General features: G+C 52.1%; 2 protein-coding genes and 1 long non-coding RNA gene across 6 annotated transcripts; 1 reads left to right on the top strand and 2 right to left on the bottom strand.

Moving 5' to 3' along the window:
* Positions 1-9,075: 9,075 nt before the first annotated feature.
* Positions 9,076-14,015, bottom strand: LOC147583626 (uncharacterized). The gene is made up of 3 exons (XR_015248416.1): positions 13,695-14,015; positions 11,345-11,834; positions 9,076-9,581 (listed from the first exon to the last, which is right to left on the bottom strand). It is a non-coding gene; the product is annotated as an uncharacterized LOC147583626 (long non-coding RNA).
* Positions 14,016-14,022: 7 nt separating this feature from the next.
* Positions 14,023-15,854, top strand: CCRL2 (C-C motif chemokine receptor like 2). Of its 4 annotated transcripts, none has more exons than XM_025916036.2 (3): positions 14,023-14,261; positions 14,695-15,406; positions 15,560-15,854. In XM_025916036.2, exons 2-3 carry the CDS (start codon positions 14,754-14,756, stop codon positions 15,801-15,803), a joined length of 897 nt encoding a protein of 298 aa, XP_025771821.2. In that variant the 5' UTR covers positions 14,023-14,261; positions 14,695-14,753; the 3' UTR covers positions 15,804-15,854. The 4 variants fall into 4 exon arrangements, with proteins under 4 accessions (XP_025771821.2, XP_025771820.2, XP_025771818.2 ...); XM_025916035.2 differs by having other exon boundaries at positions 14,024-14,261; positions 14,695-15,466; XM_025916033.2 differs by lacking the exon at positions 14,023-14,261 and adding an exon at positions 14,281-14,388 and having other exon boundaries at positions 14,695-15,854.
* A 2,425-nt stretch (positions 15,855-18,279) lies between these two features.
* Positions 18,280-49,822, bottom strand: LTF (lactotransferrin). Its single transcript, XM_086698415.1, has 17 exons — positions 49,725-49,822; positions 43,708-43,871; positions 42,044-42,152; positions 41,551-41,733; positions 41,061-41,208; positions 40,099-40,154; positions 36,844-37,022; positions 36,210-36,384; positions 35,250-35,404; positions 33,639-33,729; positions 32,553-32,600; positions 31,290-31,445; positions 29,434-29,575; positions 23,956-24,023; positions 21,200-21,384; positions 19,852-20,041; positions 18,280-18,471 (listed from the first exon to the last, which is right to left on the bottom strand). The coding sequence occupies exons 1-17, from the start codon at positions 49,765-49,767 to the stop codon at positions 18,437-18,439; spliced, it is 2,127 nt and encodes a 708-aa protein (XP_086554541.1). The 5' UTR covers positions 49,768-49,822; the 3' UTR covers positions 18,280-18,436.
* Between the last annotated feature and the right edge of the window lie 7,006 nt (positions 49,823-56,828).

Here is a 56,828-nt window from a genome sequence, read left to right as displayed (position 1 = left end):
TGAAAACTGAAATTCCCTTACTGCCTGCAGCCCGTTGGCGAGTCCTTGCAACAGGCAGCGTGACCTCCCTCCAGGAGCTCAGCTGCCTCAGTGGTGACACTTTGCTGGGGGCAAAAAGGAATCTTGGCTTCACATTATCCTGATTCCCCGCCCCCCATCCTATAAGTCTACTTTAACATATAAAAAGTCCATTGGAAACTTCCTTTATCTCAACTCCCCCAAGATATATATATGCTGGTAATCATACTCCAAGCATATGGCCCCGATACACATCTGAATGGTCTCATGACTGAGGTTTTACTGAACGGTAATAAATGACGTTTTCCTAACACTGAGGCCCTCAGGGTCCTGGAAACCTTGCTGTGAAAATTCCTTAGACCCTTACGCTGTCTCTAACCCCCTCCCAGCCTGAAGGTATATAATCAGTTACCTGTCACAACCCCAGTGCAGCTCTTTCTGCCCACGGTCCTGTCCCCGTGCTTTAATAAAATCACCTACGTGCACCAAAGATGTCTTCAAGAATTCCTTCTTGGCCTTCGGCTCCGAACCCCACCATCACCCCGAAACCCCATCACCTGGGGCCCCGTCTTTCCCAAGAGAAGACACCTCGCGATTCCTTCTCTCCTGTGATCAACCCCGGGGGTGTCCCGGCTGTCCCCATCACTGCGAGGGGAGCCTGAGCCCTCCCTAGTGCAGGCATCAAGTCCCCACTTCTCCCACATGCAACAAGGTTTTCCACTCCATATTTTTTAGCTGCCCTTTTTTTTTTCCAGACGACCTGATGGGTTTTCACGCACAGATTGTTTGCCAGCGGTCGTAGACTGAGTGTTTGTGACACCCCAAAATTCATATGTGGAAATCCTGCCCCCCCGATGTGACGGTGCTGCGGGGGGGAGATTTGGGAGGCGATTCAGTCGTGAGGGTGGAACCTCACAAACAGGATCGGTGCCCTTGTACGAAGGGACGCGACAGCCTGCTCCCTCTCTCTGCCCTTCCCCTGTGAGGATAAAGTGAGAACACGGCCATCTGCAAACCAGGAAGTGGGCTCCCACCAGACACCGCATGGCCTGGCAACTTGATCTTGGACTTCCAGCCTCCAGAAGTGTGAGGAGCGCTTCTGTTCTTTCAGACCCCCCGGTCTGTGGGATTTGATATGGCAGCCGGAGCTACGACACCAGCCCTCTCTTCTACGAGGTGTGCGTCCTTTAGGAAATCGCTTTCTTTTTTTTTTTAATTTTTTTTTTTCCAACGTTTATTTATTTTTGGGACAGAGAGAGACAGAGCATGAACGGGGGAGGGGCAGAGAGAGAGGGAGACACAGAATCGGAAACAGGCTCCAGGCTCCTAGCCATCAGCCCAGAGCCCGACGCGGGGCTCGAACTCACGGACCGCGAGATCGTGACCTGGCTGAAGTCGGACGCTTAACCGACTGCGCCACCCAGGCGCCCCTAGGAAATCGCTTTCTTAGGGGACCTTATGTTAACTACACTAGACTATGGCTTTTGGAAGACGAGCCCTTTCACCCCTCTCAAAGTACTGCCCCCACCCCCCACGGTGCCCCTCGTCTTTGCTCCTCTCCCCCCTTCACCCGGCACAGAGTTAACTCACAGATGACAGTGGAAAGGGTCACGAATTCGGGACTTGCATTTTAAATCATTCAGTTCTTTACCTAATGTTTAGTGAGAAGCTGCCCATGCTGCTAGGGCACAACGTGGGCTGAGTCCTGTGATCAAGGAATGAGGGAATCTAGAGCCGGGAGCCAGCGAGCCAGCCGGACAGTCCCAGGGAGAGGGAGGGAGGGAGGGAGGGGAGGCGCGCCCTCCGCACCCCCCCTACCCCGCCGAGGAGGTGTCTTTGTCCCGACCCTGCCTCCACCCCCCCATCATTCTACCCCTCCCCCCCACACACACACACACCCCGCCCAGTGCTGCCCTATCAGAACTGGCTTCCTGACTGCAGCCTGTGAACAAAAAGGAGCCACCCAATGTCTCAGGGTTATTTACATCAGGCCCGTACACAGAGGCACAAACGAAACTAGTCCAGAGCCCAACCGACTTTCCTTTGTTCTTTTTTTTTTTTTAATTTTTTTTTAGTGTTTATTTATTTATTTTTTTTATTTTTTTTTTTTTTTAAATTTTTTTTTTCAACGTTTATTTATTTTTGGGACAGAGAGAGACAGAGCATGAACGGGGGAGGGGCAGAGAGAGAGGGAGACACAGAATCGGAAACAGGCTCCAGGCTCTGAGCCATTAGCCCAGAGCCCGACGCGGGGCTCGAACTCACGGACCGCGAGATCGTGACCTGGCTGAAGTCGGACGCTCAACCGACTGCGCCACCCAGGCGCCCCGTGTTTATTTATTTTTGAGAGAGAGAAAGAGCACGCATGGGAGCAGGGGAGGGGCAGAGAGAGAGAGGGAGACACAGAATCCGAAGCAGGGTCCGGGCTCCGGGCCGTCAGCCCAGAGCCCAATGTGTGGCTCCAACCCACGAACCACAAGACCATGACCTGAGCCAAAGTCAGGTGCTTTAACCAACTGAGCCCCCCAGGCGCCCGCGAACCTTCCCTTGTTCTGAGCCCACACACCCACATTGAGTCCTACTGGGGGCAGCATACCATGCCCTCTGACCCCACATTTGTGAGCGTGTGTCCCCTGTCTCCCCGGCAAGGTGCCCTTGGAACATAGCCACGCCAGGCATTTTTCTCAGGGATCCAGCTTGTGTGTGTGGGTGGGGGGTGGCCACACAAGGACAAGTGTGTATATGTGGGAGGAATTTCAGTGGAAACAGTGTGTGAGAAACACAGAGGAAATTCAGGGAACCGTCGATGGTTTTGTGAGAGCAGAAGGAGAGAAGAAAGCGGGAAGAGACAGGGCTGCAGAGGGCAAATGGGGCCGAGGCTCACACAGGGTGCCGAGGGGTGCGGCTCGTGGCCGGGTGGGGGGTGGGGGGAGCGGTTTGAAGCCAGGGTACTCAAGACATCTGATTGGCCTCGCCTTGCAGAGAATGTACTAGAGGAAGGCAGGGATGGAGTCAGAGACCCCAGGCAGAGGTTTGGCTGTGCTCCTTCTGGGACAGAGCAGAGGCCCCCGCCAAGGTACAAAGCTCTGGGTATAGACAAGTGAATGGATCCAAAAGCTCCCGGGGACAAGGACTCATCGGGACTTGGACTGAGGGTGGAAGGGAGGGGGGAGGCCAGGGCCTGGGCCGCAGCCCAGGCAGACGGGAAGTACCGGCTTCAGGTGCAATTTTGAGGGCAGGTTGAGTCAGAAATCCCGGGGGACACCCCGGGGCAGTGTCAGGAGAAGCTGCCTTGGGCCCGGCAGAGCACATGCGCGGAGGAGACCCACAGTCACAGGCAGCGGACATGGGGGAGGACAAATGGCTCCAGACAGAACCCAGAGGAGGAAGGGCAGCAAAGAGGAGAAGGCAGGGCCGTGCAGAGAGGAGGCCACCTTGGGAGGGACAGGAAGTGTCCGCAGCGGCAAGGGCTGCAGAGATATGAAGCAAGGTGAGGGCGGAAAAAACATCCACTGACTCTGTGATGCAATCAGAGAGGCAGAATCACTTGATGGCCCTTGCCTCGTCTCTTCCAATGACGCCGGACGTCATTGGTGACGCCAATGACGCCGAATCGTATTTCCTCTCTCCCCGTGGAAAATCGCGCGCTTTGTGCCCAAGTTCTAGACCCTCCGGAAGGGACAGCACCAGCCTATGTGGTTTGAAGGTCCCGGTCAGCTGGTCAGGGGTCCCTTTCAACCACCCTCTCCAGAGAGTGTGGCTGAATCCTTTGGGACAGGAAGGTGATGGGGACTCTGAACTCCGGTGCAGAGATAGGAGCCCCAGGGGCCATCCCGTCCCTGGGGGAGCACTGGGCTGGGAGGCGGCAGACCTTCAGTCCAACCACAGGGGCTCACAGGGGCCTAGGCCCTACAAGGGTCCCCCGACAACCACCAGGGAAAACACTGTCCTATGCACATAAAATCTGTCACGATTTAATTTTGTTAAAAGGGGGGGGCGCCAGGGGGCTCAGTCGGTTAAGCATCCAGCTTCAGCTCAGGTCATGATCTCACGGTTCTTGAGTTCGAGCCTCGCATCAGGGTCTCTGCCATCAGCGTGGAGCACGCTTCAGATCCTCTGTCTCCCCCTCTCTCTCTCTCTCTCTCTTTCTCTGCCCTTCCCTCGCTTGCACTCCCTCCCAAAAATAAATAAAATATTAAAAAATAAAATAAAAGGAGAATGCCACTTGGTTTCTTACCTTTTGCTTCTATTCACAAAAAGAGATTTTTAAAAATCTATTTTAAATATGGCTGCTCTCAGACGAGCGACTGTCCAACCCGCCTGACCCTATGGAAACAGGAGTGTGGCCACGTAGGTGGGGAAGAAGAAAGAGGAAAGAAAAAGGTGGAGGATGGGGCCAGGGGCAGGGGATGGCGAGGTCAAGTTCCTCTTCGACTCTTCACTCTCAGACAACAACGGGTGAGTTGCACCAGGATGGTCACGCAGAGTGAGTGGGCCCTGTGCCCTCGCGGGCACGTGACTCCCCCTCCTGTGCACACAGGGGGCTTGTGGTCTTATGACACGGAGGTTTCAGAAATCTTAGTTTCTGGTTCTTGTTATGCAGGGTAAATGAAATCTGTGGCAAACCCAGGGCCTGCCCACCCCGCCCCTGCAGTGGGTGCCGTGGGGCTCTGCCCAGATGTCCCTTTTCAGGGTCAGTGCACTCACCCTCCCAGCTGCTGGGGACAGGGACCACCTTCAGCCACTGGGACCTTCCCCTCCGGGAGACAACTGAGGCCAGCAGCTGTCTGGTGTGTGATTGGGAAGGCCCGGCCTCCTTCCTTCCTCGTGGGACAGCACTGCAGGGACATCCCAGGCCCAGAGCCCCTCGCAGGGTCAGCTGGGACTTCGGGGTCCGCTTCACCCTGTGTCCGGTCCTGCCTCACCTACTCCCTGACAGGGATGCCTCCTGGAAGCCCTCCCCAACAAGGCCTCTCTCCCTGCAGCTGTCCCGCTGAGCTCCGGACTCCCGGGAATTAGATCTAAAATAGTCTGTCTCTGTTCCTCCCCCACTTGCACTCTCTGTCTCTCTCTCTCTCAAAATAAATAAGCAAAAAAAATTTTATTTTTTATTTTATTTTTTTTTTTAATTTTTTTTTCAACGTTTTTTATTTATTTTTGGGACAGAGAGAGACAGAGCATGAACGGGGGAGGGGCAGAGAGAGAGGGAGACACAGAATCGGAAACAGGCTCCAGGCTCTGAGCCATCAGCCCAGAGCCCGACGCGGGGCTCGAACCCACGGACCGCGAGATCGTGACCTGGCTGAAGTCGGACGCTTAACCGACTGCACCACCCAGGCGCCCCAATAAGCAAAAAATTTTTAATGCGTTTTTTTAAAAAGGGAGGTGGCGTCTGGGTGGCTCAGTCAATGAAGAGCCTGACTCCCGATTTCAGCTCAGGTCATGATCTCATGGTTCGTGAGTTCGAGCCCCACATCGGGGCTCTGTGCTGACCGTGTAGAGCCTGCCTGGGATTCTCTCTTTCCCTCTCTCTCTGTTCCTCCCCTACCTGTGTGCTCACTCACTTTCGCTCACTCTCTCTCAAAATAAATAAATAAACTTCTTAAAAAAATTCATCTAAAATGGTCTGGTTCCTGGTTTCAACTTCCTCTTCCACAGAAGCTCAGCCCCAGATGCCGATAAGTAAGAAAATGTGTCCCCCTTGCCCCATCTCTGAGGTTGGGACTAAAGAAGACGTTAGGAGGAGAAGGGAGGCAAGGAGAGGCCATGGCCACCCCACCTGGCTAACTCCCACCCAGGCTTTCTGCTTAGATGGCCCCTCCAGCCGGACACCTTCCCCGGTCCCTCTGGACCGGGCCAGGCACCCTTGCTGACGGCTCCCCAGCTCCCGTGTGCTTCCCCCGGGACAGCACGAGACTCCCCGGATTATTATCACTTATGCACCTGACCGGCTCCCGTTAGGACATCGACGTCGGGAAGGCAGAGGACAAAGAGTCCTGCCCAGGGACTACGCAGAGGCCGCCATCCCCACCGCTAAGATTAAGGAGTCAAGGATCGGGGAGGGGCTCTCTGTAACAAGAGCTGCATTAGGTCAAGGTCAAGGGACACACCAGCAGGAGCCTGCTGTTAAGGAGATGAGCCTCCAGGACCCAAAGCGGGTCGGAAGGCGGTGGAGAGTCCATACAGAAGGGCAAAGGGGAGCAATTTCCCAGACAGCAGACGTGAAATGTCTGTGAAATGAACAAATAACACTTCTCAACAAATAACTCGCTGCGCCTTCACTCCATGGGTATTTAGTATTTTGATCACTGTCTGATGTAAACAAAAGGCACACGCATTGATAAAAGGCCACGGAGCGTTCACTCTGACACGGGAGCAGACAGCAAGGCCTCAGGCCACGAGTAACGGGGACCCGGTGCCGAGAGGTCCCCACAGAAGGCTAGCAGCCGGGGAGGAGGGGGCTGGAGGAAATGCGCCCACAGGCGGGGACAATAAGGAGGCTCGTCTGGTTTTGCCTGCACTCGAAATGGTAGAGGGACCATCTCTGAGACCCCAAAACCTGTGTCTCATGCAAACATGAAGTTCAATTTTGTAATACCCTCAAAATGGGAGACCCCCAAACTAAGATTCAGCTCAGGCCACAGATGCCCCCTCGTGCTCCCAGAAGAAACAAAGGCAACAGTGCTCCAGAGGGGACTGTTCCCACTGCAGGGCCACAGACCGTTGCTGCGGGGCCAGGAAACCCCCAATAAATAGGAACTCACACGGGCACTACAAAACACGCGAGAAGATGAGTCACCACGAGTGGGCAGGCCTAACGGCCCCTCGCATTAGAACCCTGAAAGTCTTCAATAAGTCATTCGTAGATTAAAGGTACTTTTATAGGGGCGCCTGGGTGGCTCCGTTGGTTGAACGTCCAGCTTTGGCTCAGGTCACAATCCCACGGTTCATGAGTTCGAGCCCCGCATCGGGCTCTGTGCTGACAGCTCGGAGCCTGGAGCCTGCCTCAGATTCTGTGTCTCCTTCTCTCTTTCTCTCTCTGCCCCTTCCCTACTCATGCTCTGTCTCTCTCTGTCTCTCGAAAATAAATAAACATTAAAAAATGTTTTTAAGTATTTTTAAACCTTTTTTTCCCGCTAAGTGAGAGACAGAGACAGCGTGAGTGGGGAGGGGGCCGAGACAGAGGGAGAAGGAATCCCAAGCAGGCTCCATGCTGCCAACGCAGAGCTCGACGAGGGGCTCAAACCCCAGAAACCATGAGATCGTGGCCCAAGCCAAAACCAAGAGTCAAATGCTCAACCGACCCAGCTTCCCAGGAGCCCCCCACCAAAAACGTTTTTATAAGGAATCCAGATCCTAAAAACAAAAACAAACCAGAATATCATTACGAGGAGCCACTCAGTGTGTACAAGGGTGTATGTGACTCTTGTGCAATGTGTCCTCTGGCCCTCGCTCAACACACTGCCCCAGAATGTGAGAAGCCCAAGAAACCCTTCTGGAACAGGCGGGCTTTTACTCAGTAGGTGTTTTTCCTGTCTTTTCCTAGGGATACACACTCCCCTTCTACCCACTTGTCTCCCAACGGGAGAGTGTTAGGATTAGGATAACTCTCAGGATTCACTGATTTTCCCTCTTTCTTCAATGCTGTGCCTGTATTAGGATTAGGTTTAGGCGTAACTGTAATGCCCACCGTTCAAAGTTTTGAAACAAGCTTGTACCCTATTTCGTGTTCGGTTGCTACAGGCAGATTTTGAGAATTTTTGCTGGTGAAGCTGTCGCGTGGTCATTTTATAAGGTACCGATGGGGGGAGAGGCCGTGACCCTGCTTCCCTCCGCCACCTTTACTGGAAAGGCCTGTGCGGATGTCTTTTTAGATTGCGTGAGGGTTTCAGAAACTCCAAGCGTGGCTTCAGCTGGGGCAGCCCAGGAGGTAATGGTGCCTACGTGTTGTCCACCGTATCGCGAGTAGGGGGAGAGTGGACACCTCCCACTCACCGGCACGCGATGCGTCAGCTGCCCCAGCTTCACAGAGCAGTGGATGGCATTTCTCCACGGGAGGCTGTTGGTGACCCTGGGGAGGCCGATCTCAGGGGAATGGTGGAGACACACGCCAGGCTGGAGGGGACTGAGTGGGGAGTGAACGATGATAATGTAGGAAGAGTGGGTTTGGACGACGAATGAAGGCTCTCCAAGAAGAGGGAGGGTATGTCGTTAGAGCGGACTGTGGGGTTAAGAATGGGTTTATTTTTTTTCTGTTTTTTTTTTATTTTAAATTTTTGTTTTTTAATATAATTTATTATCAAGTTGGCTAACCTACAGTATATACAGTGCGCTCTTGGTTTTGGGGGCAGATTCCCATGATTCATCGCTTCCATACAATACCCAGTGCTCATCCCAACAGGTGCCCTCCTCGATGCCCATCACCCAGTTACCCCTCCCTCCCCGTCAACCCTCAGTTTGTTCTCTGTATTCAAAAGTCTCTTATGGTTTGCCTCCCTCCTTCTCTGATTGTAACTATTTTTTTCCCTTCTCTCCCCCCATGGTCTTCTGTTAAGTTTCTCAAGATCCACATATGAGTGAAAACATGATACCTGTCTTTCTCTGACTGACTTAGTTCACTCAGCATAACGCCCTCCAGTAACATCCACATTGCTGCAAATGGCAGGATTTCCATCTTTCTCATTGCCAAGTAGTATTCCATTGTAGATATAAACCACATCTTCTTTTTTTTTTTTTTCAATGTTTATTTATTTTTGGGACAGAGAGAGACAGAGCATGAATGGGGGAGGGGCAGAGAGAGAGGGAGACACAGAATCGGAAACAGGCTCCAGGCTCTGAGCCATCAGCCCAGAGCCCGATGCGGGGCTCGAACTCACGGACCGCGAGATCGTGACCTGGCTGAAGTCGGACGCTTAACCGACTGCGCCACCCAGGCGCCCCAAACCACATCTTCTTTATCCACTCATCAGCCGATGGATATTTAGCCTCTTTCCATAATTTGGCTATTGTTGACAGCGCTGTTGTAAACATTGGGAAAGATGGGTTTACAGTCTTTATTTAAGGGAGACACCAGGGGCGCCTGGGTGGCTCAGTCGGTTAAGTGTCTGACTTCGGCTCAGGTCGTGATCTCACGGTCCGTGAGTTCGAGCCCCGCGTCGGGCTCTGTGCTGATAGCTCAGAGCCCGGAGCCTCTTCGGGTTCTGTGTCTTTCTCTCTCTCCCTGCCCCTCCCCCGCTCATGCTCTGTCTCTCTCTGTGTCTCAAAAATAAATAAACATTAAAAAAAAAAACCTTTAAGGGAGACACCAGAGCATTTCAATATCGTGAAGAATCTAATAGATTCTGGCTGCTGGCGATCAGAGTGCAGGAGGAGAAATGAACCTTTACTATCAGAGGAACAGCTCTATCTATGGAGGAGGGAAGAATGGAGATGCCACCATGCATTTGAAGCCAGAGCCCAGGGGGTGGACAAAAGCAGAGATGGGGTCGCCTCCTGAGCGTAAGTGTGGACAGTGGCGGTGGGAGTTCGAAGGCACTGGAAGAGGTTTCGGGTGCTTGGAACAGCTGATGGAAAATAGGAGAAGGGGACAATTTGGGACACTCAGAAGAGTGACTAGGGAGACTAGAGGAATTTCTAGAAGCTAGCTGAGATGGGAGACCACAAATTAGTGATAGGTCTTCTCTTTGTGGCTTAGGTGGTTTCAACCAGCTATCCTCAGACTCACATACTCAGAGAAGGAGTGAAAAGGAGAAGCAGGTGGGGAGGGTCGATCTAAGGCCGGGGCTTCAAGGGAGGGCCAGGTATTGACCAGAGAGAGTGGCTAAGTGATAGACTTGGATCCCAGCGAGACAGGAGGGATGTGACCACCCGAGGGGCTCGCGGGCAGAGGCTGGGGGGCTCGAGGAAGGAGCACGGGCAGGAGCAGAAAGTGAACGGCGGGTGGGGGTGGTGGTGGTCAAAGCAGTGGAAGCTGTAATCAGGAAAGTGAGCAAGTGTACTGCAAGGCTTCGGTGGTGAATCAGCGTCAACGGACCTCAGAGAAGTCAAATTCGTGAGTTAATGGAAGTTATGAGCTGGTACAGGACGAGGGTCAACACAGGTGGTTAAGTCGCCAGGGACATGGAGGAAATTGAGATGGACCGAAGTTCATTATCCATGGCTTTAATTTTTAAAAAGTGGGGGGTGGGAGGGAGCAGGCAGGCAGGCGGTGGCAGGGATGCAGTGGAGCAGAGGGTGATACAGTTACAGGACTGGGGACCGGAAGCATACCTGGGAACAAGGGTCAGCAAGTTGCACCGGGGCCAGGGATGTCACCTCCTGACCCCCAAGATAGATGTGAGAGGGAAGGGGTACCGCCAAAGGATGAGAAACGTTAGGAATATTCTGGGATACGTTAAGGAGGTCAGCAGGAGTGTCTCTCACGGAATTCAGATTCCAGAGGGCACAGAGGAAGAGCGTGGGGGGGAAGGGAGCACGGAGAAGTGAGCTGAAGGCAAAGAGGGCACGAGGGAGATGGTGATGAGAACCAGAGAAGGCACATGGCCTGAGGAGTTGAGCAGGATGGGCCATGATGGCAATCCCTGGTCTCATGTGTTCCAGAGAGCTCGAGCTTGGCAGGCCACAGGTAGATGGTGGTGGGCAAGATGGTCAGAGAGGGATGAAGTGTTGCAAAGCATTATTCTTCTCCAGCAAGCCAAGGGCTCAAGCCTCTAGAGACAGATGCCTCCCTTCTGAGGTTGTGTTAGCTTGGCTCCTTCGAGATGTGGCATAGAAGAAATGCATTAGAGGAAATGTCTCTGAGAGATCGTAGGGAGCCGGAAGAAGCTGGGAAAGCCCCAGATCACAAAGCAGATCTGAGCCCCAAGTAAAGGAGAGAAGAAGGGTCAAGGCTTGGGGGTGAGGGGAAGCACCAGCCAAAGTCACCGTCAGAGGAGCCGACCTCCCAGGACTGGGCCTGCTCCGGTGTCCCTAAAAGGGTCACTGGCCGGAGCAGCCCCCGGTAAGCATGGCCTTTGGAGGGCGTGCGAGGATGTGTTTCAGGGTGAGGCAGCAGGGACCCTCAGTTACACTCCCTTCAGAGTGGCGGAGGCCTGTCCCCATGGCCGCCCCACGACACAGTAGTGTGTGTATGTCAAAGGCAACACTTCTCAAATTGTGTTCTACAGAACCGTTGGCCCGTAAGGACCTGTTTGCAAACATCAAAGGGGGTTCCGCGATCAAACCACTTTGGGAAACACTGCAGACCCTCTCTTCCTCAGGGAGGATCGCTATACTTATTAGCGTGTTAAGAGTTCTGAGAAGTCCTGTAGTAAAGAAACTTGCTTACATTTTTTAGTTCAGTTTAGTTCCCAGAAGGAACACCCTTGGAAGGTGCCTTCCCTCCCAAGGCTGAGATTCGGAGCTGAGATTCGAGATGGTATGACTGCAACCCACTGAATCGTGTGCTTTCCGACGTCCCTTAGTAACGAGGGAAAAATGAGATCGCGAGCATTAGTTATCGGGCCCCATCATGTGCCGCTCCTGTGCACACCTGTTGCCAAGCTTTCTCTGAACCATCCTATGTAAAATGTGAACTCTTGCACCCCCCTGGCCCTTCCTACCCTCTTTCCTGCTTTTTCCCTATAGCACGTCTCTGCCACTACCCTACAATTTACCGTATTCTGCTTTTGTCTGTAGCACGTAAGCTCCGTGAAGTTCAGGATGTTTGCCTGCCTCGTTCATTGATGTTCACCTTGTTCACCCAGGATGGCGCTGGGCACACGCCAGGCACTCCATATACATATTTGCGGAAAAGACGAATTGAATAGATGAGTGATCTGTGTGTATAGGAAAACAAGAGTTCCAGTTTCTTAACTCTCTTAGACTGAAATCGGGGTTAAATGACAGTGATAAAGAACTCAAGTAAGGTTTGTGAGCCACATGCCAAAGCCACAGAATGTGGTGAGGTTTCACAAATAGCAAAGAGACCCTATTATGGTTCCAGCCAGTGGAATGGTAACGAAACTCTCCTCTTGCCTCCGCTTCAGACCTCCAAACCATTCCTTCCTACCAATATAGAAGTTTCTGGAATCCCATGGCCTTGGAGATCTAACACACAGTACAGTGATTAGAGGCGACAAAATTGTATAATAAACCTCGAACTTGCTGGCAGAGTAGATCTGAATTGTTCCCACTCCTAGTAGAAGAAATGATGGTCGCATGATGGGAACAGAGGTGTTGGCTAACCTTGCAACGGCAATCCTTTTGCAATATAAACGTATCAAATCAATACGCTGTACACTCTCAACTTACACAATGGTATATGTCGATTATATCTCAATTAAACAAAACAAAACAAAAAATAAAATAAAAGGAAGAGCTCCCTGGCCTGAGTGTGAATAAGCAGAATGTTGGGAGTCAAGCCAAAATAAAATAATACTGAAAGTGAAGCCCGTACTAATATCAGGAAGTTAGGGTGAGCCTGAATTTCTAGTGTTTTTCCTGGGGAAATTCAAATTTCAAGTAATTCCGTGACATACATGAGGTCCTGCTGGCTGCTGTTTTCCTTTAAATAGAAGAAATAATCATTAAATAATCATGTAGTGTGTGTGTGTGTGTGTGTGTGTGCATCCACGGGGCTTTTTTAGGTTTCAGAGTTGACTTGACTACTCGCTGCCTCACCCCGGATGGATCAGTGAGCATCAGACAGTAAGGCACCAAGGTCCTGGGGTCGTAGGGCTGGTGTGGCTCCAAATAGCCCAGGCATGTCTGTTGGTCCCAGAGCTGTGCCCAGGGGGCAAGGCTTCTGGGGATGGGTAACTCCCACTCACTCACAGAAGCCTGGGGGCTGGGGGGGAGTGAGTGGGGCAAGCCTTTCTTGGGAAGTGCTCACAGCCAGGGTTCCCAGTGACACCAAACCCCTCCATGCAGAGGAACATCATCTTCGAGGCAAATTTAATGCTTGACCACATGTTCGTCTGAGCTCTTTTATCTATGTTTTCCTTTTCTTTTAATAGCGTGCTCCTTTCTATTTCCATCTCCGCAGGTCCACGCTCTGCAGTGAATGCTCACCTCGGACACATTTCTGGCATTCGTTGACAGGATGTCATTTAACCAACTCTGTGAATGCTAAACCACGGTGTAGGTCTGGTCCCCAAATTAGGTCAATCACAGGTACAGGGACTTGATCCGGAGGAAGTTCATACGGACTTTCCAGCTGGTTCACGTTCCTCCTCTCCATCCACCTTTCTTCCAAGCCACCCCCATGCAGCCCCCCGCCCGCTAATTCCTCCCACTCTCCCAAATCTGGAATCTTCCCGGCCTCCTTCCTCTCTGGCCTCAGACCTCTCACCCCACCCCTGCCTCAGTCAGGGGGTAGCACGTCCCCTTGCCGCCTCTGTAGCCCAGACTTGGCATTGCTTCCGTGGAATTTCCTGGCATCTTCTCAGAGCAGGGTCAGCACCTCACGGCTTGCCTAACTCCGGGTTTTCCCCATTGTCAGTTTTCCTCAAATCCCACAGCGGCCCCACACCCACTGGTACTGAGCATCTCGGCAGAAACGCCCTTCCCTGTCCCAAGTGACACCCCTCCGTGGCTTCCTTTGTCCCCCAAGTTCTCTCTCGGGACCCCCTCCTCCCTCAGCCACAGCTCAGTGTCTCTCAACAATGACAAGGAGAATCCAAGCACATGCCACTCACTGTGGTTCTCCCCGAGCGTTCTAGATGCCCGGTGGTTTCTGCTGCTGTGGATGAGCCGCTGCAGGGGAGCGCCGGGCCCTGGGGTCCAGACATAGAGCTACCACAGGACCCTTTCTCCTCTGCTGCTGGCTGTTACCTGCTCAGAAGAGCCCTCTTGCCACCCCACCTAGTATCACTGGGGAGCAGTGACAACTCAGTTCCCTTATCTAGGGCAGCCAGCCGGACGCCTGTCTAAAGGCCACAGGGAAATCAAAGGCGGGGTCCGCGGGGGGGGGGGGGGACCGGGAGGAGAAAACAACTTCCTGGTTTGGCTCAAAGGCTTGAGAAACACTCTAGGGGTCTGGAGGAGCTTTCGAGCTGCTTTATTTGGGTTACTCCCTGAGACCGGGCACTTGTGGTGGAGACGTAGACCTACCAAGGGCTAAAAGTGGCTTCTCTTGCCCCTCAAGGTCAGGACCGTCTGCTCAGAAGAAAGCCGGTCTCCCAGCTGCCCCCAGGCCATTCCCACAGCAGCTCAGATGGTGGGTCAAGAGGCTGTGCCCTGCCCCCCTGGAACTCGGTCAAGTGGTAAGTCATCCAGTGACGTTCCTGTTGGTGCTTGGGGATGGTTTCACTTTTGCAAACCTTTGTTTCTCTCCTTGGAGAGAAGGACTCAGTCATCAGCCCAGCCGGTCACAGGAAGCTCCTTCACAGGGTGAGCAGGCTTTTTGCACACGTAGAAATTAGGACTGGGACCGACTTCGAGGAAACTAGACCACAGTTCTCGGCTCTCTTCAGAGCTCTGTTTTCTCAGATGGTGTCTTCAGACAGGCAAGTCTTGTTTCCACCAGGAGAGCTGAAGTTCTCTGAAGACGTGGAAGGCTTCCTTTTATTCCCCCGGGGTGTCAGCACCGGTTTCAGTCTCCTGAGATGTAGACCTACCGTGGGTACAAGGAAGCACCAGGAGAGGGTAAGCATGGCTGCGTGGATGCTAATCCAATTTTTTTTTTCCCCCCTGCAGGACCACCCAGCTGTATGAAGGGAAGATAATCCTTCACTTCTCCACAGGGCAGGCTGACGATGGCCAATTACACGTTGGCCCCGGAGGATAACTATGACGTCCTCATAGAGGGGGACCTGAATGACGACGAAATAGAAACGTGCCACCCATACGACGCCAAGGTTCTCTTGAGCCGGGTGGTCCCCAAGGTCTTCATCCCTGTGCTCCTGGCTGGACTGCTGGGCAATGTCTTGACTGTGCTCATCCTGGCGAAGCACAAAGGACTCAGGCGCACGGAAAATGTCTATTTCCTAAACCTAGCAGTTTCGAATTTATGTTTCTTGTTCTCCTTGCCTCTCTGGGCCTACACCGCGTCCCATGGGGGCGTTCTGGGCAGCCCCGTGTGTAAAACTCTCGTCGTGTTTTCCTCCATAGGCCTGTACAGTGAGGCTTTTTTCAACGTCCTTCTGACCGTGCAAAGGTACCTGGTGTCTTGCAACATGAGAAGGTTTCCCCCGACCAGGACGGTGCGCTGGAACATCGCCTCGACCGTTCTGGCGTGGGGCCTGGCCACGCTGGTCGTTTTGCCTGAATCCGTGTTTTACACACCTCAGACGGAGAGCCAGAAATACGAGTGCTTTGTTAGCAGCCCTCCCTTCCTGCCAGCTGAGGAGACTTTCTGGAAGCATTTTCTGACCCTGAAGATGAACATCCTGGGCCTTCTTTTCCCACTGTGCGTTCTCACGTTTTGCTACACGCGTTTGCGAAAAACGCTGAGCTTTAGGGGGAGGAGGTATGACCCTCACAAGCTCGTGTTTGCCGTAGTGGTTGTTTTCCTTCTGATGTGGGGCCCCTACAATATCGCACTTTTCCTGTCCGCGTTCAGAGAACGTTTCTCCCTGCACGACTGTCAGAGCAGCTACCACCTGGACAGAAGCGTTCAGATCGTGAGGATCGTCGCCGCCACCCACTGCTGCGTCAACCCCGTGCTCCACGCGGTCCTCGACACCACGTTCCGAAGACACCTCTGCCGCCTGTGCTGTCTGCGGGGTGACAGTCCGCTTCGGGGCGCTGACGGCTCCGCACAAGACGCGTCAGTGGAGGAACATGACGATTCCACCAGAGTGTAAACAGGCTTCCGTCAACGGCGGGATAAATAAACATCGGGTTTTGTATTGCTGCATCGTGTGTGTATTTATTTTTACACATCTGTGTCCAAAACAGGATACGAGAAGAGGGGCGCCTGGGTGGCTCAGTCAGTTAAGCGTCAGATTCTTGAGCTCAGGGCATGAGCTCATGGTTCGTGGGTTCGAGCCCCTCATCGGGCTCTGCCCTGCCAGTGCCAGACGTGCCTGGGATCCTCTCTCTCTCCTTCTCTCTCTGCCCCTCCCGTGTGCTCTCTCTCTCTCGCTCTCTCTCAAAATAAATAAAAAATAAACTTAAAAATATTTTTAAAAATAGGATATGAGAAGACAAGTGGGGAGCACTGAATTTGTCTTAGGTGTCGTGCGAGGCAGGCCCTTGGCAAACGTGAGCTCCTCCGCGGCTCAGTGCTTGTCCGTGGGTGTAGACGGCATTTGTCTCATTTCGCCAAGGAGGAAACTAAGGCTCAGAAATTGGTCTCGGCTCACACAGCTAGAAAGTGGCAAGGCTGGGACCCAAATATGACTGCCACTTATTGCAGAATCTATGCTTTGTCCAGCGCCCCAAACTTCCAAACACCGGGCAAGAAAACACGTGAAATAAATATGTGCTCTTACAAACAGACCACATTCCAAATTAGAAGCAACCTGCTCATATAAAAGCAATTGTTCAGGCACATTTTCTTGCAGGTAATTAAAAGAACTGGCCAGCTGAAGCTATGGGTAAAGAGGTAAGAGCGACCTGGTCTGTGGAATTCACTAGGTTTTCGTGCTACATGAATAGCCTGCACAAAGTAACTACAGGCAAGAATATTTTCAAGGAAGTTGAGAGAACACTAATTCAGTACAATCTGAAGTGCGATCTGCCAATACGTGTTATAAGCGATGGGAGTTCAAGTCTCCGTTGAGCAGGAAAAGGCTCAGTTGGCCAAATTTACAAAATCTGTAAAAATGGTAAAGTCAATGGTCATTCGCTACTGGTACTCTGTGGGAAATAATTGGAATTTAAGATGTGAATTAAACCAGCAGTCTCAACAGTGAGGTTCATTGGCTGCCATGGGCTTACCTATCCTTAATTCTGTGGATTTTTTTTTTTTTCAGAAATAAAAATTTCATATCGTGACTCACCCTACCACACAGCAGTTTTGTGGCTTAGCAGTGGCAGATTGCGTTCAGGGCCACAACGGAAATTTCTCTGAACAAGAAGGATGGTCCGTATCTACTTTATAGAACATGGAATGGCTTTGAAAACTAAATTTCTCTGCCGAATTCACTATGTTTCTTAATAAACTCAACCTGACGTTACGAGGCAAAATAGCACTTACATATGAAGCATACACTGTAGTAAAGTCACTTGACAACTAATGTTTGAATCACAAGAAACGTCAAGACACTTTATATACTTCGCATGTGCTATCAAAGTTAAGTCAAAGATAGAGGAGGACCTAGAAAGTGTTATGCTAAGTGAAATAAGTCAGACTCAAGACAAATGTTATAGGACCTCACTCATAGGTAGACTCTAAAAATCAAAACAGGGGCACCTGGGTGGCTCAGTTGGTTGAGTGCCCAACTCTTGCTTTCGGCTCAGGTCATGATCTCGAGGTTTGCGAGTTCGAGCCCTGCATCGGGCTCACTGCCATCAGCTCAGAGCCTGCGGCCTGCTTTGGATCCTCTGTCCCCCTCTCTCTCCCGTGCTTGCGCTCTCCCTCTCTCAAAAATAAATATTTTTTAAAAACGTCTTAAAGGTTTTCACCTTTCCCTATGACCCTTGTAGTTGTCCGTTCACTGTACCTGATGCAATTTATTTAAAATACCAAGTACTGGGGCGCCTGGGTGGCGCAGTCGGTTAAGCGGCCGACTTCAGCCAGGTCACGATCTCGCGGTCCGTGAGTTCGAGCCCCGCGTCGGGCTCTGGGCTGATGGCTCGGAGCCTGGAGCCTGTTTCCGATTCTGTGTCTCCCCCTCTCTCTGCCCCTCCCCCGTTCATGCTCTGTCTCTCTCTGTCCCAAAAATAAATAAACGTTGAAAAAAATAAATAAATAAAAAATAAAAAAAATAAAATAAAATACCAAGTACTCAAAAATCTTTGTGACACCCGGTTTTTCTCATCAGTCCTACTCCCTATTCCCTCGCTCTGCCCTAGAAACACATGCACACTCAAACGCACACCCACACACAGGTCCAAGCGCACACACAGACACATGCACACATGCACACACGAGCACACGCACACACATGGCACCGATCATGTGAACGACCAGCCAGATGCCCCTGAGAAAGCCAGCTGCCGGGCCTGTCCTTTGGCTCCAGACCAGCAGGCCCCGAACCCAAAACTCCAGGCGCTGAACCTGGGAAACACAAGCGAGGACAGGCCCAGCTGTGCTCATATTCGATCAGACACAGGAGTTCAGTATAAAATTCTAGAGGAGATGAAAGGACGCCCTCTAAGGGATGACAACCGACAGCCTTTCTCATTTCCTTTATTGCCGGGATGACCGCTGAGGGCCGCGAAAGCAGGTGACTGGCTGGGAAGGGGGACAGCCCAGCGCCCCAGGCGGGGCTGAGAGCGGGGCGGGCCTGGGGTGCCGCAGGAGGGGAGGCCACGGAGTCTGCGGGTGGGTTTACCTCCTCAGGAAGGCGCAGGCTTCCAGAAGCGCTGTGGGACACACCAAAGCAGAAGAGTCAGTAACTGATTTCTTTTAATCAATAGATCAATCAAGGAGGGCACTAAGAAACAGACCCTCCCCTGCCTTCGGCGGTGCCGGCTCACTTGTCTCCCTGTGCCTTCCTCCTCACGCCAGCCCAGCCGCTCGGGCCCTCGCTAACCTGGGTGATGTCCCGCCCTGGACCGACGGACGCCGCCCCCACCCCATTTGTCTCTAACGGAACGAACTGTCACCCTCAAGTTCACGTGACACGATGGTCCTCTCACTTCTGAAATGTGGGCAACCCACGCCCTCGTCTTTATGCAAATCTGTCCCCACTCGTGTTCACCCAGCCCTTCACAAATACTCGCGGGGGCCTGCTTTGTGTGAGTCACTGCGCTAAGTGCTGGGGGCTCGGCAGGGACACACAGGCCCTGCCCTCAAGGGGCAGGCAGTCTGTGCAATCCTGAGCTGGCTGCTCCCAAGAATAGCCCTACAGCCTCTTTCTCAAAATGTCGTCAGTGCTAGGACCACCCGACCACGATCCCGAGACGCCGGGTGGTTAAGGACAGTGACGCTATTGACGTTTGGGCCCAGGCAATTCTTCATCGAGAAGGCCGTCCCGTGCTTTGTTTGGTAGTATCCCTGGCTTCTGCCCCCAAGACACCAGCAGCACCCCCCTAAGTTGTAAGAATCAAAAACACCTCCAAGCGTTGCCAGATGTCCCCTCAGTGCGGGGCAGGGGAACTGTGCCTGGTTGGGAACAGCTGATACAGAGATTCTTGGCCCCGCCCCACCCCTGGACCACCCCACCCGATGCCTCCAGCTGTCTGGACGAGGTGCCAGAAATAAGACTTTGGGTGATTCCCCGCCCGGCCTCCCCTGGCACAGGGGAGACAATGCCCGTTGAAATTTTAGAATCACCGCCTGGAGCCTTACAATGCTCTGCGATGTCTTAGAAATGTTTTTGGAGGGCCAAGTTATTTGTCAATATGTTTTCCTGGCTAAGATACTTTCTGAGAATTTGTAGTCTCGACAGTTGGCATTTATGGTAATTGTCTAGAGACCGCGGTTTGTCCTTTCTGAATACATACACGTATACACATACATATATATGTGTGCAGGTGTGTATACTTACATATAGATATACACACGCTTCATTCTACAGAATACAATGAATTCTCAGTGTCTAAAACCTCCCTGACAGGCACTTACAATCAGGATTATAAAAACTTAGCATATTATCCACTGCAGTGAGGCTGTAACTTCCCGAGGTCAGGGGATATCGCATTGCCTTCACATTTTTTTTCCCATCTTCCCTCCTGGAATGCTGTTTGGCCCTCCAACCTTGCCCTTCACGCGCGATGGTTTCTCCGGGACGTCCTACTTACGGGAGGTTGAGCACTGTCTCAGATTACCAACGGCCGTGACATATGCCGATCCCAAATATTCTTCATACGTCGTTTTGCCTTGGAGTTTGGCCAGGCACTCGGTGTTGTCATTGAACAGGAGGTTTTTGGTTTTGGACCGGAACAGGCAAAACTCACTCGGGCATTTGTCTCCGTTTGTTCCAAACTGAGTCTGTACCAAAAGGGCAGACAAGTAAGCGAGTCGCCGAGGGAAACAGGAGAACGTGTGGACCAGGAGAGGCCAAGGACATTCCTTCCAGCCAGGCTCAGCCCTGAGTTCTGGAGCTGAGTTCTGGAGTCCTTTCACTGCCTCACCTGAGCCTCCTGCCACCCCCGTGTCATCCCGCAGCCCGTGCCCAGGTGGCCGACCCACCGGGCAGGGCCTGGGCCCCCCCACTACCTCTGACCCACCTCCCACCATCGTCCCCTCCTTGTTAATCTGTGGTCTGTCTCTTCCCTTAGAACCTCTGGGTGGCCAGGTGACAGCTGAGGATTTCCGAGATCACCTACGGCATTCCCACAGGCCAGCTTTCCTGGAGAAACTGTCTGCATCGGAAATCTTCTCTGCCACTGAGCAGGTCATTGCCTTGGGCGGGCCGCTCAGCCTCCCGTGGCCATAGATCCTCCTCTATGCTCAGGAGTCAGAGCAAAACACCTTGATGATTAAAGACCTCTTATCAGCCCCAGTGAGTGTGCCAACAGTGAGATTACCGCGCCTTTTATTACGAGGCCGGGGTACTGTCTTTAAAGCACACTTAAGACGCATGGGGTTTTAATACAAAACTAGAAGCTCTAAAAGAGAATCCCAGGGGCGCCTGGGTGGCTCAGTCGGTTAAGCATCCAACTTCAGCCCAGATCGTGATCTCACGGTTCGTGGGTTCGAGCCCCGCGTCGGGCTCTGTGCTGTCAGCTCGGAGCCCGGAGCCTGCTTCGGATTCTGGGTCTGCCTCTCTCTCTGCCCCTCCCCGCTCATGCTCTGTCTCTGTCTCTCTCTCTCTCCAAAATAAACAAACGTTACAAAATATTTTTAAAAAACAAAAGAGAATCCCAGACTTTAAGGAAATTGCAAAAACCACTTTCCACAGACAGCCTTCAATCTATGGGAGTTCTGGGTCTGTTGTTGTCCTTCCAGATTACAAAGGCGGATGCCTCTGCTGTTCTCACGGAGACTCCGGGCAGCTCCTCAGCATGAAGCCAACACATGAAGCCACCGGCGCCAGGCAGAGGGACAAGACAGAAGGGCCATGGGTAGGCGGCTTTACCTACAACCGCCCCGCCCCCCAAGAGCCCGGCCAGTTAAGAAAGGGCCGGAGGCCCTGGGGATCCGCACCTGCTCTTGGAGCAGCACCTGCTCCAGGTGTTTCGCCTTATCTTCCCGAGACACCACGCCGTGGTTCGGAGCCCTGGCCAGGTGGCACCTCTCCGCCTCCTTCACAGGCTTCCGGGTGCCGTCCAGGCACAGCAGCTCAAAGTCCTCCAGCCTCAAATCCTTAGCCCATGCCTCAGAGCTCCCTCCTGGGGAGAGAAAAAGAAGTGGCATCAGCCCCGGCTGTCCAGCTTAGTCAAAGGTCCGCCCTGGGTGGGCTGGACGAGTCCACTGGCCTCTTGAAACGCACACAGGCGGGTCTCAGTGACTCGAGAGAGAGGGAAGGAAGCTTTGTCGGCACCGACGATACGAACTTCCAACATATCAAACGTTAAGGCTGCTTCCGTTCAAGGGAATTAGGAGTCAACAACCAAAGAGAAGGAATCATTGACACGTTCTACAACGTGGATGGGCCTTGAAAACACGATGCCAAGTGAAAGAAGCCAGTCTCAGAAGGCCACATGGTTCCATTTGTGTGAAATGTCCAGAGCAGACCAATCTACAGAGACAGAAAGCGAGCTGAAGGTTGCCAGCTCTGGAGGAGAGGGGAAGGGCACAGGGTCACTTTATGGGCTTGTGTGAGTATTCTAGACTCGGACTGTGTGGGTGGGTCACACAGCTCCATGAATGTGCTGGAGACCACTGAATCGCACAATTTGAACGGACGGATTTCGTGGCATGAATTATCTCTTAATAGAGCTGTTGATTGTTTAAAAAGAAAACCTGGGGCGCCTGGGTGGCCCAGTCGGTTAAGCGTCCGACTTCAGCCAGGTCACGATCTCACGGTCCGTGAGTTTGAGCCCCGCGTCGGGCTCTGGGCTGATGGCTCAGAGCCTGGAGCCTGTTTCCGATTCTGTGTCTCCCTCTCTCTCTGCCCCTCCCCCGTTCATGCTCTGTCTCTGTCTGTCCCAAAAATAAATAAACGTTGAAAAAATAAAAAGAAAAAGAAAACCTTCCATCTATGCCATATTTTCTAGTGAGCTCCAGAAAAAGAACCATCTGGTTTATGTCCAAGAAGAAATTGCTTTCTCCTTCCTTTCGTGTTCGAATGGTCTTACTGTCACTAGGAAAAGGTGAGGAACCTCTATACATTTCTCAAATATGTTCAGTCAATTCCAATAAAACGCAGTTGTGAAATCCCAAAGAAATTGACAGACAATTAAATCTGACATCACTCTAGGGGATCAAGAGTCCCCTGATTGGGAGGAGCACTGAGAAGTATACAGAAGTGTTGAATCCCTATACTGTGTATCTGAAACTGTTATCACACTGGATGTTAATTATCCTTCAGTATAAAAAAAAAAGCTGACATCAGTCTGATCCTTGGACATCACTTAGAGTGACGGTTCACAAATTCAAAATGTAATTGTATGCGTGTCTGAGTGTGTGCAAATACAGGTTCATTGCTCAGACCCCTGCGTCTCTCTTTCCGCTCTCTCCCCTCAAAAAAAGGGGAGCCTGGGTGACTCAGTCAGTTGAGCATGGGACTCTTGATTTTGGCTCGGGTCATGATCCCAGGGTCATGGGATCGAGCCCTGCGTCAGTCTCTGTGCTGAGTATGTAGCCTGTTTATGAGGCCCTCTCTCTCTCTTTCTCTCTCTGCCCCTCTGAGGAGGGAAGAGGGGCTGTGAGTGCCAATGTTTGAAGGACAGAGGCAGGAAGTCCAGGTGGCTCTTCCTCAGGGGATGAAGTGGCAAGTTATCTGCTGGGGGCCGTGGGGGCCGAGTGGGGCTGCAGTTCGGAAGGCAGCCGGATGTATGGGTGCAGAAGTTGGCAATTATCACCATTCATCTTCCATCATCTGTATCTGCCTGTGACTTTGTCTCCAGTGACTCCCAAGGAGTTTCCAGACTGAGGGCTCCCATGAGGTCCCAATGAAAGCCGTTATTTCCTTTTTTAAAAAGGGAAGTTTGGGGGCGCCTGGGTGGCGCAGTCGGTTAAGCGTCCGACTTCAGCCAGGTCACGATCTCGCAGTCCGGGAGTTCGAGCCCCGCGTCAGGCTCTGGGCTGATGGCTCAGAGCCTGGAGCCTGTTTCCGATTCTGTGTCTCCCTCTCTCTCTGCCCCTCCCCCGTTCATGCTCTGTCTCTCTCTGTCCCAAAAATAAATAAACATTGAAAAAAAAAATTAAAAAAAAAAAAAAGGGGAAGTTTGGGGCACCTGGCGGTTCAGTCGGTGAAGCGTCCGACTTCGGCTCAGGTCAAGATCTCGCAGCTGGAGAGTTCGAGCCCCGCGTCGGGCTCTGCGCTGACAGCTCAGAGCCCGGAGCCTGCTTTGGATTCTGTCTCCCCCTCTCTGCCCCTCCCCCACTCACACTCTGTCTCCGTCTCTCAAAAATAAATAAACATTTAAAAAAAGGAAATTGTATTCATTGTATTTGCGCATATCAATTTTTCTTTCTTTTTTTTTTTTTTTTTTTTTGGTAGCATCCACATTCAGTTGTCCATGTGGGAACAGGCAGACAGTGTGCTTCGTGGGTGACTAGACAACGCCAGGGAGACATTTGTTACTGAGCACGGCTGGTGCGTGGTTGTGTGCATGTGTGTGTGTCCGAGAGAGAGTGAGACAGAGGGAACTTGGTTTCAAAGTCAACGTGACACTCACAGATGCACCATGTTGCATATGAGGTAAAGAATTTTGGAATGAACTTGATCCAAAGCCTGGAAAAGGTTCTAATAGCTTCCCGACTGCACATCTGAATACTGGGATGTATTCACCCACCATTCGTGTTCTGCAGGACAGTGGAGTCTTTCACAAAGGCGACGTCTCCAGCCTTCTCAGCCAGGCACCTAAAATAAACACATTGCCCGAGAAGAAAAACTATTAGGGTTTTCATAAATATTTGTCATATGCGTGGCACAGACGAAAACAAATATTCCTGGAACTTAGGATTTTAAATGCACATGTGAACCTTCCCTGCTTCTAAGATCCCAATAAAATACCGTTAGTGAGATTTTTTTTTTTTTACAGTAGTGAGACTTTTTTTTTTGTAAGCCATAAACCATGAGCAAGAGGAGGGCAGCAGGGAGAGAAGATAATATGACCATGTTTGGAAGGTGGAGAGCAAATCAATGAGCAGTGATTTCCCCAGCAGAGCACAGAACAGCGGTACCATAAGCCGGAAGTGTAGAAAGCCCAGAAGAAAACGGATGTGCACTGCAGAACTCCAGAAAGACTCATCAGTTAGAAGGACCAGGCACCCCTGAGAGTGGCTGACACAGGAGGACTGGGCAGGTACCCTCCTATCCCATGCACCCGGGAGAGCACTCCCCCTCCCCCCACCCAGCAGGAGACTGAAGGTTTGTTCACAGGAACTTGAACCTGAACAACACTACGGACAGACAGCCAAGCACCGCAGAGGGCAGAGGCCCAACACTAAAATCAGAAAGGGGATTGAAAGGGGTGCCTGGGTGGCTCGTCGGTTAAGCATCCGACTTCAGCTCAGGTCATGATCTCACAGTTCGTGGGTTCGAGCCCCTGTCGGGCTCTGTGCTGACAGCTCGGAGCCTGGAGCCTGCTTCAAATTCTGTGTCTCCCTCTCTCTCTGCCCCTCCCCTGCTCACACTCTGTCTCTCGCTCTCAAAAAATAAATAAAACATTTTAAAAAAAAAGAAAAGAAAGGGGATTGAAAATCTCTATTCTGGAAGATTAAATCATAGCCCCTTTCCCCTACTCAGCCTCCCGAGAAGCATACAGGGTGATTCTTTCTCCGGAGAAGCTGATCAACCCAAGAAAAACGCCTATCGATTCTGATATTTGATGCCCCACAGTGAAATGACACAAACCAACTGCACCACAGGTGAGGCCCCTACTTGCCAAGATGTGGTAACTGATGCAGAATTGTGACAGCGCCATTATTTCCTTCTTAAATAGGGACAAAGGGCCAGAAACCGCTGGATAGTTGAAGAAATACCAGAAAAAATAAATGGAGACCAAAGCAATACTCAGAAAATACAGAGACAATATGGGAGAGAGAATAACACTTTTTTTTTTAAAAACGACAATGAATGTCTTTAAAGGGATGAGAGAAGGGGCAGCATTCATGAAACAAGAATGCAAAGTCTAAAAAAGGAGCAGTCGGAACAAAGAGTTCTTAGAAAGTAAAAAAAGAAAAAATCATCATCACAAAAATTCTTAAAAAACGATAGAACAATTAGAAGGTTAAGCTGAGCAAATATCCCAGAAACTGGAAGATAAAGAAAAGCAATTATGAAAAAATAAATAAGAAGAAAATGAGATGCTAACCCAGGAGTCTGTAATTTACGAATCAAAGTTTAAAGAGAAACCAGAGAAAACAGCGTAGGAATCGTCAAAAAATAATGAAGTAAAATTTCCCAGAACGGAACACCTTGAGCTTCCAGATGAAATGGGCCCACCAATGGCCCAATCCCAAAGGATGAAAAGGAGACCCACGTACAGAAATATTAGCGTCAAGTTTCAGAATACTGGAGATTAAAAGAAATCATGTTTTTAAAAACTCAGAAACTTTGTAAGAAACTCGTTTTCGAAACATGTTACATTGGATAAAACCCCAGATGAATTTTTCCTAAACGTATTTTTCATTACCGCTAAATCTCTGTAAATTTAGAGAGAAATACACATATAAGAGAGATGTGTTAGGTGTCTGATTTCTTCACTCTTCACAAAATATCCTTTGCATAGACTTGTGTGTCCAGGATGCTTTCTAAGCCTTCTAAAGCTTATTCTCTCAGGAAATTATACATAAAGTATTCCAAATTCAAAAATAGAGTTTTTTCAAGATGAAAGTGTCATATACAAAGAATCAGAAATCCAAAGTGGTATCCGATTTCTCAACAGAAACTCTAGACTTAGAAGACAATGGATCAACGCATTTAATTTTTTGAGCTTGCTGTGTATTGTCTTTCTGCTAAATTCTGGATAGGTTTTTCACAAATCTTCCTTCATTCTCCTTTTACTGTGTCTATGCTGTTAATCTGGTCAATTGCATGGCTAGTTTCAACTGCTGTGTTTTTTCCCTTTCCAGAAGTTCTGTTTATTCTTCTATTAAAAGAAATACTACCTTGTTTTTTCTGCTGGATTTTGCTTCTGGTAGCTTGGTAGCCTGGTGTGTTGGTTAATATTATTATAATTATTTTTTATTGTGTACTGCTCATCATTATTGAGACAGGATTTCTGAGCAGTCTTTGGAGGCCTACCATGAAAGTGCTGTCTTCCAGGCATGTTTCTAGAGGGACCACTAGGCTGGGATCTTTTCTTTTTTAATGTGTATTTGTTTATTTTTATTTTTTGAAAGAGAGAGAGACAGAGAGAGAGAGAGAGACAGAGCACGAGCGGTGGAGGGGCAGAAAGAGAGGGGGACACAGAATCCGAAGCAGGCTCCTGGCTCTGAGCTATTGGCACAAAGCCCGACGCGGGGCTCAAACTTGCAAACCACAAGATCATGACCTGAGCCAAAAGTTGGACACTTAACCGACTGAGCCACCAGGTGCCCTGGGATCATTTTTAAAGATATTTGTGAGTCAAGAATTGCTGGACTATCCTAGGGGATACAAGTTTGAGCTACAAATCCACGCAGAAGCTGGCTCATGGTTTCAGGTTCTCAGGGGGGTGGTATGCATTCTCCCTCCCTGTTCTCCTCGGCATCCAGCAACTTGATGCCCTGTAGGAGTGGAAGTTACTTCTGGTTCATTCCTACCTTAAAGGTGTAGGTAACCTCCAGGTTCATGTCTGTCATGAAGGTAAATGTCCTGAGGAAAAAGTGGGCACTTAGCTCTCTCTGAATTCCTAGTCTCCCTTAGATTTTAGTCTAATAATCCTTTACTACTTTGTCAGTTATTCAATACTCTTTTTTTTTTCCAACGTTTATTTATTTTTGGGACAGAGAGAGACAGAGCATGAACGGGGGAGGGGCAGAGAGAGAGGGAGACACAGAATCGGAAACAGGCTCCAGGCTCTGAGCCATCAGCCCAGAGCCCGACGCGGGGCTCGAACTCCCGGACCGCGAGATCGTGACCTGGCTGAAGTCGGACGCTTAACCGACTGCGCCACCCAGGCGCCCCAGTTATTCAATACTCTTAAGAACACGTGTGTGAGGGTACAGCTGGGTGGCTCAGTCAGTTAAGTGTCCAACTTCAGCTCAGGTCATGATCTCACCGTTTGTGGGTTCAAACCCCGTGTCAGGCTCTATGCTGACAGCTCAGAGCCTGGAGCCTGCTTCAGATTCTGTGTGTGTGTGTGTGTGTGTGTGTGTGTGTGTGTGTCTCTCTCTCTCTCTCTCTCTCTCTGCCCCTCCCCTGCTGGTGCTCTGTCTCTCTCTCTCTCAAAAATAAATAAAAATATTTCTTAAAAATGTTTTTTAAAAAAGAACATGTGTGTGTGTGTGTGTGCACGTGTGTACTAATCCAGCATTTTTGCTTGTTTTTAGTGAGAGAATCAGTCAAAATAGCTAACACTGCCATTTCCCAGACATGGAAATCCTGTCAAAATCCTTAGGGAGAATGTTTTTCAACCTCCACTTAGTTATCCAGCCAAACTAGAAATCATTTCAAAGATAGAAGAAAGATGTTTCCAGACATGTAATACTCAAAACACAGCAAATCCAAGCCACCCCTTCTCAAAAAGATGTGTTCCGTGCCAACAAAACCAAGAAAGCGAAAGATAACGGGATCCGGGAAGTGGGCAATTTAACATGAAGTACAACAAAAGGAAATCCCAGAAGGACCATCAAGGACCACAGAAATCCAGGGGGCCTAGAGAAAACCAGTCCAGACGGGGCAGGAGCAATATTCCCCATCACCTGATGAACCCCGGCCAGCACTCACTCTGGGTATGTATTGTTAGGAGGTTTACGCTCCTGGCTAGGGGTTTTGAGATGAATTAGTGATTTTTCTTTTTAAGCACAGAAGATTAAGCAAACAAAAAATGAGACACCGGTTAACTCTAGAGTAAACAGAAACTTTGTACAATAAGGGAAGTACAACCTTATTATACCACATATTTAATAGGAGAATAATATTTACATATCCATGGTCATGTACTGAACATGACATAAATTTGTGGGAGGCCAAAAGCAGGTGAAGTTTGTGGATGTGAGCGGAACAGGCACAGGAGAGGCTAGGATCTCTTCTTCCAGAATAGAAAGTCCACGGAAAATAGCTGATGGTTGAAAATTAAGAACCAGCAATATAAGGACGTTGGTTAGAAATACAGTGGTAACAGGACTTCTGGTCCCAGCTCTCAGTGGGAACAAAAGACAAACCATTTCCTTCCAGTATAAACAGGAATACCAAGGTGTAAGGGTTTCCAGTGAAATAATACCTTCCCACAGGTTTAAGAGAGAAAACCACATGATTCCTTTGGGTTTTTATCGGAAACGTGTCTACTCAATGTTTCGGAGCGGAATCACATCACAACTCTTCCCTTTGCAAACCCTTAAAGATATTCTTGTCCGTCTGCAAAATACTTTCATGGGCCACTGAGACGAGAGTAAAAGCTACTTCTGTATCCTCCCATCACTGGAGAAAAGGCTACTGAATTTTATTTTATTTATTTATTTTTTTTAACGTTTTATTTATTTTTGAGACCGAGAGAGACAGAGCATGAACGGGGGAGGGGCAGAGAGAGAGGGAGACGCAGAATCGGAAGCAGGCTCCAGACTCTGGGCCATCAGCCCAGAGCCTGGAGCGGGGCTCGAACTCACGAACCGTGAGATCGTGACCTGAGCTGAAGTCGGACGCTTAACCGACTGAGCCACCCAGGCGCCCCTGGCTACTGAATTTTACATACTGAAAAGCTCAGGGACACCTGGCTGGCTCAGTCGGTTAAGTGGCCGACTCTTGGTGTTGGCCTAGAGGGTGGCGGCTACAGGAGAGAGAAATCTTCCCCCTAAAATTGAATTATAGACGGGACTTAAGGGGCCACGTACTCTCCCCATTTGATTCTGAGGATGAGGACCCTGAGGCCCACTGACGCCGACCTTGGCCCCAGGCCACAGGGAGGCGCCCGGCTGAGCTGAGGTCAGACAGCACCCTGTCAGCCTCCACTGTCTGCAGTGGCTTGTGTGGGGGAGGAACAGTCCATCAGCGGACCTCCAGGCTGCTCCCTGCCTCTGCCGTGACAGGCCATGTCTGACCCTTTAGAAATGCACTGCCAAGATGCCAGAGGATGACGGACGAAGGACAAGTCCCTGTCCTGGGGAGGCTCGGCCGCGGCACTCACCTGAAAGCCCCAGTGTAGCCAAAGTATCTCTCACTGCTGTTGGGCACACACTTGTTCTCACCCCTTTCGTCGCCAATGCACAGTGCACAGAGATTGGAGTTCGGGTCGGCCCCGGGGGCACAGCTCTCACTAAAGAATTCACCTGCGTGGAAGGAACACCGGGAGTCAGCTCTTCCTGCCCGAGTCGACGTAAGAGGCCTTTGCCCAGCAGGCGATGCCACTGGGTCTGGGTTCATTACACGGCACAGGACAGACAGAACACGCTCACCGTCGCGAACGGCAACACGGACCCACCCACCAAAGGCCCGCCAGAAATCGGAGAAGCTTCTCCCTGTAGGCACCGACGGGAATCCTGATTGCGGCCGGAGAAAAGAGTCTGTCACTGGACAGAGGGTCCCATGATGACAGCCTCGAGCTGGGGACTCAGTTGATGAACTTGGTGGCACCCTGCAGGACCTGATTTTCCTTTGCCTCCGAAATAGAAAGCCAGCTTTTGACCCGGGCTCCTGGTCCCTTAGAATAAAGACTGGCCTCCCCCGCCACCCCGTGCCCAGTAGAGCCATGTGGCTAGGGACGCGCCAGGGAGCATCAAGCAGGAGCGCTGTGTGCCAGCGTCCTGGAAACACCCTTAAAAGACAGTTGGCACCTGCCTTTTGCCTCTTCTTCTCCTTCCCCTCCTTCATTCTGCACATGGAAAGCAGAAGCGGGAACTAGACCTCCACGGGCCATGAGGTGACCTTGAGCAGGGAAGCCACATTGTCAGAGCCCGGGTTGCTGACACTGTGCTGCTGTCCCAGTAGCTGTGGACAATCCACCTCTGGATTGCACTTGCACGAGAGGGAAATAAGCCTCTGCCAGTCAGGGTTTTCTCTCCCAGCAGCTTAAACGTAATCTGCACTAGCCCATCGTGTGATTTAACCCGCGTTAGGGAGCCAACATGGATTAATGTGGGTTGAGGAGAGAGAACACGATGCGGACAAGAAAGTCCCGCCTCGATGAGCAGCGAGAGCCCGTTTTGAGACATGTGCAGCCCCCGCCCCCGGAAGAGCCACCCCGCGTGCCAACCTCCGGAGGAGGCTGGGGAGCACCCCACTAAGGTCCTGGCGGCTTCCCCCCAGCTCGGAGGAGGCCGCGGGGGTTGTGCAGAGCAACCACAGCAAGCGCTCGCGGTGAGGAGCAGAGCCACGTGGAAACCTGCCCGAACCAGGGTCCCTAACCCATCCAAAATGCAGGAGGGCCCCACTCGAGGAGACCCCTGCACGAGAGGTGAGCTCCGGCGGGAACATGCCACATGCTTCCACGGCACCAGGCCCACAGCAGGTAGGGCACGGGGTGTGGGCCTGGGGTACGGCCGGGACAGAAGGCCCCGGAAGCAAGTGAGCCAGAACCCCGGAGGTCTAATTTGGTTTCCTTGCCATGTGGAGCAAGAAGTCAGCTTCATGAGGCAGGCAGGTGCCTTTCCCCAAGTTAGGAAGCCAGCGCCTAAGAGAAATTCGGATCCAGAGCTCCAAGAGATTAAAAATAATAATAATAATAATAATAATAATAATAATAACATCCGTACTTCTCAGAACCTGCCTCCGTTCTTAGGGTGCAGAGAAACAGACTGATACTCCAGAATTTTTATCTTGGGTTGCGGGGGCTGGGGGAGCTGGGGCATGGGACGTGTTGGGTAGAGACCCACTCAGTGCTCCTATGACTGTAGGAGGCAGCCACACAGAGAACACGCTTACCCCAAAAGCGGCCCACGGGCCGCAGTCAGCCTGCACATCCCCGCCCCTGCCCTTCCCAAAGGTTCCACAGCTCGATGTGCCTACCGCCCAGGGTGGCCCACCCACGACGCCCTCAGGCCTCACCAAATTTGCAGGAGCCTGTCTGGCTGAACAGCAGGCCCATGGGGATGTTCCAGCCGGCAGTCCTGTCCACGGCGGTGTGGCAAGACTTCCTGCCTCTCAGAGAATTCCAGGTGATACCCGCATCTGATTTCCTGACAACTGCCACGGCAAGGTACCCTTGAGCAACAGAAGAGCAGGACTTAACCTCCAGGGTGCCTGGCATGGGACTCTAGCGCATCCGTCTGCAAGCCAAGCCAAAGTAAGTCAAGAAGCATCGCCAGGCGATGATGCCCCCAGATATCCGGCCACTGCCTGAAGCTTCGGCTGCTGTTCTATGGGAAGGTGAGAACGATCTAGGCTATGAAACGAAATAGTAAGAAAAGCTGATCCTTCATGTTTATTTATTTTTGAGAGAGAAAGAGACAAAGCATGAACAGGGGAGGGGTAGAGAGGGAGACACAGAATCCGAAGCGGGCTCTAGGCTCTGAGCCGTCAGCACAGAGCCCGACGCAGGGCTCGAACCCACAAACTTGGGAGATCGTGACCTCAGCCAAAGTCGGACACTTAACCGACTGACCCACCCAGGCGCCCCAGGAAAAGCGGATCCTTTAAGTGATTGCTAGGGATTGTCCTTGGCCAGGCACACATTGTGAGCTACTAAATTAGAGGTGAGCCACTAAGGCAAAAAAAAAAAACCACTGAACAAGTGTGACCCCAATAGTGCATAAATCACCAGCTGCAACAGACACTGGGCCACAGCCACGATGGCCACCAGACTAAGTGCTGTGTAGGTGCAGGGAGTGTGTCTGCAAGGACCCCCCCGTGCCAAGTCCAAACCAGCCCTGCACCGTGAGAGGGTCCACATGGTGGCAATCCCTCTCCTGACGGTGCGTCACTGACGGATTCCAGCCATGGACAAGTGCGGAGCTCCTCTGGCGCTGAGCAAGCCCAGGCTCCAGCGGGAGGGTGGGGGTAACGCTCAGAGCACGGGATCTAGCCCGGGAGACCCGGTTCAAGGCCAGGATCTGCCGCAGTACCGTCCATGGCTGTGAGAACAGTGAAGAACTCTGACAGTTCTCTGCCAAGTGTGAAGGTCAATATAACATTAATTACAATTACTCGTCTATGAATTATTTGCCTCTTCAAAAGAGCTTACGGCTTCTGTGGCTGTATCTCTTTCTGTGAGGTTTTTTTATTTTTCTTTTAAGTTCCCGGCCGCCTCCTCCTCCTCCTCCAGCAATGAGAACTTACCCATGACCCTGAAATTAGCAGATTCCAACTCACCTTCCACTCGTCTATCCTCACAACGTTCATTATTAGGGATCTGTGATTCTGAAAGGAGCAAAAACAAGCAAAATGTCATTAAACACTCAGCTTTACTGAGAAGCCACAAACTCTTAAATCTCAGCGATGCGGGATCAAATCCGAAGAGACCGTCCAGCAATCCCATGCAGCAGAAAGGCACAGATGCGTGTGTTCAGCAAAAGACACAGACGCAGATGCCACCAATTGGAAACGACCCAAACAACAGCCACCAACTGGAAATGACCCGAACGCCTCTCCCCCATAGATGGACGAATAACTACAGAATACCATACAGCAGCGAGATTCAATACTCTTCGGTTGAATCTCACGGACATAACACTGAGCAACAGACGTACAAAGCACGTGTCTCGCACGGAAGGTTTAAAAACAGGCAGATATTGGGGCGCCTGGGCGGCTCAGTCGGTTAAGCGTCCGACTTTGGCTCAGGTCATGATCTCACAGCTCGTGAGTTCGAGCCCCGCGACGGGCTCTGTGCTGACAGCCCAGACCCTGGAACCTGCTTCGGATTCTGTGTCTCCCTCTCTCTCTGCCCCTCCCCTGCTCACGCTCTGTCTCCATCTCTCTCTCAAAAAATGAATAAAAATTAAAAAAAATTTTTTTTTAAACAGGCAGAATTGATCTGTGCCGTTTGAAGTCAGGGGTTACTGCCCTCGCTTGAGTAGGGCGGCTGGTGGCAGGAGGGCGCCGGGGGCCATCCGGAACTTGCCGTGATCGGGGCACTAGGGCATGGGGACCCACCAGTTTGTGACACGTCACTGAGCTGCACTTACGGGCACTTTTCTGTATGTATATTGCACTTGACCAAAATCCCGTTTTACATGAAGAAGAGGAAACCAATCTGTGCTTTGTCACTTCTCAACACACAGGCCGTGTGGGTAAAGGCCCTTTTCAACCGTTCTTGCTCCCCCTCCCCGATTCTCCTGTTTGAATGCATCCGTCCATCTCAGCATCTGCCCCTGGACCCACCAAGTGGGGTTACTGCTCCCACGGGCCAGACGGAAGAAACCAGAGAGGACGCCCCCGCCCCCCCCAACACCGACTTACTTTGGTTCTCTGCCAGGACAGGCACCAAACCACACTTGCCCGCGACATAGATCAGTCCTCCATCCAGGCTCAGGGCGTCGGCTTCTCCTTTCTGTAAAACCAAAGCAAATCGTCGGCACCATACAGAGGGGCGCTTTCCCGTCTCGTCTATTTCTAGGCTGTCTGAGAGAATGGCTTTAGGTCAGGGAACGTCAGGTGCTCCGACGAGGTAGCAGAAAGAGACAGGGCCTGTTTGAACTGAGCACCCAAGGAAACACTTGGCACACTCTCGATTAACAGCCCCGCGCACCCTTCGTGCGGTCGCTCCCAATGGACAGACCAGGCACAGGTTGCATTGACCCTCTGTCCCCCAGACGCTCTTGGGACGCCCTCCTGGACCAGCCTCACTCAGTGAGGAGACGGATCGAACAAGCCGCCTTGTCTGGTCTCAGCCCCTTGGCGTTACGCTCAAGTTCGACACAGAAGTTGTTCAACCAATGAGCAGAAACAACTGAGCTGCCTCGCCAGGGGAATGAACGCACCCGCACCCCAACATTCGAGTATGGATTCATCAAGACTGCAAACTCGCTCTTCGGCTCAGTAATAATTTTCTTACAACTCTATTTAAAAAAAAAAAAAAAAGGCTGGAGGGGCGCCTGGGTGGTTCAGTCAGTTAAGTGTCCGACTTCACCTCAGGTCACGATCCCACATGAGTTTGTGAGTTCGAGCCCCACATCGGGCTCTGTGCTGCCAACTCAGAGCCTGCTTTGGATTCTATGTCTCCCTCTGTCTCTGAGCCTTCCCCACTCTCTCTCTCTCAAAAATAAATAAACGTTAAAAAGTTTTAAAAAGAAACTGGAGGGGCACCTGTGTGGCTCAGCCGGTGAAGCCTCTGACTCTTGATCTTGGCTCAAGTCATGATGATTTCACCAGTTTGAGCGTTCGAGCCCCACATCAGGCTCTGTGCTGACAGTGTGGAGCCTGCTTGGGATTCTCTCTCCCTCTTTTTCTGCCCCTCCCCCACTTGCACACACACACACACACACACTCTCTCTCTCTCTCTCTCTCTCTCTCTCTCTCTCTCTCAAAATAAATAAACCTTACAAAAATTTTTAAAAACTGGAGATATGAAGATATGGATGAAAATTTCTATTCAGGGATGCAGCACGGGGGGCAGGGTGGGGGGTCTAATGGTAATAACAAAATAACGGGCCAAAGCAGAATAGGTTCGTGGCTGAACAGCCACAGCCACGGGAAAGACATCCTCAAATCATTTTTCAGTGTTTTCAGGGAATGGATATTCACGTGGGAGAATGGCCACGATGTACCGTTAAGTGGCAAGGACTCAAAACCAACCGAACTGGCACGATCCAGGACGGTTGCGGGCACGCGCACACGTGTCCGGAGAAATCCGGGGCTAGGAAATTATCAAGACTTTAGCCGTGGTGTATCTCTGCTGTTTGTTGTTCTACGAGCTACCTTTCTATGTCCTCCCAGCGCCCTGCAACAATCACGACTGTTCCTCGAAGCAGGGGAGTGGAAAGGCCACAAGCATTCTGGGCCTGTGCCCCGCCTGCACGGTGTCTCCCGGTCCCGATCGCCCCCCACCCCCGGCGGAGCCCGCGCCCCTACCAGGACCAGGGCGATGCAGTCCTCGCCGGTGGGCGCTGAGACACAGGTCACGTTCCTGAAGCTCGCCTGACTCCACTGCTGGCACTTGCGCTCCTCCTCTTCGCCCACCGCGCACCAAGCGACGCGCGTGCGCCTCTCCGCCACTTCCGCAGCCGCTGCGCACAGGGACACAGCGGTCGGTCGTGGGGCCCAGAGCCTGGCGGGGACACCCAGGCGCCGCCCACCGCCCGGAAGCCCTGCGCTCGCTGCCCCCTGCCGCTCGCCCCCTCCACTCTCAGGGGCCCAACCCCTTCGCCAGGCGCGCGTAACCCCGGGCCTCCTATTTCGGTTCCTTTGGAGGCTTCCCTGGCTTCAAACCCACCCTTCAAGCCTTAGTGCGGTGACTTGCCTAGTATCGGGGTCCCACGGGATTAAAGCTCCAGGACACAGACAGCGGCAGCCCCAAGAGATGGCCTAGGGGACTGACCTCCCCTCAGTCAGGCACCACCATTAACTGCATCACAGTGTCCTCGCTCAGGCTGACTCCATCTCAGCCCCCCAGGAGAGGAGGAGCCATGGCTGAGCTGGCCCCCTGTGGTATCCCGGCCAAGTCCAGGGCCCCAGTCCAGAGCTGTGTTCACCAGGCCTCCAGATTCATCCCAGGAGGGGCCCTGGCTCTCTCGGTTCATGTGCGTGGTTCTTACTTTATAGGGAGGCAAGTTGATTGTTCTGTCCAGGCCGGGGAGCCGGGGACATACAACCACATTAACTGGGTGTCTGTCACATTAGTCCGGAGACTCTCCCGCCTGTTAAAATGCCCTGGCTTGCTTCACAGCACACTGGCATCTGCCTCGAATGGACAAGGGCCGCTCCAGAGCAGAGCTCTGCTGCCGGAGAAGGGAGAGTACTTTCTGGAAGGCCTGCCCCTTGGCTTAGCACCCCCACCAGCCTGCCCGCAGGGCCTGCCCGGGCCTCACTCACTTTCCCTCAGGCCCTGGATGGCAGTGAGGTAGTTGAAGCCAAGGTACAGCCCAGAATCGACCTTCGAGGGGACCCTCAAAAACCCAAGGGCAGAGTCTTTGAACAACAGATCCTTCTTATCCTTAGGGGAGCCAAAGAGCTGGAACGCAGGTGACTTGTCTTTTCCAAACTTTTCCTAATTAAGGAAAAATGGAATTACAGCGTCAGTGGGAAATAAGAAAGAAAAGCACAATGTTGAACCACAGCGCCCGGAGCTTGGGGATGATTCTGAGCGTTGGGGACCTTGGTTCACTTCCTCGTGTGGAGGGACTGGCCCCGTGGCTCATTCAGCTGTGGCTTCAAGAGTCGCTAGGGCCCAGGCACCTTAGAGTCCTGAGAATACTGCCTCATCGTCCCCCTGTTGCTGCTCCAGCCCCTGAGACACCGTTCATCAGTAATGCTGGAGAGACCTCTATGGTTTCTGCTGTCCAGAGCATTGAATCTGTTAGCCTTTGTGCAGAGAGGCCGCAGAAAGACTTGTAGAGCAGCAGGACATTCGGGAAGGAAGCTCCCCACGGCAAATCCAGGCAAGTGGGGAGGGCCTCGGGAGCGGAGGGGGGGTGGGGGGTGGGAGAGGGGTGGAGGAGGTGGACACCTGCGCCTTGTTGAGAAGCTCCCAGATCAAGTCCTCCTTGCCGTCCACACTTCGGGCCACAACAGCGTGAGAAGGGATCCGGGCCAGGTGACACTCCTTGAACGCGTCCACTGGCTTCCGAGTGTTGTTTAAGCAGAGCAGCTCGTACTTGTCCTGGTCGGCCTTGTCTGGCAGGCTCTCTGGAGGAAACGTGGAGGTGGAGGGGAGCCTGGATGAGCCCACTGTAGGCATTAACCGTGAGCTGGAGCTCCCCTTCTTCCACATCGTGAGCTAGAGGAGACATCATAGGTACTCTACAAAACTGGGCGAGGTGGGGGGGGGGGGGTCAGAAAGGCAGTGGCTTGCTCCGGAACACTCAAAAAAAGTAAAGATAGTAACCAGAAAGCCTTGGGGGCTAGCCCAGTGCTCCTCTGGATCATACAGGCCGCTCTGGGATTGATGCACCTTCTGCCTGGCCAGCCAAGGAGGCTGAACCAGACCCCATCTGTTTCCATGGCAACCCCTCCTAGAAAAGGGTCCCAGGGTAGAGGCAATCCCAGCGCACCAGCCAGGGGGCGCTGCCTTACCCACCTCTCTAGAAAGAATAAAAAGTCACAAACATTTTTAAGGCAGGATGTACAGTTGAATCACTTCCCAACATGAGGTGTTATCAAAAGAAGGGGAAAGTCTGTTTTTGTGAGTGAGTTCAGCCCAATTTGGAACTGCCAATGTATCTCATATATGAGCATGTATAGTGACAATATGTAAAGTGACAGGAACCTGCCCAAGTCATTTTGGGAGATTAGTGCAACCTTGAGCTCAAAATCAGAGAGAGCAGTACAGGAGAGAAGAATTACAGGCCTATTTTCCTTATGAGCATACGTGCAAAAATCTCAAATATACATTAGCTAACTCAACCTAACAGAGTATTTTAAAAATAGATCAGGGTTAAGGTTTATCAGCTTATTTCATTAACAAAGAACGGTCAATCATCTAAAAAGCCAGAGTACTCCACGTCATTAATAAGCACCATGAGATAATCTTAACAGATGCAGAAAAAGCAGGTGTGTGTTCAACATCTAGTTGTGGTTGGGTTTTTTGTTTGTTTGTTTCAGGAAACTAGTAATATGGAGAATTTGGTAAAGTTTTTGAACCTGAGAAATGCCTTTCATCAAAATGGCTGCAGCAAAATCATACTAGCAGGAGAAAATGCAAGCATTCGCTTCAAAATCAGGAACAGAGCAAAAATGTCAGCTGTCATATTGCCAACACAGTGCCAGAAGCAACTGACAAAAGAAACGAGATGGAACCACCGGAAGGAAGAAGGCAAACTCTATTTAAAGATGATGCGATCCACGGGGGTGCCTGGGTGGCTCCGTCTGTTGAGCGTCTGACTCTCAGTTCATGATCTCCGCTCAGGTCATGATCTCAATGGTTGTGAGACTGAGCTCCCCGCTGGGTGTGGAGGCTGCTTGGGATTCTCTCTCTCGCTCCCCCTGTGCCCTTCCCCCCCCCCGCCTCAAAAACTGAAAATAAAAAAATAAAGATGATGTGGTCATCTACATAGAAAAGCCAACAAAACCAAGGAAGAAGGAATAAAACCAATAACGGTATCCAGCAGGGTAGAACTTCCAAAACCAAGTATTATCCTCATTAGCAACAACCAAGCAGAAGCTAATATAGAATATCAGACTGTAATGGCAACCCGAACCATGAAAGAGCTAGTCACTAACCTCGCACAGTAAGACCAACAAAGAGAAACTTTGTAAGTTCTGTTAAAGGACATAGAAGAGGTGTGATCAAAGGAGGAAGATTCATCGTGATCAGGGATTGGACAACTTGACATTAAATATAGTTCCCCACGGACCAATTTAAACTCAAAACAATTCTAATTAAAATTAAAGGATGACGTTTTTAGAAAGCCAGCAAAAGAATTCTACACTTTTCGTTGAACGAGATTTGAAAACGAACAGCCAAGTGTAGGGTGAGATCTCTCTCCACCAACCCACGTCGGGCTCTGCACTCCCATCGCAGAGCCTACTTGGGATTCTCTCCCTCTCTCTCTGCCCCTCCCCTGCTCGCTCTCTCTCTGTCTCTTTCAAAATAAATAAACTAAAGAAAGAAGGCCTCTCCTTGAATCAACATCATGAAGAAACAGGCATTAAACTCAATAGGCAAATAGTCAAGATTAGAAAATGACTAGCAAATATATTGAGATGATCAATGTAAGCCTATCTCCGGAGGTCTCGGGTCAGTGGGGTGGGTCTGTCTCTGGTGGTCCTGGTAAGCATGTGTTCAGCCCGTGCACACCCAGCAGGGTGCATCAGCATGTGGTATTTCAGGAATCTTCTGCACAACAGTAAGAGGACACACAGGAGAACGTGAGTCATGGAGCTGTTTGTGGTAGAGGGAAAGGCAAGGTGACCTAGGGTGACAGAGAAGTAGAACCCGATGAGCATTCCTCAGCTGTCAGAAACACTGAACTAGACATACAACACAGATAAATCTCCAAAACAAGACGTTGAATGGAAAATCCTGGCAGCAGCATGGTTTCTAATGCCAAAACTTTTGTGGTCTCAGAACCCAAAAACCTGTGTCAGGACAGAGGCGGGGGTGTCTCTGAGGAAAAGAAAGGCAGTGGGTATTGGGGGATTTAGAGAAAACTGATGGCTTAAAATGGGAAACAAGGGGCGCCTGGGGGGCTCAGTCGGTTAAGCATCGGACTCTTGGTTTCGGTTCAGGTCATGATCTAGGTTTCGTAGGTTCAAGCCCCACTTCGGGCTCTGCTCTGGCAGCGGGGAGCCTGCTTGGGATTCTCTCTCTCTCCCTCTCTCTGCCCCCCCCCATGCTGTCTCCATCTCTCAAAATAAATAAATAAACTTTTTAAAAAATGATAAAATAGGGCGCGTGGGTGGCTCAGTTGGTTTAGCGTCCAACTTTAGCTCAGGTCATGATCTCATGGTTTGTGGGTTCGAGCCCTTCGTCAGGCTCTGTGCTGACAGCTCAGACCCTGGAACCTGCTTGGGATTCTGTGTCTCCCTCTCTCTCTCTCTGCCCCTCCCCCACTCGTGCTCTGTCTCTCTCTCTCTCTCTCAAAAACAAATAGACGGTAAAACATTTTTTTAAATAAAAGCAAAACAGGAAATGAGGCCTGCCCCGTAGAGAACCTTGATAATAGCGTGCCAAGAAGTGAAGAGTCCAATTTGCTCAATGCTCAGAATTATGGGAAAATAAAACCAAAGGAGGCTGTACCCTAGGTCTCCTCCCACTTCTTACCAAACACTGTAGTGTGCCTGACAAAAGCCACATCTCCACCTCCTTCATGCAGACACCTGTGAAATGAGAAAGTCGCAGAAGGGTCAGCACAGAGCCGGCTGTCCCCAGCTTCTTCCTCAGGCCTCCCCGGGGAGCAGGGCCCCGGGCTCCCCTCCTCTGAGGCTTTGGAGCGCACCTGTCTGGGAAGGCGGCCACCTCCAGATAGATTGTGAGGAAGGACGGCTTAGGGGCTGGCCAGAGCCCCCCACCTCCTGCGTTAGGGCCTGAAAGGGCAAAACGGGTCTTTCTATATAAAAGGATCTGAAGCCTCTATATGCCTGAGTATGTGGTCCTTTCTCCCAGGACCGAGTGGGGAAATGTGCTGCGGCCAAGCGGGGAGGCCTCCGTCTGCAAAAATGCCTGAGCTCAGGAGGCAGATGTGGGGAGAGAAGCAGCATCCGCCTCAGCACGGGGCATGGGGGGGGGGCAGGGGGGTGCAGGGGGCAGTCGGGCAGAGCTCGCTCTCTCCCGGCTGGAGGAGAAGCCCGCGCGGGGCAGACCACATCAGCCTGGACGCTCCAGCTGTCCTTCCGGGAGCGAGGGACTGGTTGTCTCAAGACAAGACCCCTTCAGTCCCTCTGTGGCTAGGGAGAGGGCGGAAGTCAGCAGGGAAACACAGGACATCCCAGTGCAAACAAAGCCACAGCCTCGTCTATGAGGACAAGGAATGACCCCTGTCGGGGTGACGGCTCACGAGGCTGGGGTAGAGGTAAAGGGCCCGTAGAGGGGGATCCGGAGGGGAGGGGGCTGGAGGGGCACGTGCACTGGGCAAAGCCAGTGCCCTCTTTGGACTCAGGAGAACGACACCTGCTCTGCGGTCCCTGCCGGCAGGCTGAGCTGTGACTGGGGCCAGAGAAAAGGCCTCCTGGCCTGAGGACACAGGGTGCTCAGGCCACTGGGGAGAAGAGGGCCTTCTCACTCACTTGAAGGCACCGGCGTAGCCAAAGTATGGTTCCTGGGAGGAGCAGGCACATTTGTTCTCCCCTGTCCCCGCACACAGGCTACACAGGTTGGGGTACTCTTTCCCATCCGCGCAGGGCACACAGCTGGCAGAGAAGAAGTTGGCCGCAGCTGTTGAACACAGAGAAACAGGCCACAGGGTGTGAGCCAGTCCGGCCGAAGCTCATCACACCTCCCAGGGACGGGCACGAACTGGGGAAGGGCGGGGGGGGGGGGGGGAGGGAGACAGAGCCCCTTCCTCCACCTCTGCAGGACAGCCTCTTAGGTGAGGCTGGGCGCTCAGAGCCCCACCTTGGCCGACAGCAGACTCAGCTGCCGCCTCCCAAAGGGCCGCTGGTGCGGTGAGCCCACTGGGGTTCATCCCACGTTTACAAAGTGGCCTGCGCGTGCAACCAGCATGGAGACCCCCCTCCCCCCGCCCAGAGACTGCCCACAGTCCTCCAGTCATCTTACCCTTCTCAAGGGGCTCGGGCGGCCCTGCCCAGTTTAAGAATGGACGAAGCAACCCCATAGGGATGTTCCATCCGGCGGACCTGCCAAGGCCTGTGTGGCAGGACTTCCTGCCTTGTAGCTGGTTCAGCTGGAAGTTGGTTCCCTTCTTTGCTATGGCCACAGCATAATAGTGGATTTGTGGCTCTGCAAAGGGACAGAGAGAATTGAAAGCTCTTAGCCCAGACCAGAGGGAGAAAAACAGCCCAACGTGACCTTGCCCTGGTGGAAAAGGAAGCCATATGCTAGCTTTTCCTGGGACCTGCTCTGTTTCCCCAGGGAGCACACACGTGTCCTCCCCCAGCGGGTCAGCATCGGGCCCAAAGAGCCCAGGGACTCAGTTCCCTGCAAGTGGGATGCCGTCCGTGAGCCCACCTCTAGGTCTCATCCACTCTGCACAGAGCCCGGGGCCAAGGCCAGGGCCACCCCAGCTTCTGGGTCTCCAGGGAGAACTCACCCTCTTGGGTCCCATAGACCTCAGCCGCTACAGGTCGCAGTTTATTGGGGTCCAGGCCTGCCTCGTACACCAGACCACCATCAAGGGTCACAGCATCTGCCTCGTTCGCCTGAAAGCAAAGAGGCCAGGCCAGCTTCAGGAGAGAGCCCACCCCAACCCAGGCAACTGGATTTCAGGAGGTCAGAAAGATCTAGAAGGATCTTCAAAAGGGTCTCCTTTGGGGCATACTCACTCATGTTCGCTTGGTGGCATGAGTCAAAGTTCCCTCTTTTGAGGGCAATAGCTTTAACTACGGACGTTGGCATATTGTCTCTTTCTTATAAGCGTCCCCGCCTGTATCGTCTCATGGTTCCTGCCCTTCACAGTCATTTATACTTACAGTTGTTTATTCTAGGGGCACCGGGGTGGCCCAGCCGGTTGAGTGTCCAACTCTTGATTTTGGCTCAGGTCATGATCAGAGTCATGGGATCGAGCCCCATATCAGGCTCCAAGCTGAACGTGGAGACTGCTTGGGATTCTCTCTCTCTCTCCTCTCTGCCCCTCTCCCTTGCTCATGCTCTCTCTCTCTCTCTCTCACATAAATAAATACAAGTAATAATAAATGAAGTTGTTTATTCTAGATGCTTTCTCTAGAAAGCCCTATATTGATTTAAGTTTTTTTTATTGAATAGAAAATAAAACTATTCTGCTATCTTAAAATTATCATAATAAATCATGTTCATCCTTTTTAGCGTATTACTTCTCATATGTTTCCATATGTCTTATATTTGCAATCTGGTACAGATAATATGTTGTGGACTGCTTTCTTCTTCTAAAATGGCATGCATTTTCATACTTCTGCAGGGCCTTTATTGACTTCATAATATTTTATCATAATGTGGTTGTTCCATAGTTTGTCAAATAACCCCTCAGATGTTCAGCACTTTCTTTTTGCTATGAAATCTATGCTCTCATGGGTAGCTTTGTCCTTGTAGAATTTTTTCCTTCCGATGGCCTGTCCCCTTGGGATAGGCAACTAAGCGTGGACTCGCTCAGACAGTGACCTTGTTTATCTTCGTGGCTCTGGCTGTTCTTGTTATTCCACTTTCCAGAAGATTTGTAATGCCAATTTGGAAGGTCACCAACCAAGAAGATCAGTTTCACTATAAAATCACCAGCAAGGGAGGATTCGTTTTATTGCCCTTACTTTAGAAAATGCAAGTTCCGGGGCGCCTGGGTGGCTGAGTCCGTTCAGCGTTCAACTCAGTTTCGGCTCAGGTCATGATTTCACAGTTCAGGTGTTTGAGTCCCATGTTGGGCTCTGCAGCTGGCAGCGTGGAGCCTGCTTGGGCTTCTCTCTCTCCCTCTCTCTCTCTCTCTCTCTCTCTCCCCCTTCCCTGCTTGTGCTCCTCCCTGCCTCTGTCTCTCTCAAAATAAATAAATAAACAATAAAAAAAAGAAAAAAAATTGTGTTGCAACCACAGTTTCCCCACACGTGGTGTCTCCACTTTAGAATGTTAGTATCTGCTTTCCAAATAGTCTTGTGTCCTATGAGGAAGGAGCACTCCCAACCCATCGGTGCCCGGGAAGAAAAGCAGAAGAAGGGGGAAATACATTTTTTGCTTTATTCCCTTCCCTTCCCTTCCATTCAGTTTGGTTCCAACCAACACATGGTACTGACTTACCTTGATGGCCTGGATACATTCTTGGCGAGAGTTTTTCCTTGTGCAGAAGACATTGGGGCCACCCACTTCTCTCATATTCTGTTGGAATTTGGTGCATTTTGCTTCCTCTGCTTCTGATATGGTGCACCACCGAACACTTCTCTCAGGGGTGCCCAGACACAGTCCTGGGAGAAAGAGTAAAGGCTCAACCACTGCCCATGGGAGAGGCCACCTCACCCCCTGCCAGACTTATCCAGACTCCTTCATCTCTCTGCTCCTCCTCCTTCTGCCCCATTCGGCCACTAAGTCAGGCCGGTCTCCTCAAGTGGAAGTGTCTTGACTGTCTAACAAGCGTTCTCTGCGGCCAGAGGGCTCTGATTCTCCGCAAATTCAAGGAGACAGTCAGAGACTCTGGGTTATCTTCCTTCCTGTAACTGACACATTTCCTACCTCTAAGAACTGGTGATGCTCCTTTGCCTCAGTTGGTGGAGCTTTGTCCCGCTTGAAGCTGGGAGGTAGGCAGGAAAGGAATTCTTGCTCCTGTTTTGTTAATGTGGAATCTGGCTTTTGAGGAGGCTGAGGGACTGACGGCTCAACAGTGGCAAAATCTAGCCAAGAATCCAGGTGTCCCTAGACGGTTGTAACTGCAAGAACCGCCCCCCGCTGATGCCGAGGCAACTTAACCGCACCGGACTCCTTGTCAGTAGCTATACCGAGTGGTGTACCAAATGGGTCAATGTGCCCGAGTTACCACCATTCGCCTCTGTATCAGAAAGACTGGCTCTCCTACCTTGCTGATAGGATCGATGCAATTAGGAAGGAGCCTGGACCAGATTTGCTCACAGCTCTTAACCAACACATGGTTGCCTGATAAATGGCATCTATGAAAAACTTACAGTTTTTCACCATTAAATTAAAACGGTGAAAGACTGAAGGCTTGCCCCCGGAAGATCAAGTCTCCACTGTCAGGTTTCCTGTTCAACAAAATACTGGAGATTCTAGCCACAATAATAAGAAAATGCAATAGAAGTCATCCAGACCAGAAAGGAAGGAGTAAAACTGTCTTTATTTGCAGATGACGCGATCCTCTAGAAAATCCTAAGGAGTGCACAGAATGCTATTAGAACGAATACACAAATATAACAAGGTCACGGGATTCAAGGTCAATATACAAAGAGCAATTATATTTTTGCAGATAAGCCTTGGATGCTCCAAAAATAAAATTAAGAAAATAATTCTATTCGTAATAACATCAAAAAGAGTTAAATACTTAGGGAAATATTTAACCAAAAAATACAAAACTTACGCTGAAAATTAAAACTTTGCTGAGAGAAATTAAAGATCTAAATAAATGGAGAAACATTTATGTGCACGCTTTATGAATTCAATATTGTTAGGATGGTAATTCTCCTTAAACTGAGGTAGAGAATCAACACAAACCCTATCACAATTCCAGCAGGCTGGGAGGAGGGGGAGGTTTGCAAAAGTTGACAAGCAGATTCTATAATTTATATAAGATAAATAAATTGATGCAAAATAGCCAAAATAATTCTGTATAATTTACATTTACAATTTATTTTTGTATAATTTGTATATAATAGTCAAACAATTTTGAAAAAGAACAAACCTCGAGAAATTTTACTTCCTAATTTCAAAACATACTATAAAGCCAAAGTTATCAAAAGGGCGTGATATTAGCATAAAGACAGACATATAAATCAATGAAATAGAATGCTTATATGTACATTCAATTGATTTTAGACAAAGGCACTAAGGCAATTCATTGGCAGAAGGGCAGTCTGTTAACAAAGGGTCCTAGCAGAACATATATCCACATACAAAAACGATTAACTTAGAGCCCTACCTCACACCATACACAGAAATTAACTCAAAGTGGATCATAGAATTTAGTATAAGAGATAAAACAATTAAACTTTTAGAAGGAAACACAGGGAAAAACTTTGCAAGCTTGGGATGGGCAAAGTTTAATCAGCCATGACACCAACAGCACAGTCCATAAATGAAAAAACTTGATAAAGTGACCTCTCAAAATCCAAAACTTCTGTGTTTCAAAAGTCAGTTAAGAAAATACAAACACAGAGGTGCCTGGGGCGGGGCTCAGTCAGTTGAAGCCACTTTGGGAAACAAATTGGCAGCTTCTCAAAATGTTAAACATTTTGACCCAGGAATTCCACTTCTAGATATGTACCCAAAAGAAATAAAAGCATATGTCTGCATAAAGACTCGTGTATGAATATTCACAGCAGCATTATTCAGAAAAGCCAAAAAGGGGAAACAGCCTGAAAGTCCAGCCACGGGTGAATGGCTAGACAAAATGCGGTGCATGCACACAACAGAGTATGATTTGGCAGTAAAAAGGAACAAACCAGCAGTATGCACTACAACATGAATGAGCCTCATTCACGCTAAATGGAAGAAACCAGACACACGACACCACCTGCTGTATGACTCCGCTTGTATGTGAAAGGTCCTAAAAGGCAGACTGATGAAACAGAACGTAACTAGCGGTTGGCTGGATGCTGGGGCGGGAACGGAGAGTAACTCTAAATGGACATGAAGAATCTTATCAGCGGGGCGGAAATGTACTAAAAAGATTTTACAGTGATGGTTGTGCCTCTTGGTAAAATTCCTAAAAATCATTGAATTGTACACTCGAAGTAGGTGAATCTCATGATATGTAAAATATAGCTCGATAAAGCTATCTCTCTCTCTCTCTCCCTCTCTCTCTCTCACACACACACACATGCACACACGTGATTGCAAAAGCCCCTTTCCCACTTGGATACGCTTTAGAGTGGAACATTCAGCCCTCTGCTACCTCCTGTTCATGAACCATCCCCTGCATAGTCAGACCCGCAGTCAGACCCGCCAAGGTATTTGAGGCTCCCTGGGAGGGTGAGGGGAGGAGGGCAGCGGCTCCCAGGCTGAGTCAGCGGGGGCTCAGGGGCATATGCTGCCACACTCCTTCCCCACTGACCGTCGTCCCAGGAAATCCCAAAGGATGTAATCGATCCCGAGGCCCTCAGGGAACTGTCCTGCCATAAAAATATTAACCTGGTCCTATCCGGCCACTCGTGACCCAGTAGCATTTACTAGAAGTCTGTATACACAGCACTGTGTCTCATGTAAGCAGACGGGACAAGATCTCCCCTCCCATCTGGAGAGAAAAAAAAGTCAAAAAAGAGGAAGCTAAGGATGATGAACGCTCTAGAAGAGACAAATGCCAGACCAGAAGTGAGCTCCTGGGGACCAGGAATGACGGTGGTGGCGTTCCTGGAGGCGAGAACCATGGACCCATGTGCACACAGCTAATGCTGCAAGCATTTCACATCTTCTCTGGACATCGAATCTCCCAACTCTCTGAGTTCTGCTAATATCATTTCCAGGTGAGAAAATCGTGTCTTTAGCTAGTTACGTGGCTTGCCCGAGGTCCCACAGCTAATAAGCATTGGGTCTAGGATTTGAATCTACGCAGTCAGACAACCCCCCCCCCCTTCCCCGTTCTTACCACAAGGCTAGCCAGTCTATTTAGGCTGGCTAGGTTAGAATCGGGCTGCAGTGGAGATGGGGCTGGCAAAGGATTTGGGGCCAGAGCATGGAAAGCCCTCCAAGCTGGTCAGAGGAGGTCTGGTTCCAGAGGGAGTAGAGCTCGCTCATGAAGAGAGTAGAGATAAGGGCTCTGCTTAAAATGGGGGAGGGAGTGGACTGAAAGCCGGGAACCAAGCAGAAAAGCACTGGGAATGGAGAAGGGGCAGGAATAGGGAGCTGGCGTCAGAAATTAGCTCGGTGATGGATGGGATCTGGGGGTGAAGAGGGAGAGCCAAACAGAAGGGCATGCTTCAAGGTGGGGGGAGGGCACGAACAGCAGCAGGAATGGGGAACCCACGGGTAGAGCTCATTTCTCCCTTGGCTGAACTAGGAGACTAAAGGACCACCGAGGGGTTTTCCAAGATCCACAGTCCCAGCCCCCCAAACACCAGGGGCACCAAGTGCACCACAAGCTCATCCCCCCCCCCCCGAGAGCTCTCACCAGCCGGCTCTGAAGCCACACATCCCCCCCCCTCAAGATGATATGTTCCCCAAAGCAGGTGTAGGGCTGGCCCTTCCTGTATCCCCAACCTAGCATCTGAACTATCTGCCCCTCAGACGCTGCCCCCATGAGCCTGGATGGAAACTTCTTGAAAGTAGGCATCCTGTGATTGCTTCCATGCAGACATGCGGTGTTCTGACCTCAAAGGGCAGGGGCTGGGATGGAGCTACCCTTCTCGGCCCAGCCAGCCTCTGCCAGCCAGCACAGCCATGGGGGCAGGGCAGGAATCCCCCAGGACAGGTGACAGGGTTTCAGTGACACTTTAGGATGCTAGCCACCATTCTATTGACTGTAGGACTTAAACTGCAGATTCAGCAGGGGGGAGGGGGTGAAGGGAGGGGCGAGGCAACCAAAGATTCAAGTGAAAGTGGAACCCAAGGGTGCAACTCTGAGCCAGGATCTGTGGCTGCAACCTGTGACCACATCCAGGAAAGCAAGGTTTCCTGCTTCTCGATCTCTCCCAAGCAGCCCCAACCCTGTGCTGTGCTACCCAGCAAGCCCCAGGTCAGGGAGCAGAAGGGAAGTTGGCCTTGGCAGACCCGATCCTGCCTCAGAGAAGACAGGGATGACAATACCATAGGAAGGAACTTGGAGAAGGGGACCAGAGGTGGGGACAGAGATGGCTTCACAGTCCCTAGGTTTGGGGGCATAAGGTCACTGTGCGCTCTATTAGTCTTTTCCACCCAGGGAGCACCCAGCTCAAAGGAGGCTGACCTGGGCTGGCAGGGGCCTGGGAATTGGGAGACACCTGTCCTTCGCCCCCGACCCCCCACTTACTGCCCAGGCACTCATGCCCCTCACAGCCCCGCCCCTCCACTGCCGGAAGCCCCGCCCTCACACATTTACATCACTAATGTCTACGACTGGTGAGTGCCCTCTGTACACCCCCAGAAATTGTTTCGAATAATTCTAGTCTGGGCACATTGAAAACCAGAAATCAGGGCGAGGGGGGTGCCCCTGGGTGGCTCAGTCAGTTAAGCATCAGACTCCTGATTTCGGCTCAGGTGATGATCTCACGTTTTGTGAGTTCGAGCCCTCCATCGGGACCCCTGCTGGCAGTGCGGAGCCTCCTTGGGATTCCCTCTCCCTCTCTCTCTCTGCCTCTCTCTCTTCTCTGCCCCTCCCCCACTCGTGCGCGCACTCTTTCTCTTTGAAAATAAATAAATAAGCTTTAAAAAGAGAACAGAAAGCAATCATTTTTCCCTTAGCCCCTCTGACAGTGGGGTCCGGTGACGGGGGGGGGGGGGGGGGGGGCTGTCTGTGCCACCAGCGCTGCCCTTCCGGGGTGGGAAGCCTGTGCACCTTGGCCCACCGTTGAGCAGCGGGCAGCCAGCCTCCACCTCACAACTGTGTGGGCAGGTGGCCGGACTCGTTTTTTAACTGAAGAAACTGGGGCTCTGTCTTGCCCATGTCGCACAGCCCTGTCGGCGCTGGCTTCTGACTCCCGTCTCCTGTGTGTCTTGGGCAAGTCGCTCATGCTCTCTGGGTCTCATTTTCCTCCCATGCAAAAAGCCTGCAACAGTCCTATGGCTACCAGAGGTCCTGCTGGGACGCAATGGGACAGGGTCCCAGAAGGCTCTTTGGGACGCTTTGCGCAGCTCTGGGAACTCCCGGATCCGCCTGGAGGAGCTCGGCTCTGGCTCCTCCCCAGGCAGGTGGGCGGGGCCCGGCCCCAAGACCCCCCCCCCCCCCGCACCCCCGCACCCCCGCAGCCTCCCACTCTGCAGGCTCTGGGCGCCCACCCGGCGGGGCGCAGGGACAGAGGGGCACCGATCCCGCGGGGCGCAGGGACACAGGAGCCCATCTCGTGCGACGCGGACACACGGGCGCCCACCCCGCAGGGCGCGGGGACACGCGCGCCCATCTCGCGGGTTATGGCGACCGCGGCGCCCACCCGGCGGGCGCACCCCCAAGTCCCTGCACTCACCAAGGGCCCCAAGGAACAGCAGCGCAGGAAAGACTAGCTTCATTCTGGGTTCGGGAGGCGACCAGCGAACGAAGGCTCTGCCACCTGAGCAGCCTCTGCACCCCTTTATCCAGGGCTGGGTGACCTCACGGGGTGTGGCCCGCCCTGTGGCCCAATCGGCACCCCCTGCCCTCCCCCGCTCAACCCCCAACTAGTTCCTCAAGGCCAAGTTGGGGGGGGGGGCGGTGAGGGGGAACAGTGGCGGGTGGGGAGAAGGACCAGTGAGTGCCAAGCCGCTCAGAAAACCCAGCCTACAGCCCCTGCGCCGCTGGTCCCTTCCGCCTACTGGGGTGGTCTTTCCCCTCTGTCAGTCTGCAAGCCCCTGGGGAGTCGCGGCCCCTGAGTCTGGTCTCAGCGCCTCCTAGACGGTTGGACATAGAGCCGGGATCCTAAGGGAAATATCTGTGGTCATCTGTGAACAGAACTGTGGGACTTGCCTAGCCTTTAGCAGATGGGTCTAAAGCGCGGGGGAGCCGGTCAAGGCAGGGGGACCGCCCCCTCCCCGGCACCCCGGCCAGCAGCCAGCCCACAACTCTGCAGAGGACCCAGCTGCTTGGGGTCAGCGGCCTGGGACAGCTAGCGGAGGTGACAGACGCTGCCCAGAGTCTGACCCCAGCTGCCCACCGGGTCTCTCCTGGCCCCACGGAGAACACAGTACAGCTCCCAGAAACCAGAGCCAACGGTCTCAGAGGAAGTGACCGCCACTCACTGCCCACCGGCTGTCCCCTTGGCCCCTCATTTGCCAGTGAGAAGGCTGTCCTAACTCTTGTTTTATTTTTGTTTTGTTTTGTGGCAGCATGAGGTAGGAGATGGACACCTCATTTTTTATTTTATTTTTATTTTATTTTTTTCTCTTAAATCCAAGTTAGTTAACATATAGGGCAGTAATGGTTTCAGGAGTAGAATTTAGTGATTCATCACTTACATACAACACCCAGTGCCCATCACAAGTACCCTTCTTAATACCCATCACCCATTTATTCCCCACCCACCCCTTCTCCAGCAACCCTGAGTTTGTTCTCTGCATTTAAGAGTCTCTTATGGTTTGCCTCCCTCTCTGTTTTCATCTTATTTTTCCTTCCCTTCTCCTATGTTCACCTGCTTTGTTGCTCAAATTCGACGGATGAGTGAAATCATGTATTTGTCTCTCTCTGACTGACTTATTTCCCTTAGCATAACACACTCTAGTTCCATCCACGTTGTTGCAAATGGCGGGATTTCATTCTTTTGGATCGCTGAGTAGTATTCTATCATATATGGATACCGCATCTTTATCCATTCATCCGTCGATGGACATTCGGGCCCTTTCCACAGTTGGCTGTTGTGGGAACCTCATTTTGATAAATCGCCCTTTTTGTCCTCATACATCAGCGGACCGTATTTCAGGAAGATGTTTTTGAAGTCTAAAGCTAGGATTCTGCTGAGAATGTATCTTGTAAAAATACACCCCCATGATGCACAGCGGCTCACATACAAGGGTCTCCGGGGCAGCACTGTGTGTCATTAACCAAATGGAAGCAAATTAAACGTCCGTGCCTGGGGGGGGGGGGGTCACCGAGTGTGGCGCCAGGCATGCCGTGGGACACGCCTGCAGCCTCAGAAAGTTCGGGCCATCCTATACGTATCCATGTGAACTCGGCGCCCAGAGATATGAAGTGAAGAAGTAAGGCAGCAGGAGGGAGGGAGATCAGAGGCACCTGGACATTGGCTCTTGCCAGGTCCGTCTTGCCAATACATTAGTCTGGAATCTGCTCATCCGGGGAAGCTGCTTTGGGCTGTTTGCTTACGTGGTGCACCAAGGATTTCCTGGAACCACCGGGCAGTAGCCAGGGAGGCAGCCCTGTGTAAGGTGGGGGTACAGCAGGCTCTCGGCCACGAAGAAGCAGACCTGGCCCGAATCCGTGAGACGCTCAAGGAATCCGCAGGCCCCCTCTGCCCCAGGTGTGGAGCCTGGCCAGGCACAGAGTAAGGTCTGATCGGGCACCCTGCTGCCCGGACACGAGAGTGGGGACTGGGGTTCAGCCCTAGAAGCAACACCTGGGTTTGGGGGTGACAGATCCAGGGTCTCCTATGGTTTGGAAACATAGTGTCACAACCTTGAAAGTTGCTTTCATCAATAATTGCAATAAGCCGTTTCAAAATTGGTGAAGAAACACGCAATTGACTAATTCTCGAGAGTGCCGAAGCATCTTCGGGCCTCAGTCAACAACTCGGCTCTGCCTTTCCGTGATTATAGAAGAATGAAGAAATGTCACATCCCACGTGTCTGTCCCTGAGTGCAAATTCTAAAAAAAGGTGGATTGTGAGATGAGGGGCCCCTAGACCCTCTTATGTCTGCTACAGCATTGGCAGGGACACAGAGAACCTGCGGCCACGACCAGCAGGCTGAGTTTCAGGGATGCCCTCGAGGCAGGACTGGGATCCATTAGGCCACAGGGCGGACTGTTTTATGCTGTGCCTGCAGGGAATGACCCAGCCCCAGGCCAGGCATGTGCTCAGCTGCACACACGCAGAGCAGGGCTCCATCCACAGAGGAAGGTGATACAAGGGAGGGATCTACCCAAAAGACGACGAGGTTCAACTGATGTATTATCAGCATTCATTCATGCATGTCAGAACTGGTGAGTTCCAGGAGGGACACGGAGAAGAGGGGGCTGTCCTTGCCCTCAGGAGCCCACAGCACAGTCAAGGAGCGGCGGCCAGGCACAGGCACCTGGGAAAAGGCCAGGCAGCATAAACAAAGTGAGGGTGGGGACCACCCGGGTGGCTCAGCGGGTTGAGCGTCCGACCCCGGCTCAGGTCATGATCTCGTGGCTCATGAGTTCAAGCCCCCCATCAGGCTCTGTGCTGACAGCTCGGAGCCCGGAACCTGCTTCGGATTCTGTGTCTCCCTCTGCCTCTCCCTCGCTCGCACTCTGTCTCTCTAAAATAAATAAGCATTTTTTTTTAATCTTAAAAAAAAAAAAAAAAAAGGTGAGGCTGGCAGGAGAAATGACCGACCAGTTCCCGTCACGAGGGTTCCAGAAGAGTTCAAGGAAGAACATTTGACCCGGGTACCTGGAGAAAGGACAGCATTTCTGTAAGGAGAATATTCAGGTGGAGGAAACAGCCGAGTAAAGGCTCGGGAGCGTGGGCACGCCGTGACCAATTAGCTGAGCGTGAGGAACAATGGAAGAATACTCGGGGCTTTCTGGCCGGGAACTCTTCTTGCAAGAAGGATTAACAAAGTCACCTCCTCTATCCTGAGCGCCACACCACGTGTCTGTCTGCCTCTGAACCACTCCTCTCACAGGGCCTGTAGGTACCGAAATTCGGTGCGTCTGAAACGAAACTCATCCACCCCGTCCAGCCCGGTGTCTTCTCTCGGATTTCCTACCACCCTCCACCAAGCCCTCCAAACAGAGAGCCTCAGAGTGGTCCTCAAATCCTCTGACGAGCTAGCCCTGTATGTGTGATGGGCAGCTGATGATCAATACTGGTTGAATGAATGCGTGAATGAATGGGGAGGAAGGCCAGGAAGTGGGGGAAGGATCCTGTTGGCAATGTGTCGAGTCTGAAAGACAGCGAGGCCCAGAGCTGGCTATGCCAGGGCCTCCCCAGAGCCAGTGTGCATGGAGTCATTAATTTGCCTGTTTGCCCGGCGTTGAACAGCGGGGCCAGATCGTGCACAGCCTGCAGGGAAGCAGGGGACGGGTTTCCCAATGCTGAGACGGTGGCATGGCGTGAATATAAGGAGTGCGAAGCCGGGTGGCTATGGTACAAACCGCTGGGCGGTGGCGGGAGCTGGTGTTTGGCAGGCAGGCGAGGGAATTCAACGAACTTCTCCCGCATCCTCGCTTCCTCTCCACCCCTGAAATTCACACGGGGACCCTTGGCCGGGACAAGGACTGGCACAAGGTAAGCCCTTCCCCACAGGCATGCCGTAAGCCCCACACCTTGCCCTTTATGGAGTCCTCTAGCTTCAAACCCAAGAGGAGCTCTGGGAAGAACCCCCGATCTGGGCAGAACCCACTCTAGATAGAATAGACGAGAGAAAAGGAGTTCTTGAGATAGCTACTCACCCGGGGGCTCCAGCCTGGCCAACAGGAGAGACCCCAGACCAGGGATCCTGCCCCTGCCAATGTGTGAGGTTACCGGCTGGGCAGAGAGCCACCTGTTAAATATTTAGGAATTTCGTGGCGGGTTGTTGGACCATCGGTAGCTTGAAATCATTCATGGTGGGAGGATTTACACCATGGAAACTAGCAAACGCTATGCATCAGGGCCTTTTTCCCTCCTGGGAGCCAGTTCACAGCACATCTCTGCCTGGGTCTGTCCCTGTTTGGAGGCATGCAGTGCCCACGTTAGCGTGGGTATCTGGGGCTGGGGTGCCATCCCAGGAGAGAGACAAGATGATAACCCAAAACCCTGAGTCTCCCCTGAGGTCCACAACCAATCCGTCACCCTCAAGGGCCCAGAACTCCCTGAGAGCTCAGGATGCAGAAGCCGAGATCCGGGGATACCCCTAGCTCTTGATCTCGGCAGGAAGGAAAACCCACAGGTCCTGAGCCCCTTCTGTGGAGCAGAGGCGCTATCCAGATGCTTCCGCACATCGGCTGGGGCTTTCGGTCTTCATCGAAGCACCATGACCGGCCTCATTAGGCCTGCTTTCCAAACGGGGCGGAATCAGGCAAGGCAACTTGCTCACGGTCACCCAGTTGGTCAGATCTAGAAATCCGCCACAGACCCCTGACCCTTATCCAGTGATCCTCTATTGCTATCGACCCTTCCTTTGCTGACCACCCTGAAGGGAGAGCAGAAAGCGAGCAAAACTGAGGATGAGGTGGACAGAGAACCCCCTGCTCGTTGGCCAGTGTGATGGTCATGATTTCCAGAACAAGGCCCTAACCTTCGGCCCCAAGGCGGCCCCCTGCATATAGCCGAAGGCCCTGGAGAGTCTTCAGGTGTGTCGGTGGGTGGTGGGGGCTGCTATGGGGAGAGAAGCTGAGCTGAAGGGTGGCGCGCAGGAAAATGGTGGCTTTATTAACTAATATGTCTTGTTGCCAAACCTTGCCTAATTTACAAAGAACCCACAGAGACAAAGAGCTTCTGTCTCCTTGGACAGCACTCTTCCTCCTTCTCCTCCTCACCTACCTCCCCTCGCAATCAGGACCCTCCCTTCCTGGGAGCCTCCCTGCCCCTCTGGACCCTCCCTTCACAGGGCCAGCACCCCACAGACCTCCTGAGTGCCACTGCACCGTTCTGCCCGATGGTCCAAGGGGCAGTGGAAATTGGCTTTTCCACTTGCAGATTTCCATTCTCCCAGCCAGAATAGAACCCCATGTCCCTGGCAGAAATCCCAACTCCACGAGCGCCTAATCACCGTATCCACGGAGATGAGAATGCGCAGCAGGCCAGGCCCAGGGAAAGTCTTCCTGGAAGGTGCCAGCCAAGGGCAGCCTGGAAGGTGGCAGGGGCTGGCCCAGCGTCAACCATGCAAATTTCTTCCCAGCAGGAATGAGGTCCCTGCCAGAGAAAGCCCCGGGGAAGGAAGCACCTGAGCCTGAGGCCACCGCAGCCGCCTGTCCCAGGGGGCCGCATTCTGGCGGGAAGGAGAAGGAGCTTGAGCGGGCTCCCGGAGGAGCCAGGAGCCACTGTCGGTCTCCATCCCGCTGGGCAAGGCCGGCGCTGCTCCTCCCCAGCTCCCCGAGGCCGGGAGTGGCCAGCCCCACCTGCTCCAAGTAGACGTCTCTTCCGCACCCCCCCATTCACTGCTTCACCGGACGGCCTCTCGGGCCAGCGGGCACAGGGACACACGGTTAGAAGCATGGGAGAACCGGCTCCACTCTAAATAGCCACCTGGACCCGTGCTAGTCTCGTAACCTGTCTAAGCCTCAGTTTCCCCACGGGTCAAAGAGGCATAAACATGACACCCACCTCATGAAGTGGGCAGAGTTAAAATCTGGTGCTTGAGATGCTTACGAAATGCTCAGCAGACACTCACGAGCCCCCGATGAGTGGGCTTTGGCTGGGCATGGGCATCCGGGGGGAGCAGGAGGGCAGGGGGAGGTGGCCCCCGGAGCGGAGACCAGGGCAGAGTTATTTTTCCCACATGCCCCTTCTTCTAACAGAGCACGTGGCTGCCCTCAGCTGCCCGCATTTTCTCGAGTGTGGGTCTTACCCCGCCCTCCTCTCCAGCTTCTTCTCCGAGCCCCTGTCTGATCCCGGCCTCTTCCCCTCTCCTCCCTGCCGACCCCGGCTGAGCCTCCTTCTGTCGCAGTGCTTGGTAGCACTGACCCACCTGCCTGTACCTGCCCCCGGATGCCAAGCTCTGGGAGGAAAGGGCTGCAGCGGACCCATCTCTGGATCCTCAAGGACAAAGGTCCACTCATGGCCTGGCTCAGAGGAGAGCCTCAGGGGGGCGGGGGGGGGAGGGGAGGGATCGTTCAGTGGGTGAGTGTGAAGAGAGGCAGGTGGAGAGGCCAAAATCCCCACCCCCAAATCCTTCGATTACAAGTCTGACAGCACCCTTCTCATCCTCACGAGGTAGGAAGGCTGGCCTGTGAGGGTGACCGGGGCGCTGAGCTCCAGCGCGGCAGGTGTGGGGGCGGCCACCCCATCTTTCCTTCTCCCCAGTCTGTGCCCTGCAGAAACCTCCCAGCAGGTGGGGCATTCTAGTCCTGCCCCTGGCCTGGCCTGTACAGCATCTGAGCAGCCTCAGTATGAGGACAGCAGCTGGGGGGAGGGGGGGAGTGAGGGGGAGGGGGTGATGGGAAAAGCTGGGGGAGAGATTCCTCCATCATGCCCAGCACCCAGCCCCCTCTCCTACAGGGAGGCTAAGACCCCCTTCTACTGAAAGCCCTCTTCCCTCCCCCACAGCCTGAATCAGCTTCCAAAGACGAGGCAGGGGGAGCACCAGGAGAGCACCGGGGAAATAGCAGACATGAGCTGAAAGGACTGCGGAGGCAGGGGGGCCAGACCCCCCCCCCAGCTCTCATGCACCCCCTTTTCCAGGCCAGAGATACTCTTATTTTAGGGAATTGGTTTGCAGCCAGAGGCCTATTGGCATGACCTCTCCTTCTAGCT

Source organism: Puma concolor, chromosome A2 (genome assembly GCF_028749965.1).
Source record: "Puma concolor isolate L17-30 chromosome A2, mPumCon1.1.hap2, whole genome shotgun sequence".
Classification (NCBI taxonomy): Eukaryota; Metazoa; Chordata; class Mammalia; order Carnivora; family Felidae; genus Puma; species Puma concolor.
This window is presented reverse-complemented; position numbering and strand designations above follow the sequence as displayed.

Excerpts from the sequence above, each read along its gene's own strand:
- LTF (XM_086698415.1), bottom strand. The coding sequence starts at position 49,767 with ATGAAGCTAGTCTTTCCTGCGCTGCTGTTCCTTGGGGCCCTTG. Across the intron at positions 40,155-41,060 it reads GGCTACGCCGGTGCCTTCAA|GTGTCTGCATGAAGGAGGTG; the intron begins GTGAGTGAGAAG and ends CTCATTTCACAG. Across the intron at positions 29,576-31,289 it reads GACAGGCTCCTGCAAATTTG|GTGAATTCTTTAGTGAGAGC; the intron begins GTGAGGCCTGAG and ends CCTTCCACGCAG.
- CCRL2 (XM_025916033.2), top strand. The coding sequence starts at position 14,754 with ATGGCCAATTACACGTTGGCCCCGGAGGATAACTATGACGTCCTCATA.